The sequence below is a fragment of the Citrus sinensis genome, chromosome 2, assembly GCF_022201045.2.
Source record: "Citrus sinensis cultivar Valencia sweet orange chromosome 2, DVS_A1.0, whole genome shotgun sequence".
Lineage (NCBI taxonomy): Eukaryota > Viridiplantae > Streptophyta > Magnoliopsida > Sapindales > Rutaceae > Citrus > Citrus sinensis.
The window spans coordinates 5,045,725-5,106,672 of NC_068557.1; the positions used below are offsets into that span (position 1 = coordinate 5,045,725).

Consider the following 60,948-nt stretch of genomic DNA (forward strand, 5'->3'; position numbering starts at 1 on the left):
CTCAAAAACTCTAATTGAAATCAAACAATTGAGTCATTTTGGATTTAGTCTATAAAACTGTATTGTGACTTTTTGATGCTGTGCGACTCTCTCTCTCTTTTAAAAGTCGCGGTTCAAAATTGATTTCAAGGAACAAGAAAACTTTCGTGAAGGATTTTGGGGCGTTCAATTCGTCTCTTTAATAAAATTTAATTTTACTCACAATTTCTTCTTTATTTGTTAATTTGATATGGAGTTTACAAATGTAAGTTGATGTCCTTAAACATGAATGATGCTTTTTCACGCTTGGTCCTGTAGCCAAGCGGGCCTGGCTGTAATTGGGCTGACTGAAAGTGGGCCGTGTAGTGCCGACCCAGAAGAATGGTTGGGGCTAAGCTAGCCTTCACGGCCCGCTGGCCATCTCTCCATGCATGCACAACGACAACAATTTCATTTTGGTTTTGTGGCAAGACTACATAGGTCAAGAGAACAGAATTGAATCCATAAATTCAGTTCTTAATAAATCCAATAGGACCATGGGAAAAATAGGGAAGTAGAAGGCACCCGAAAATGATAGCAAGTGTGAAGGTAAAGGCAGCTGAAAATGATAGCAAGAAATGGAAAGCTGCATGTTAGCGCCTTGTAGCCTAGTATCTGAAAACAATCCACTTTGCTGTATATTTCCAACAAGGCCAAGGAGGCAGATTTTGGAGAGGAGTGGGAGCTTTGAATGATGGAAGCACCACTGCACTGCATATTTCATACAAATATAAAATATAATGTAATCAATATTATTAATGGTTTCTCAAGAATTTATAACAAAATATATCATTTGATGATTTCTAGACAGAGAGACCTGGGGAAGATGATTGACAAAGGGAGAAGAATAAGAGTGGCAATGGCAAACAGTAGGCGAAGACATAGGAGCTCATTAATTCCTTTTATAAAGGCTGCCTTGAATAAAGTGAATGTCGTAATACTTTTGATAACAGGATAATTTAAGAGTGGATAAATAAAAGAGTCAACATGTTAATTTAATTAGTAAAATATTGATACTAATAATCTCAAGTTCAAATAGCATACACGTAGATGCGCTTTCCTTTAAAAAAGAAAATTTTGTGATTTTAGTTTATGCTCCAATGAGTTCGTAAATCAACGCTATCTGTCAAAAAAAAAAAAATCATCGTTATAACCAAATTCACTTCTCCCAAATTTCTCCAACTTGCATCTTCGCTTCTCCATTAAATTTTTAGTACCAATTTCAATTAATTAAAAATTATTTTGCATGTGTCTTTACTTCATGCCTCACATAAAACTTAGATTCAACTGTAATTTGATTGTTTTCTGGTAGAAAATGCTGATTAATTCTTTATACAATTTAGCTCCACAATTTTAAATATACATTCTTCTGCCCTTAATTAACATAATCAAGGGATTTCATCAGACATTAATTTCACACCAATATGACTCTGCATTTCCTTAATTGCTACCATCTGCTACCATTTATAATCTGTGTCTTCAACTTTAACACTTTGCAACAAAGGGGTCGTATTATCAGATGAAGCTCTCACTCCCAGGCTAGCGAAGCCAGAGTCATCGTTTGCCACTTCTTCATTAGCCTTCCCCCATAATACAGCATAAAATCCTACGCATATTACTACTGCTCCAATGACACTGCAACATTAGGAACACAAAAGACAAATTAATTAATCATTGCTAAAACAAATTAATTATAAACAGATCAATTAAGCAAGTAATAATCAAAAGGTTATGAAATCGATGAGTGAAATAAGGCCACAGCTAAAATGAAATTGGAAGAAAATGAAAAATAAACACACAAGAGGATACCTACGTCTAAGGACGAAGATAGAAGAAAAATATTTTACTAATGAAATAAAGATTACAAATATTATAATATTTTGGCTCACTATCCAGAATTCCAATACACCCAATCTCTCAAATTACTAAAACAAGAGCTTAAAGCTATAACACTCTCAACCACTTAATTTCTCTGTAAAGAAGAGAAAAGGAATTGAAGAAAAATGGGAATACCGAGAGGGGAAATGAAGCATTCTATTTATAGGTTTCATTTCCTCTTTTTTCTAATTAAAATAATATATTTTTATTATTTTATTATTTTTTCTTCCACTGCCTTTGATATCTTTCTTCTTCTTTCTTCTTTTTTTCTTTCCAAAATTTTGGCATGGAATAAAAAATTGTGGCTTTCAAAATGGGTTGGCTTCTAAAATTTGTCAACTTTAACATTTTCTCACTTGGAGATTTGATTGAAAACCAATCAATCTCCACATCACCTTTTCTGCTACGCCATTATCATGTTACTTTACGTCTCTACTAGGCCACAAGAGGATCTACTCCATGCAAATTTGTCAATATTAATAGGCTTGGTCATAACATCCGCTAGGTTCTCATTTGTATAGATTTTCTGTAAATCTACATTTCAGAGACAATTCACGATGGCATTCACTCTTTAACAGAATGAAGTGGCAGAGTAGATGAACAGAACTCTTACAGAAAAAAATAAGAGTTATGTTAAGGACTACGGGTCTACCCAACTAATTATGGGCATAAGCGGCCAAAACTACCTATTATATAGTAAATCGGTCGCCATCAACAGCAATTGAGTTGAAGACACCAATGAAAATATGGAATGGAAAGCCAACTGATTACTTATACCTACATGCATTTAGATGTCTTCTGTATGTGATGTACAATGCCCAAGAAAGAACAATGTTAGATAAAAAATCTAGAAAATGCATCTTCTTAGGATAAACTGATGGAGTGAAGTCGTTTGTTGGGCCCCACGACCCACAAAATAATCATCGACAGAGATTTTATCTTTATAGAAGATCAATTGTAAAGGAGATATGAAGATGATAGCACTGTAAAAGAAAAGTCAGAGACTGTACCAGTATATGTGAAAAATAATCTGGAAAAAGAAGATTTAGATTCTTCTGAAGCAGCACCAGAGCACGAAGAACAATAATCAGTCGAGTTCAAGGTGAGAGACGACTGCTAGTGTGACACTCGGATTATGTTACAGAGATCAATGTTGCATACTATTTTCTAACAGAGGATGAATAGCCATCAAATTTCCATGAAATTTTAAACAACTCAGATGTTGCTTTGTGGATGACAGTAATGCAGGAAAAAATTGAAGCCCTACACAAGAATAAGACATGAGAACTTGTACCACTACTACGAGGAAAGAAAGCCATTGGAAACAAATGGGTCTACAAGATCAAACGCGATGGCAATGACCAAGTGGAGCAGTATCGTGAAAGATTAGTGGTGAAAGGATATGCTCAGAAAGAAGGTATTGACTTCAACGAGATATCTTATCCGGTGGTTTGACTCACAACAGTCAAAGTAGTCTTGGCAACGTGTAGTACATTTGACCTACATCTAGAATAATTAAATGTGAAAACTACATTTTTTTCATAGAGAACTTGAAGAAAAAATTTATATACTATAACCAGAAGGTTTTGCTCCAAAGGGTAAAGAGAACTTGATTTGCAGGTTGAACAAATCTCTATATGGTTTCAAACATGCGCTAATGTGTTGCTATAAGAGATTTGATTCCTTCATTATAAATCTTGAATACAATAGATTCAGTTCAGATCATTGTGCATATTACAACAGGTTTGAGGATAATGATTTCATCATTCTGTTGTTGTATGTGGATGATATGTTGGTAGTAAGTCCCAACAAAGATCGAGTCCAAGAGTTAAAGACACAATTGGCTAGGGAGTTTGAAATGAAGGACTTGTGACCAACAAACAAGATTCTAGGAATGCAAATTTATCGAGATAGAAATAATAGGAAAATTTGACTTTCTCAGAAGAACTACTTAAATAAAATCTTGCAATGCTTCAACATGTAAGATTGTAAGTCAATTTTTACCCCACTTCCTGTTAATTTCAAGTTATCCTCAAGTATGTGTCCTAACAATAAAGCAGAAAAAAAAGGAGATGACTCGAGTATGGTATTCATCAGCGATGTGAAGTTTAATGTTTGCTTGATATGTACAAGACTAGACATTGCACAAACAGTAGGAGCAGTCAGTCTATACATGGCGAATCCTGGTGGAGAACATTGAAAAGTTGTAAAGAGGATCCTGAGATACATCAGAGGAACCTTAGATGTTGCATTATGTTACGGAGGATTAGAGTTTATTGTCAGGTGCTATGTGGATTTAGATTTTGCATAAGACTTTGATAAAAGGAAATCCACTATTGGCTATGTGTTTACACTTGCAAAATGAGTTGTAAGCTGGGTTTCAAAACTGCAGACCGTTGTGGCTCTATCTACAACAAAAGCAGAACACATGGCAGCTACCCAAGCTTGTAAGGAAGCTATTTAGATACAAAGGTTATTGGAGGAGCTCGGGTACAGACAAGAGAAAATTTCTGTGTTTTGTGACAGTCAAAGTGTCTTGCACATTATGAGGATTCTAGCATTTCATTCCAATACAAAGCACATAAGAGTTCAGTACCTCTTCGTTTGAGAAGTAATGGAAGACGGAAGTGTGGATTTACAGAAAATGCATACGAATGAGAATCTAGTGGATGTTATGACAAAGTCTGTTAATAATGACAAGTTTGCATGGAGTAGATCCTCTTGTGGCCTAACAAAGACGTAAAACAACATGATAATGGCGAACTAGAAAGGCGATATGGAAATTGATTGGTTCTCAATCAAATCTCCAAGTGGAAGAATGTCAAAGTTAGCAAATTCTAGAAGCCAACCCATTTTGAAAGCCACAATTTTTTATTCCATGCCGAAATTTTGGAAAGAAGAAAAAAAGAAAGAAAAAGAAAGAAGAAGAAGAAAGAAATCAAAGGTGGTGGAAGAAAAAATAAAGTAATAATAATAATACATTATTTTAATTAGAAAAAGAGAGGAAATGAAGCCTATAAATAGAAGGCTTCATTTCCCCCTCTTGATATTCCCATTTTTCTTCAGTTCCTTTTCTCTTGTTTACAGAGAAATTAAGTGGTTGAGAGTGTTATAGATTTAAGCTCTTGTTTTAGTGATTTGAGAGATTGAGTGTATTGAGATTTTGAGTAGTGAGCCAAAATATAAAAATATTTGTAATTCTCATTTCACTAGTAATTTCTTTTTGTCTTTGCCCTTGGACATATGCTAAAAAGCGAACCACGTAATTTTTTGATGTCCTCTTGGGTACTTATTTTTCATTTTCTTCCAATTTATTTTAGTTGTGACCCTGCTTCACCCATCGATTTCATAACACAAAAGCGAGTTGATTAATTAAATTAATTACCTCCCGAGATGGAGTGTATCACCAAGGAATATGATACCCGTAATTGCTGCAATGACAACTGATAATGGCTTGAAAATTGCTATGTACACAGGACCCTTCAGGCGTAATCCCCACGTATGAATAATTGTATTAAAGGACGGTCCAAGAAATGCCTGAAAAGCAAATAACTAGAATTAATCTCAGCTTACACATTTTCATCATTTGCAACCTTTTTTTTTTGTTCACATTTTTTCCGCAATCTAATCTATTTTCTTCTTACCGAGTATACAATTGAAACCAATGCTACATCAGGTTTGAGTCTCCATAAACTCAAATCCGGTTCCGCAAACAAACATAGGGGTACTGCAATTACGGCGGCGAACAAGTTGTAGAGGAAGGCTACTAGTAGCTCTGCTGGATATATATTGATAATTTGTGTCTGTTAAAAATGTCATAGAATTAAACTTTATAATTAATCACTGGAAGATTATGGTTAATTTTTGGCTGCATTGCAGGGTTTAATTTTTCATACCAGGAGAATGGACCAGATTGAAAGAAGGAAGCATTGAGCTGCGAGCAAAAAGCCGCCAGTGACCCAATTTGATACTGATGGTGAGCCCATAAGCCAATGAAGTGAGTTTGTTGAATGAGTTGAAGAAGGTGAAGTACCGAGAAAAATTGTTGGTCCCTTATAAAGAACCACCACTAATGCACCTGATATTGATACCATCGTCCCAATGATTTTAGCCTGAGTGCTTAAAGTCCTTAAAGCCAGCTTTTCCATCCTTTTGGAGTCATGAAATAAAAATATGCATCCCCCATGATGGCCAACGATTAAAGTACATATATTAAATGAAACAGATGCTATATTATTAGCCGGTGCTTAATTGGTAAGACCAAAATTTACAATCGGCCAAAGGATATGAGCCCCAAAGTGAGCTAAAAAATAATAATAATAATAATTAAAAAAAAGATTTGTGGCTTGACCCAAAAAATTGAGCGGGTAGATAAAGAATTTGCGCATAAAGGAAATCGAACTTGAAAGTTGAAACCTTTTCACTGATAACAAAGTATTTGATTGAAAAACTTAAATAAATAAGTATTTAAGACACGTGGAAGAAATTATTAAAGTAATTTCAGTTAGCTCACGAATTTCTTTAACCAAGACAGTAGTGAAGTGAAAAAAGAGAAAAGGAATTATTGAAGAACCTGAAAAGAATGGCAAGTGTGAAGGTAAAAGCAGGAGTAAGATTGCTGATTGCTGAAGAAAGAGTTGGAGAGCTACATGCTATTCCAGTATAGCCGAATATCTGAGACAAAACCCTGTTTCAATTTAATTCCGAAAAATCAGCACTAGCATGCTGTTGATTTATAATCAAAATATAAAAGAAGAATAATCAAATTACAATCAGTCTTTTATTTGAAAAAAAAAATTACCCAATAAAGGAAAGGAGGATGATTCTTGAGAGGATAGAGAACTTGAATGATGGAACCACTGTTGTTGTGCTGCATATATATATTAGACATACTTATCAACACAATTATTCAATATGATGAACAAATTAATTAATAAATAGAAGAGAGGGTGAATAAAGAGAGACTTGTACTTGCGAAAGATAAGGGGCAAAGGGAGGAGGGCAAGAGTTGCAAGAGGATAAGAGTAGGCAACAAAGACATAGTAGCTCAGCCCTTTGGAAGCAGCTGCCTTGAATAGAGTATTTAAGCCAACTGTGGTGCACTCCACGGCAACCGTGGCTGATAACAACAACGCTTCCCTGAAAAATTTCCTCCTCTCCATTTCTTGTTCTTGATGTTAGAATTTTATATTTCTGTTTTTTCAGCTTGGTGGGTCGCTCTGGTCTCTAATCTCTTCTCCATCCTCCAATAATAAAAAATGAATTAATGTCCTGTCTCCTTCTTGTGTATCAAAATATCTAACAAACCTTTTGTTAGTGCTGCACCATCATCTAGAAAGTGACATATTCCTTATTTCGTGCTCGAAACGAAAATTTCTCTGACCTTCACACTTCGGGCGAAGATAGCTGCTTCCATAGGGCATAATATCTACAAAATTCGAATATAACGTTTACATCTTAGCCGATGTGTCATTCTTCAATAAAAAATATAAAATTTAAAAAAATTTTAAAAGTATGAGAGGAATAAATTTAAAATTATATTTTGAGAGTTAATTTTATATTTATTATGATTTTATATATATTCTCATATATATTATAAAAATTATAAATTATTTTTATTCAATTAGAAAATAAAATTAAGAAATTTAAAGAGATTAACATTAATACCAATAATATTGGGATAACAAATCAAAAAATAAACTTAATAAAATAAAATTTTTATTTTAGTTATCAATTATCATATATACAAAATAATATATATATTATTTAATATTATGTCCATTTCATTCATTTGCATTTTTATAGAAATTTTAACGGTAAAATTTGCCTAACACATATAACTGCTTTTAAAGCTTATAAAACTTTTGAAAATAAACTTTACCTACTATTTAACTTGTTCTATTTGCAGTTGATTATTTGTACAACACAATTAACAAAGATTATTTCAAAAACTACAGTATTACCAAACTCACTCTTAGACACTAGCTTAAAAATCTACTCCACCTATATTTTGTATTTTGTGGAAGAGAAACTGTAGTCCTTACGAGAACACAAGTTTAAAAATAGGGTTAAGTCTTCGTGGCAATCAATAACTAATTGAGTGGCTAAAACTTTTCTCGACTTGAAAAATAAGACATAAGATTTGAATCCCTCTCACATGTATGGAAAAGGAATTAGATTATCATTTGCCCTAATTAATAAGGAACATATTTTAATTTATCAAAATAAAGTAAGCAAAAGACAAAATGATACTTATCACCTGTAAAAATTAAGCACATCTTCTCTGAATAAATGTCAGGTGAGACTGTTAAAGTTAGAAATTAAGAACTGTAACATTGCACGTATATTGAGTATAAAATGATTAACACCCTTTTCATCATTTATGTGATAATTTTTATCACTTATTATGGAATGATAAATTAGATGTGACATAAATTGGAATACTTCAATTTTTCTTTTTAAATTATGTAGTATTAAGAACATATCTGTTACTATAGAATTGTGGCTAAAGCTATTGCAAATAGGTTTAAACATATACTCCACCGAGTTATTTCCCCAACTCAAAGTGTTTTTATCTAAAATAGACTCATAACTGATAATATTATCACAAATTATGAATGTCTACATAAGATTAGGCACAGTAAAAGAAAGAGAAATGACCTTGTAGCTCTAAAGCCTGACATAAGTAAGGCCTATGATACGGTGGTGTGGCTGCTTTTGAAGTAAACTATGTTTAAACTAAGATTTGCTCAATCGTGAGTAAATCTAATCATGAGGTGTATCACAACTTCCTCTCTCTCAGTCATTATAAATGGCACAACAAAAATGTTTAATTTATCCCCAGAGAGGCTTAAGATAAGGCTGCCTTTTTTCCCCTTATTTGTTTATTATGTGTGCAGAGATATTCCTTAGTATGCTGCAACGGGTAGAAGGGAAAGGGCTGATTCATGGCCTAAAATTTGGCAACAATATCAACATCTCAAACCTCTTGCTTGCTGATGATAACCTTGTTTTCACAAGAGCCTCGGTTAAAGATTGCCAACATTTTAAGCATATTTTTTATTACTATACTGCTGCATCAGGATAGCTATTCAACTACAACAAATCCTCAATGTTTTTTAGTAGCAATACAAATGGTGGAAGCATTGCAGCAATCAAAAACATTTTCCAATTAAATGTAGTCTCTAGACATAAGAAGTATATGGGGTTGTCATCCATGGTGGGGAGAAAAAGGAAAGGATTCTTCAATGATATAAAATTGAGGGTGATGAGCAAAATTTCGAGTTGGCAGTACAAATTCTTCTCAAGTGGGGGAAACAAAGTACTTATTAAGGCAGTAGCACAGGCTGTTCCAGCCTTTGCTATGAGTGTCTTTAAACTTCCTTTAGGTATTTGTGAGGATGTTCAAAAAGCCATATCTAGAATCTGGTGGAGCAGTAGGAGAAAATGAGTATTCATTGGGCAAGGTGGGAGAGCTTGAGCCAAACAGAGAGGAGGATTAGGATTTAGAGACTTTGCAAGTTTTAACCAGGCTCTGGTAGCTAAGCAAAACTAGAGAATACTGCAGTTCCCTAATTCTTTAGTGGCCAAGGTTTTACAAGCAAGATACTTTAAGAATTATCAAAATTTTAATGCAAAACTAAGATCCAAACTTTCGTTTATCTGGAGAAGCATATTTTAGGATAGACAAGTAATTAGGGATGGCAATGGGCACCGCCCGCAGCGGGTTTGCCATTACCAAACCCAAACCCGCACAAAATTTGAATTACCAAACCCACCCGCAACCCGCAGCGGGTTTTAATTTTTTTAAAAAAACCCACCCGCAGCGGGTTTTAACAATTACCAAACCCGCAATGGTATCCAGCGGATCTTTTGCGGGTTTCCGTATTTAAAATCACAAATATTTAATATATAAATTTATAATAATAACCTCAAGTTCCATATAACATATTCAATTTTATATTTAAACAATGTAAATGAAAAATTAAAATTTCCACATCAATTCAACACAAATTCTCAAATTTAAGTATAAATTATACAAATCTATTTAAAAAACACAAACTAATATCTAAAAATAATAATTACATTTCATATTATCATTTAAAACAAGATCAAAGAGAATATATTTATTTTATTCACCACCATAAGCACCCATCTAACACAATGCCTAAAATAATAATTAAGATTATTATTTTCAAATACTAATTCGAAGGGAAATGCCTTTAGTTTTCTTTAAGTTATGACTTTAGAATAAGAGATGAGCCATATACACACATACACAACTTTGAGCCTTTGGCTATTTGGTAATTTGATTAATTACATTATTTTCTTTATATATTTTTATATTTAAATTAAATTAAAAATATTTGAAAAAAATTATTGCGGGTTTGGTGGATATCCATGCGGGTATCCACCGGGTATAAGGTTAATACCAAACCCACCCGCATCCATATGCGGGTTTTAATTTATAATACTAAACCCGCCCGCAACGGATAAAATTACCCGCAACGGGCGGGTTTTGGCGGGTGGGTTTGGGCGGGTTTGCGGGTTTGCGGGTACAATTGCCATCCCTACAAGTAATCAACAAAGGGATTAGATGGAGGATTAGAAAGGGTGATCAAGTGCAAATCTACAAAGGAAACTGGATGCCGAGGCCAATATCTTTTAAACCAATTTCTCTTTCATCTTTGCCAATTGATGCTACTGTCTCAGAGCTTATTGATGATGATAATAAGTGGAAGATTGAATTGATATACCAACATTTTGTGAAACAAGATGCATATATGATTACAAGAATCTCACTTCTTAGTAAACCATTGGCAGATCAAGTTCAATGGCATTATGATTAAAAAAAAAAGGACTATACTGTCAAGAGCAGATACTAGGTAGCCTTAAAGATTAAGCAAGAAGACTCCCCAGGTTGCTCAAACCATAAAGCAAGTCCATAGTCTATCATCTGGACTATGTTATTGCCAGAGAAAATCAAAACTTTTATATGGCAAAGCAACAAAAAATCTCCTCCCGACAGCTGAGAATATGTGGAAAAGGAAAATTTTAACTCATTCTCTTTGTCAGATCTGTGGAAGCTCTGTGAAGAATACATTTCACGCATTGATAGAGTGCAAGTGAACCCGCAAAATCTGGAAAATAACTCAGGCTGCAGCAGAAATCAGAAGCATTGCAGCTCAAGACATTCTTGGTGTAATTCAAGACCTAGAAAAAAGAATTGGTAAGGCTGAAACTGAGCTGGTGGTGGCTTTGTTTTGGGTAGCTTGGAGTGCACAAAATCAAGTGTTATTCAAAGGGAAGAGAGAAGATCCTCATGTTCTAGCTGTGAAAGCTGAAGCAGTAGTGGAGGAGTTTAAAAGAATTAGAGTGCCAACCTCTAGGATAGGAATGGGCAGAAAGAAAAGGTTCAAAGATGTTGGAGCCTCCCTCCAATAGATTGGTGTAAAATTAATGTGGATGCTGCCATAAACTTTGAAGATCATTGTGCAGGTTTGAGAGTTGTTATAAGAGATGTCAATAAAAATTTTGTGGCAGCTGCAATAAAGGCCGCAAAGCTCCATGGTGATAACCTTTGCAGAAGCAGAAGCTATGAGTTGGGGTTTAAACATAGCTAAGCATGTAGGATTGCCAGATATCATTATCGAATCAGATTCTCAAGATGTTATTGATTTTGTTGACAATAGGAAGAGCAGTAGAACAGAGATCCAATGGATGATTTCAGAAGTGCAGAACAAAATGAAGGATTTTAATACTGTCAAAGTCAGGCATACTTCAAGATCTTATAACGCTATTTCTCATTCTTTAACTAAGTTAGGTTTAGAAAGATGTGAAACTGTTGTTTGGGTAGGTTCATACCCTTCAGAAATTATGTACTTATTTAGCTCGTTAGTTGAATGAATTATATTACTTTAAAAAAAAAGAACATATGAAATAATAAAAAGAAAAAGAAGAACATATCTGTTACGTTTAAAAGTCTTAAAAAACAAGATATATGTTCAGTTATATATAAAATAATAAAAAGAAAAGAAAGAAAATATTGGTAGATTGAAATAGACATTTTCTTTTTTTGTTTTGTGGCAGAAAAATATTGGTCGATTGAAATAGACATTTTCTTTGTCGTTTTGTGGTAGATATTTAACCATCATCTGGTCAGCCACAACACTGCCTTGCATATTTTTTTTGTCCATAACTATTTTTTTTAAAATTGCTGCTTATTAGTATTATTAGTAACAATAGAATTACCTTATTACTATTATTTTGTTTACAGTGCTGTTTTGAACTAAACAACACTGCTGCGTTTTTTTGTTTATAATTTTTATGAAACTGCTGCAGTGCTGCTTATTATTGCTTTTTTTTAATTACATGAGACTAATGCTCATATTATAACTTATTGTATGAGGTTACAGCTGATATTTACAATCAGACAATTACTGAGATTAGTTTACATTCATTCTTATATAGCACTGTTCATATTTTACCCTCTCTAATATTCGAGAGGTGTCTACTCCACTCACATTTCGAAAGAGAGAATATTACTTTCACTTAATTATATACCGTAATTAAGGAATGAAGTAAGCCTCTACATGCTTCGCGGGGGCTCAAACCGACTCAAACCGATGCCCTCACAAAGGTTCTGGCCACTGGGCCAAAGGCCAAGTGGTTTATTATTACCTTATTACTATTATTATTATTATTATTATTTATAAATAAAGAAAGGGCCATGGCTAAGTTGTTGTTGTTGTTGTTGTTATTAGCATAAACAATTATGTGATCTCTTCCTAATTAACTTGCAAACGGTGTTAATTGTCCAAATTCGTGTATGGATTAACAATATATAACATGTACAGAATGGTGATATATTGTAACCTCCTAAATTTTAAACTTGAAACCTCTGATACTCCCAAGAACTTCTCCTGATATTTTTGAAGTTACATGTCAAATTACTAATTTGGCGAATGTTTCTGATTTTCAAACGTACAATAGAAGAATATATTTGAAATTCTAACTAATTTCATACCAATATAACTTCGCATTTCATATTAATTACTATCTGCAACTAATTAGTCTCTGTATCTTCAACTTTAAGACTTTGCAACAAAGGAGTCTTACTATCAGATGAATAAGTTGTCCCTTCTCCATTGGCTTTCCCCCATAACACAGCATAGAATCCTATGCATATTATTATTGCACCAATAACACTGCAAAATTATTAGGAATATGAAAAACAGATCAATGATGATACTTACTAAAATTAATTAAGAACAGCACAAATAATGAAAAGGAAGCCGATTATTAATTTATTAGTTAATTACCTCCCTAGATGGAGAGTATCACCCAAGAACACGACACCCATAATGGCTGCAATGGCAATTGATAATGGCTTGAAAATTGCTATGTACACAGGACCCTTCAAGTGTAAGCCCCAAGTATGAACAAGAGTACTAAAGGATGATCCGAAAAATCCCTGAAAATAAATCAATTAAGAGAACAATCTCTTGCATCACAGACATATTTTCTCTTATCATTTGCCTTCTTTACAACTAATTCTAATCTATTTCATTCTTACCGAGAGTACAACCGAAACCAATGCTACATCAGTTTTCAGTCTCCATGCACTTAGATCTTGTTCTGCCATCAAACACGCAGGCACTTATATTATGGATGCGCACGGGAGGTAGAGGGAGACCACTACAAGCTCCGCAGGATATATCTTGATAATATGTGCCTGTTAAATTATTGTCATTGAATTTCAACATCAGATCCTCTGAAATTTACGAGCTTCTAGAAAAGTTTTTGTGGCAGAGTTTAATGTTATACCTGGAGAATGTACCAGATTGAATTAAGCAAGCACTGAGCTATCAGCAAAAGGCCGCCAGTGACCCAATTTGATAGTGATGAGCACAGAGGCCACTGAAATAGCGGCTTTGAATGAGTTGAAGGTGACGTCAAAAACATTGCTGGTCCCTTGGAAAGGACCACCAATAATGCACCTGATATTGATACTATTGCTCCAATGATTTTAGCCTGAGTGATTCTACTCCTTAAAGTTAATTTTTCCATCCTGAATCAGTTTTTGTTAGTTAGGTAAAAGAAATGAAAAATAAATTAAAAAAAAAACTTCTGACCAATGATTTAGTGCTTAGTAAATATTCAACTAAATATTCAGACCCAAATTTTTTGGAGTCATGTCAATTAGAAAACAAATAAATTAGTGAAATTTCTAATATTGGCCAATTGTTGATAAACAAATTATGAATATGATTTAAAATGCACCTCACAAACGACTGCATCAATTAATTAATGAAACTAATACATGAATATGATTTAAAAATTCTTCACTCGGTGGACAGTTTGTGCTAGCTGCTTTATCCATTTTGCTTGTCAAGGTATCGTTATTATAATAATAATAATAATTTCAATCCAGCTCATCATTTTCAAACAACTACATCAATTAATAAACAAATTAAGAACCTGAAAAGAATGGCAAGTGTGAAGGTAAAAGCAGGAATGGTATTGGTGATTGCTGCAGAAAGTGTTGGAGAGCTGTATGCTATTCCTATATACCCAACTGTCTGAGACAAAACCCTGTTTAATTTCCCAATTATCAGCACACATATATATTTGGATAAAAATAAAAAAAATAAGATGGTGACGAAAAATTATAAATCTAATCAGAGTTCTTTGTGGGGTACTATAATTTTTAAATTACAGTTATTGTAAAAAAAAAATAGTATGTACCTATGAAATCAAACTTAATAATATATAATAAATATAATTTTTAATATATAATAGATTTTCTTCGTGAAATCAAATCAATTTAGTTTTTAAGTTACAACAACAAATGTTTATAAAATACTTTAGTGCTAATTTTTAAGGTACAACTATCCAATCTAAATCTCAAATAGAGGTTTGCTCACTTTAATACGATTATACATTATTTTATCCCCATCATGCGCATTGTGTTCATCTATCATTTGTTATACTACTACCCAAAATATGATCAAGAAGAATAATCAAACGATAATTGGTGCTATATGTGAAGTAAAAATACCCAATGGAGGAAAGGAGGAAGATTCTTAAGAGGAGAGAGAGCTTGAATGGTGGAACCACTGTTGTTGTGCTGCATATGTTAAATAAATCAATGGAAATTCTCAAGATGATGAACAAATTTGATTAATAGAAGAGAAAGATTAATAAAGAGAGATATAGGGTACCTGGGAAAGATAAAGATCAAAGGAAGGAGAGCAAGGGTTGCAAGAGGGTAGGAGTAGCCAACAAAGACATAGTGGCTCAACCCTTTTGAAGATGCTGCCTTGAATAATTGTTCTAAATTTCTAATAGCTTTAATCTGCTTAATTACATCGTCTTTTTCAACTACTCCTAATACTAATTTTTTCATTAAATCAATAAAACTAATTACTATAATATTTGTATCAAAATTATTTAATTCTTTTAATTTATTTTTCTTCATCCATTCTCTCCATCCTACGGACGTTAGGTTCTGTCTAGGGAAAACTTGTACGTGGCTTGTTATACCAGCAGTGCAAACTGATCTAGTCATCATTCGGGTTGACCATCAGAATATACGTAGCTGGTTTCCCGCCTATATACATAGTATTTCCCAAAAAAAAAATTATGAAAATTCCAAGGCAACCAAGGCTGCTAACAACAAAGCTTCCTTTAAAAATTTCCTCCTATCCATTCTTGTTCTTGATTTTAGTTCCCCCTCCACCCCCACCCAACCCCCAATCAGCTAGCTCTCTCTAGTCTCTTCTCCATCATCAATAATTTCAAACATACAGCACTCGGGAAGGGTGTTGGTGCCTTTGGATTGAAATCCAAAGGCCACCATTGACTGCATATGGTGGAACCGCACCATGTGTAGCCAACAATAAAATAAATAAATAAATAAAGATTTAGGGGCCGTTGGATTCTTTGGATCAAAATCCAATTGTTCCAGTACCCTTTCCGGATGGTGTTCCAATCCGGGATTCCCAATTGAAATATATATATTAAAAATGAATGAATCTGTCTCCTTCTTGTGTATCACAGATTAAAATATCAAATTATAAATAAGCATTTTTCTAATTAGCATCTTTGTCTACAAAGTGACATTTATCTAATTTTGTGCTCAAATCGAAATTTTTTACTCTTATCATTAGAAAAAAAAATGGAAAAAATTTCTCTTTCACCCTCCCAATTTGGGCAAAAATGGCCGGTCAAACAGAGTAGTTTTTTCCTCAAATTGAATAATTTAAAAGTTTAACGTTAATTTTCTCTCTCTCACTAGATAAGCACCGTATATACACATATATATGCAAATAACTTTTGTCAAAAGTAGCGTTACTCCAAAGTCCCAACCACAAACTACTTTTGTCACAGTAGCATTAGTGTGTAGTTTGTGGCAGATTTGTAGTCGGCCCATCTACCCAGCCATAGGAGCTATATACAACAGTTCTGCTGCATATTTTTGTTGATAATTTTTACTATTTTTGAAATTAAGAAAGTTGTTATTTTAGAGAAAATTAGGCTGAAAACTTGTGCTGAGTTATGTTCTATATTTGTTAGGAAAGGAGAATTATTATATAAGTATGATAGGTCATTCCATCCAATAAATTAGTTTTTTGAACTGAATATTTTGAAATTTTAGGCCGAACCTCCTCCCAACAAGTGGTATCAAACTTAAATTCTTATAGTCAAATTATGGTGGTAGAACAACTTAAGTGTATTGGATGAAAGAATTGGGCTCCAAAAGTGGTTTCATCCTGAGTTATACCTCACATTAGCTAATAAATGAAAATCATTTGAATTTATAAGTACGATAGGTCGTTTTACCTAATACATTAATATTTTGAGTATAATACCTAAAAATTATAGGCCGAACCACTCAACAACTTGAAATATACTGATCAACTCAAAAAATAAAAAAAGTTTCGTAAGAGATGGTAAAAATGGTCCATTTTTAAGGGTAGTGGAAGAAAAAGAAATGAAGGCGGTCACATTTGTCAATGGAAAGTAATGATATTGATGGACATCCTATGATATGAGCAATAATAGCCCTCACTCGTTACAAATGTTTTTCTTAAAGATCTTTATTTCAGTGCGAAAAAATTTGCCGTTAGAGGAAGTTAATAAATAATTTTTATATTATTTTAAAAGATTTATTTTCTATCGTTACTTGATCTTATTGTGACTGAAATTTAATTATTTAAGTAAATTTATCTATACCAATTCAATAATTTGACTTCCACGACTATATGTATATAGATATAGAGTAAATTTTTAATAAGAGATCTCCTATTTTTTTATAGTAAATAATAAGAAAAACATCAATTGTAATATAATATATTTTATCTTGTTTTAGATAGATGATGGGTGCAAAAGAAAAGAGGAAAACCTATCTAAAACAATAAATTTATTTTTCTTGGGGAAATTAGGTTACCACACTTGATCATTGTGTGTGATATTTTATGATTTAAAGGAGGTGAATGAGAGTGGGAGGACGGTGATGATAGTGAGAGGTCGAAATTTGGAAAAGAGGTTCTTGGAGATAAGTTTTTAACCTGCAAAACAATGAAAAAGAGGTTAGAGGTGGAGTTGAGGTGGCTGGCGTCCACACTCCGATGCTCAAGTCAGCTACTCAAACTTTTTACAGTGACAAGAGCTTGCAAGCCCTATAAAATAGTAGCCTAAGGTTGAAGAAGACCTCAACCTTTTTATTGAAGAGTGTGTGTGTGGTGTTGAATGATGAAAATAGAACCTGAATGTCTTTATTTATGGAGTACCTTGACTGTCACATGACACATTTCTAATGGTTATTGGTTGTCTTTTTCCGAATTTTTTTCTGTTCTTTTACCTTTTTTTCATGATTTTTAGGCCGTTAGGAGCATGCTTAAAAAGCAAAAAAGTGTTTATGACATAGTTTATCTTGTTGGACACGTGGTGTATGCTGGAGAGTGGTACAGGATACCTCAGCAAAGGTTATCTAGCAGGGCTACTGCAGGTCACTGTCCTTGCTATGTTGTCCTTCACTTTTTGGCAGAGGTGACACTTGGCTATCCCCACCCTTTCAACAAGATATTTTAATATTTGATTCTACACAATCGAATATTATCTTTTAGACGATGGAGATATTTTTGATGACTGACTTTTTGGAGATTTTTCTTTGACCGTTTCGCATCTGACCTGTGTTACCCCTCGTACCCTCTTAATCGCCAACTGTACCTGGTGTATGTCGGGTATCTTGGATACTGAATTTATGGTGTAGGTCGAATATCTCGGATACCAAATTTATGGTGTAGGTCGAATATCTCGGATACCAAATTTATGGTGTTGGTCAGGTACCCCCAAAGATAACTTATAGTTACATAACCTTTGCATCGACACATGGCGCTTCATTTTCAATATTTTATTTATCCCCAAAAAAATCCCCATAATTTCTTTATGGCGAAAGTATTTGAAGGCAAAAGAAACTCGTAGAAGAATTGTGAATGACACATTGTGATACTTAGCTCACCTTCACAAATGGTTGAGTAAGAAAAAGGGGTACCTTGCTTACCCTTCTCTAGGCTGACCACATTGGTTCGCACGTCCAAAAATCGCTCCCTCACTTTCCTTTTCTAGGTTTAACCAATCTCGCTCGGAGAGCTACTCTGCGAGACCTAGAGTATATCAGGGTTAAGTACTACATTCCTTCTTTGGTTGACCTCCAGATACAAGAATGAAACCCCAAAGCGCCCTAAGACAGATGGGATAGCTCTTCATATTGATTTGGCACTCCGCACATCCCTCTAGCCCGGCCTTTAAGTGTTGTGGTCGGAGTTACTTGTGAGGGATATTTCGCTTATAGAGTTGAGGGGGCTTTACAAAGGGAAAATGATGTGTTAAGTGTGGACAGATTGGAGAACGTTAGGCTGACTGAGGAAAGCCTCCTATCGGCTTCTCAACATATACGGCTAGAAGGTGTTCCTGGGATACCTCTCCTCATCCTGTGTTTGTTTCTTTTTTTGCATTTCGTACCATTCTTTCTTCTTTTTGCCCATGGATTCTAGACATCTACACCAGGACTGCTGCATTGAAACTGAAATTGATAAGAACAAAGAACCTGAAAACGATGGCTAAAATGAAGGTAAAAGCCGGGGTGTGATTGCTGATTGCTGAAGCAAGAGTTGGAGAACTGTATGCTATGCCTTTGTAGCCAAGCAACTGAGACAAAAATTATTATTATTATTTTTTAACTCGTCATATTTCAAATCTAAGAAGAAACACTACTAGTTTTTCATCATATACCCAATAAGGCCAAGGAGGCAGATCCTTGAAAACAGAGGGAACTTGACTGATGGAAGCGCTGCTGTGCTCTGTGTGTGTGTGTGTGTATCACAAATATAATGTTAGTAACACAAATGGATTGAGATGATGTTAATTATTGCTTCATGCATATATGACTAGAGGATTAAGAGAGCTAGCTAGCTAGAGACCTAAGAAAGATAAAGGCCAAAGGGAGTAGTTCAAGAGTAGCGACGGCATAAGTGTAGAGGAGAAAGACATGGTAGCTCAGCCCTGCTCTCGAAGTTGTTGTTTTAAATTAAGTTGTCAAACCTACGTTTTTGAACTCCACAAAAACCATGGCTGCGAAGAGCAAAGCTTCCTTCAAATAATTCCTTCTTATTTCCATCTTTCTCTTCTTTAACCTGCACTTGAAAGTTCTTTAATTTTTAACCTCTAAAAGGGAGGGGAAAAAAAAAAGAATGCTAGTATACATATCAGCTCTCTTCTCCTTGAACCGATGAACATTAAATATTTTTCATCTATTATTTGTATGTACGGCTTTGTTGACCGAAAAAAGAAAAAGAAGATAGAAAAGAAAGAATATTTGATCAACATGCTGATGTGGACGATAATAAGTGACCCGACTTTAATACTTTGTTGAATTTATGCTCTTTCCAATGACTTCGCTATCAATATTTGAAGCATGTTTGGTAAACCTCTATTTGAGTGATTTTTGAAAATTTGGCCATTTGAAATTTTAAACTTGTGTTAATTTTCCGAAAGATGGTTTTGAAATTTGATTATTTAAGAATTAAGTGATAATTTAATACCAATAACACATGAATGACATATTTATTTTTATTTTTTAAATATCTGAATATATGTGACATTTTATTAGTATCTTAGCTAAATTAAATAGTAGAAATTGTTAAACCCATTCTGTTAATACAAACTACGAATATTGTCCAAAAATTACTAAAGAAAGCTTTAATAATTCCCACATTATAAACAGTGTTAATACTTTTGATGGAGCTCTCACTTTCCAGACCAGCTTGATTATGATATTGATAATAGTAATATCTACCTAATTATGATAAGTTGTTATTCTCTTATGTTCTTATTTTTTTTTAACTTTTAAAAAGGATTTTTTTGCAGTTCCTATCTCTTTTACAATTCGAACTTGAGAGGCCAATTAAAGAAAAATGCCTGAATCCTTTTGAAATCTAAATTTGTCAACCATCCTTAAAAGTTTCGTAAAATGTCAAAAATTATGCCTCATAATGGAGAGCAATAATGAAAAAGTACAAATGGTCTTTTCAGAAACTCAATTCCCATAAAGGCTAATGCTAAGTTACATGCATGTAACTTATAATACTCTCACATGAATAGTGAGTGGTGTGGGCCCATTCACTATTTATGTGAGAGGGTTGTAAGTTACATGCATGTAACTTAGGGGGATCCTCCCATAAAATGTAAAAAATTATGCCTCTTAATGGAGAGCAATAATGAAAAAGTACAAATGCACTTTTTAGAAACTCAATTCCCTCCCGTTTGCTCGTCAACTTAACTACTAAAATCTTGTTTGGGATTTCAATATTGTAATTTTTAAATTATAATTATTTTAAAAATAATTATAATTATAAAATAAAAATTAATATCATATAATAAATAAAATTTTTAAATAATAATTTTGATAAAATTATTAAAATATAATAAATTTTTCATCGTTTAAGTGAAAATCATATAATTTTAATTTTCAAGTTACAACAATTATTAAACACTTTAATGTTGTAATTTTTAAAATACAGTTACTTAATTTCAATCCCAAACAAGACCTAAAAAGAGCATAACTTTCTGCATAAGCATGAACTGTGTGTCTGAGCTTCAGCTTTCAAATGCACAATATTGTCACTGCTTTTCATGAGCAAGGACTTCTCATAAACTACCAAGTCTTCTTGGTAAATTAATTAACATGAGCAGAAGTTTATATTTTGCGAATTCAACATTTTGGTTAATAATGTATATGGTTGTCAGCGCAAGCGACCAGAAACTTCTCTCAATGATTTCGTGCATTAAAGGCAACTGTCCACAAGAAATCTTCCTCAACTACCATCATAAGTTAGTGGAAACTGCTACATATCTTCATATGTGTATATGTATGTTCTTATCATCAGGATCAAAATAATTCCAACCAATTTGCCGTCGTCAGACTTATCTTCCTCTGTATGTTCTATCATGTATTTTTCAAGGGTGGAAACTTTTGGTTCGGTGATTCCAAGCTGCCAACATTGCCGGTAGTCATGTTACTTTCTTTGCCTTGCGCCCATATTACAGCATAAAATCCAAAAGCAATTACCACAGCTCCAATCAAACTGCACAAAGATTATGTATGATTATGGTTCTGTTCACATAGTTTAAGATCATAAGATATATAGTCATGGAACAACATGAAACACACCAACCAAACATCATTAATTCAGATTGATGAGTGTATATGCAGAGACAAAGATAGAGTTTGGTTTCTGAGGGGTCATAGTGTGTAGAAAACAATGACTTGGGTTGGGCGTCGTGGGGAAGTTGTTGGAAAATGACATTCTTTGAGGATAAATGTATCGAGCATGACTTTTTATGGAGCAGCTGTGCCTAATGCTGAGGGTTGGGAGAGATTCAGTCCAAGAATAAGTCCATGCTGCACAAAAATTGTGCGAGAGTGATACATATAATAAGTATCGGTTGCCTTCAGCATTGTTTGAGACCAATTCCCATGGAATATGCATGCAAAAAAATTTAGAATGCCATTTACCTGCCAAGATGAGGTGTTTCGCCAAGGAACATAACTGCCATGAACACTGCGATGGCAGTTCCCAAGGGCTTAAAGAGAGCTACAAATACAGGCCCCTTCTTTTGCAGACACCAAGCAATAATGCTGCTCCGGATCACAGTCCCCACAATTGCCTGAATTGAAGCCAAAGCAGTGTGTCAACAGAAAAGATTGAAAACTTAAACTTTTTAAGAAATTTCACAAGCATAATCATAAAAGAGTTGTGCAGTGCAGAAGTGCAGGCATTAAGTAAAGTTACTCAAAATATCAAGCTTATCATATGAAATGTGATGAACAAAAAGGAGTGTCAAACTTGGAATAACTGACTGGCGGTGAGTCCATACCGCATATATGACAGCAGTCCTTTGAATGCCAGGTTGGAGTTTCCAAGCACTTGGATTTCTTTCTACTATTATAGATACAACTGCACATTGGATAGTCCCAAAGAAGCAGGAGAAAAAGACTAGATTTATTTTGTCTGGGTACTCCTTTAGCACTGCTGCCTAGAATCGAAATCAGGTTAGTTTTCTCCAGGGAAGATTCTTGCTCAGTGTCCAATGATTGTAAGCATCTGATACATATTTAGCTTCAACTTTCCATGTAATTTCTATTAGCACCTTATCAATACATTGATCACAGAAATATAAACTTCCAACATTTTCATGCTTCTGATAATATCTTAAGAAAGTTCAAGCATACTGCAATCCTGTCCGATGACATATACAACTATCCCATGTATCTTCACAACTTATAGTCAGTGAAGGAATCAGAAATAGTCTTTAGAGGCATACATAAAGTAATAGATTTTCCTTTTCCATGATTTTATTGAAAGTAATAAATTTAGAAAATACAAGGATTAATTCATAATACTTCCATTCCATAAATGTTGTAGTCTTCTATGTGCCTTCATGTTAAAAGATACATGCTAGTCTCATTACCAAAACCACAATATGTGGACTCATAAAATGCAGCACCTTCATGTTTGTAGTAAATATCACATAGAGTTCAAGTCCTTTTGTGAAGGTCAGCGTTTTACCAAAAGGAAGACATAAATATGTACGTAACTGACATTATTTAGCCACAATAATAAATAGTGGAATCAGCTGATATTACAGGCAAGTAAGATAACAGGGAGACATTACCCATTTTTTGTCCCTATCACTAACACTATATTTGATACCGGGGGAAAAACTCAATCAATCAATTCAAGCACGTTGCTGCTCTCATAATTTAATCAAAATCACAATATTCACATCTTTCTTATGCAATGTTTCTAATAATTTTCTCATGCATCCCATTATAAATTTAATTAAATGTTAGACAGGATATGAAGTAAACGAGTGTATTCAAATATTTGTTTGATTAACTATATTAGAATCTTTTTCTGAGAAAAGATTATGTTATTCTCTCCTTGAAATTACTGTAAGTGCACAGTATACTTTAACACTATCAAAATAAATAAAACTTAACAAACTATCGTAACCACCACACACATATAAACATAAATTAACAAACCCCACAACATACTGTAAATTTCATGCTTTAGCTTTTAAGAGTTTGGTGTAGTCTTCAGTTTAGTGTTCAGGATTAGGTGATGAGTTGATTAAGAGAAGTTCCCATCCCGCAACCTCCTTTTAGTATGTAGTTCGTGGGAGGTAGTTCCAATGCGGTGATTAACATCCTTTTAGTATGTAGCGAGATTCATCCTCCAACCAAGGGATTGATATGCAAATCATAACTAAGGCTAGCCCAAGCAAATAAACTAAATGCTGAGCATAAATTGGCTGTAACTTCAACAGCAGAAACAAAAAGCAAAAAGCAGCATAGGTGTCTATAAGGGCAGTTACCCCAGCTAGCTCCAGCCTGCTTATGGTAGGTGCATTCTAAGTAAAACTGTTAAATTATTTGCATTGGCCACAATAATGCTAAGAAATATGATTGTACCTGGAAAATCTTCCACGTTGCAGATGAGAAACAAGTGACTGTAAGAAGAAGGCCTCCAAGAGCCCAGTTTGAGTATTCTGAGACAGGAAGCTGAATATTCGAGTTAGAAGGTGAAGAGAACCCCAGCAGTGGTGGGCCCTTGTAGAGACTGACTATAAATGCTCCTGCTATTGATACAACGGTACCTAGAATTTTAGCCTGACTGCTTCTGCTTCTTATAGCTACCTTTTCCATCCTTCATTTTAGGATACATTAAAAGATGCATAAATATTAGACCAGGATCCAAGTAAACAGCAGAGGACCAAAAAAAATTTATATTCCTCACTCCAAAACAACGTGAATAATAGTTATTTCTGAGTTTAGAAACCTCAATAATTTTATCAAATCCACATGGCACGGCTAGAATGAACAATGAATATTATGTTATTTACACAACCGAAAAGCACCTATATTATAAACTATTGCCCTGCCCACCTGAAGAAAACGGCAAGCAGAAATGTAATACCCGGTATCAAGTTGCCCATGGCAGAAGCAAGAGTCGGAGAGCTGTATTTGATACCTGTAATTGCAAATATTTGCACCAAACATATCCTGCAACACAATTTTTTTCTTTCCCATTACTATAACAACATTTCACAGAAAAAAGAACAATCCCATTTCACAATTTGACTAAAATTTGTTACCCGAGTACACCAAGCATGAAGAATTTACAAAGAAGCGAGAAAGTCAATACAGGGCCCTTGCTTCTGAACACATCAAGATTGGGAAAACGAAAATGAGAAGCAAAGTAATTAAAAACCAAAAGATTTAAAGGATTAAAGGGAGCTCAGTTGTTACCTGTAGGTGTTATAAATGAAGTAATGCAGGAGGATGAAGGTGCCGAGGGCATTATAGTAAACGACATAAACGAAGTTGCTCATTCCGCTGGACATGGCTGCTTTGCCCAGAGTGATCATGCCCACTTCGCCGATCTCGACTAATGCCATCGCGACAAATGGGGCTGTATCTGTCGATGAATCCAGCTTCATCATCTTTCGGCAATGAGCCGGAGCGTGTAGGCGCGTTGCTGAAAATGACGCGCCGGGTTTTGAAGGGTTGTAAGATCCGTGGCGTCTGGTGACGACGACGATGCCGGATAAATGAAGGTGGTCGCAGTACGCTGTTTTGTTTGAGTCAGTGGCGGATGACACTAAACGGAAAAGAAAAGAAAATTGCATAAAAGATGAGAGAATTTTGTGAGATTACAGAATTTACAAATCAAATCGCTGAAATTACGAAGGCCATCATGGATTGTTGAATTGAAAGCTCTCTGAAACTCCCAAGTTTTATTTATTTATTTTTTCCCCGTTATAGAGTTCAATTTTCGTTCATATAATCATACTTCTGCGACTCGATATAATTCGTTGATCGTCAAGTCCAAGGTCTACTGAAAGTCGATGAACCGTATAATCCCATTTAAATTTGACAAAAATGGGATTCCCTCTAAAAATAAAGAAAAAAACAAAAATGGGATTTAGTAAAATACAATTGGCAAGTCAAATAATCAATACGGTAATTTTTTTTAATACATATATTAACAATCAGCTGATATTATTTCAAAAAGAAAAAGAAAAAGAAAATCAATCAGGTGATATTCTATCAGAAATTTAATGATCCACTGATGCGTGGTCCAAGTTTCACATTGAATGGGAAGCGGTCTACCCATTTGAGGGCATGGGTTATCTGGCATTAAATATAATTTTTTTTCTTTTCTTTTTATTTTTTAATGAGATATAATACAATTAATATATTTACCATCACAATTCAGTTCAATATCTTCACAATAAAGCTTGGAATTTTTTTTGTCTTCACAAATTGCTTACAAACACATTATACAATTAAAGTTCACAAATTTCTTTGAAATTTAGAAGGACAGCAGTTCCACCCACAAATTAGTGATTAAATATAATGTTTAATAACAATGAAGTCATTTTTTGAAGTAAAAATATATCTCTTCTAAGCTCACCTATGTTATCTATGTTGGGCTGTGGCATGACAATACACCACCATCTCCAGTCGTCTTTGTAGTTGGCTATTTGCTAAATTGATGGAAACATTAGAAATAGGCTAAGAGGGGAATATGGTTACCAGCCAAGAGAGAGTGCTTTAACTGCTACTGCAAGAAAAGACACTGCCTTCAAGTTGATGTTTTATATTTGGTTTTAGCACGGTATTGAAAGCTTTTTTATGCGTCTTCAGTGCATCTTCGTTGCAGTAAAGGAGTCCTTTGACCGGCTGATATCAAGCTACAATCTTCATTATTTCGAACCAAGTCCTCCTCTTTCATTTGTCCCCACATCACAGTATAAAATCCAAGTGCAATTACAATTGATCCTATTACACTGCGATAATTAAACATTCAATTAAAGCACCATTACTCAAGTCTTTCTTCATTTGTCTGTCGTAAGAGAACGAAAAATAAGGCAACTAAGTTGCGACAGTGTTACATACCTGCCAAGATAGAGATTATAACCAAGGAAAATTACTGTCAGGACTACTGCAACGGCCATCCCCAATGGCTTGAACATAGCTACATACACGGGTCCCTTCTTCCGCAAGCACCAAGTATGAATCCCTATGCGGAACACACTCCCGAATATTGCCTAAAATTACCCCAAATCAGTAACTATCACTCCTAATAGTTAGAACAGAATGCAAGCCACATATTAACATTAGTCAGATCATGCCATAGAGAACTGTACCGACACACAATCATTTGGACTTCTGATGTGATCTCACCGTGCAAACTATGGCCATTATTTCAACACCAGTTGTCAATTTCCATGCATCTATATCATTTTCCACTATGACAGAGAAACAGAGAGCTTGGATTGTTATAAAGAATGTATAGAAGAAGACTACAGTCATTTCTTCTGGATACCCCCTAATTGTGGCTGCCTGCAAATAGAAAACCACACCAAAGATACACGGTTGTTATTAATGTGAAAATTCATTTGCAAGCATATTCTTTTCATGTGATTAGTCACAATTGTGGTTTAAATGAGATGCTTTCAATGGTTGAATATTCTTCAACAAGTGCTGGTAAAAGTTATTTGCATCGAGTCCATCCAAATATAATAACCAACAATGATACTAGAGGTTATACAGGCATTGATTGTGCTCGAATGTGAGTTTGTAAACTGAATGCCATTTACCTGAGCAACATTCCATATTGCAGACGAAATGCATACGAGAACAAGGAGAAGACCTCCTATGAGCCATTCTGATTGCTGTGAAAAAAGCAGCTTAGGATGATCAGGAGAGTCAGAAGTGGATGAAGCCATCAAGAGCAGTGGACCCCTATATAGAGTTATCATAAATGCCCCTGTTACTGCTACAGTAGCACCCAAGGTTTTGGCTTGACTGCTTGATCTCCTTAAATCGAGCTTCTCAATCCTAGAATTTAAAAAGTTTTAAGTGAAGCAAAAAATCTTCAAACAAGACTGAAATCATTGAACAACTGTTTGAATAACAGATGAGTTGACTAAGCATAATCAAATGATTCTCAATCATCAATATCTAAACAAGCTTTCAGCGTTTTATTCAACCTGAATATGACTGCAAGCAAGAAAGTGTAGATAGGAATAAGATTCGCCATAGCTGATGAAAGAGTTGGGGAACTGAATTTAAGACCAGTAAAGTATATTATCTGCCCCGAGCTCCTGCAACAAAAGGTTTGTCCTCAGTTATAAAATCCTGCAGATCTGAATTTCTAAATGCCAGATAATAACTACGTTACCCTATCAGGCCAAGGAGGAAAAATCTCCAAATGAGCGACCAAGTGAGAGAAGCACCCTTGTTCCTGCCAAAGACAAGAAAGGTTTATCAATCAAATCTGTGTATAACCTTCACTCAAAACCATTCAATTTTGGTAAGCTTGAAAGAAGCAGAAAATAGAACAAGTTTAAATACCTGCGGAACAGGAAGTAAGGGAGAAGTATGAGAGTACCAAGGGCATTATAGTAGACTACTGAAACAAACTTGTTCATCCCTTTTGTCAAGGCTGCTTTGCTTATTACTGATAGGCCAACATCCGTGCACTCCACCGTTACCATTGCCACAAAGGGTATTGCATTCTGCAACCAGGAAGCCAACGCCATTTTCCACCAATCCACTTGCAACTCTTCTAAAAGATGACAGCACAAATATCTCTGTGGCCACGCAAATAATTTAATACTAAGTGCTTAATTCGTGGACCTTGAGTAGAAAGCATTCTTAAACAATAATTAATGGTCCCAGACGAAAATGTTTCATAAATTGTTCTTTCAGGAGAGCGATAATTCAACGCCTCTGTCTATGTCAACTCGTATTAATGTGCGATGCGAGTGCCGGGTAAGGTCACATCAGATATGACAAATCATGTTGACAAACTCTCAATCAAAAGATAATCAGTATTCTTCTATAGTCACCATCTACGAGTAACAAAATATACTATCCTCAATTTGCAAATAAAATTTATCGGCGCTGTACAAAATTTATATCTGATCATGCTTATAACATGTTCCTGGAATTTCAAGACGTACAAAATTGGGACAATCAAGACACGATCATTTACATTATTTCGAAAAATATGCAAAACATTGTATAGTTCAACTCCTTCGACGTTTTCTCCTCAAGAAAGTCATAGCAGTAAGAGATCCTCGGGAGGCTCTACCAGCATCGTTCCTAGCACTATCAGTACTGGTTGCATTTTGAACGACCGGATTCGGCTCTGTATCAAATGTGTCCGTCCTCCCCACATTTTCAAGTCCATTTGTTGCTTCTTTAGAGTTCGAACTGGTAGTCGAATCACCTAATCCAACATCACAGTGAACTCCATCTGAAGAATCAAAGCAAGTAGATGGACTCTCCCCAGTGACAACTGGGTCCTTAGCAGCAACTTGGTCCTCGCGTGTCTCACTTTCATCGTGACAAAACCCACCTCCCATTTTCATGTAATCTTTGGTGATTTCTGCCTCGAGAAAAGGATCATCACACGGGCTCACACTCGGCTGACCAATTTCCTGATCATCAATGCAGAATCCACCTCCTCTTTCAATATAGTCTTTATCAATTGAAGGGTCATCTGCCCTGTGCTGTTTCTTTCTGCTATAGTCAGCAGAAGCTTCGCCAGTTACACCATGAACCGAATCTTGCTTTGCTTCCTCTTCGTTAGAAGATTCTTTATTACTCAAAATCTTGCCAACATCAGCAATTTCTGGGTCATCGACATTGTAATCCACAGGCTTCCTGGAACGTGTTGACTGGGAAATACACATAGAAAAACAATACATTATGAATAAGATCTTTCGAAGCAAAAACCTCTCTCAGGTATACATGCATGATGCAGACCAGCATGTTCAATCTATGGAAGGCACAACAGAAACATATTTGCAAAGGTCAGGCCAACAACTCAACATGTCCCAGTGCGAAAGCTCAGGCACAAACTGTGCTGTCAGTCAATTCAGAAGCAATCTACTGGCCAAATCATACCACTTTCTAAATAGCATAATGCCCCTGTAGAATTTCATAAGAATGATATTTTTGTTAATTAACATTTATCATACACTCTGTTAGGCAGCTAAGTTCCTAAAATTAGAGCAAAATTTTGTATTCAACTCCCAAATGAAGAAGAGGGGCAGTCCATATCCTAGTAATAATTTACAAGGATTTAATATCAATTTCTCTTAGGATGTCATGTTTCATGTTTGACTAAACTCCTCATTCACAGGCAAAGCAAGAAAATTCAGGAACCACACTAACTCATAAGAATTAACGATCATACCAAGAACAGGGCAAACCATTGATAACCAAACCCACTACATTCTATTCAAAAGTTGAGGTAAACCATGTTGGAAAGCTAATAAATCAAGTGATCCATTGCTTATGTTCCTCATAATTCTACTAAAATATAATGGCAGGAACAGAATAGTTAAGCTTACCCTTCGCACTTCTTGCTGCCCTTCAAATTTCTCAGAATAATATTCTTGGGTATCATCACTACCAATATCATCACTGGAGCTGGTTTCAGATTGTTCAGCACAAAGCCTTCCTCTTCCCCTTCCTCGTCCAACTCTCTGACCTTTACCTCTTCTATTTCCACGAAATACATTATTGGCATTTCGTCCGCCACCGGCCGGTGTAAGTCTTTCTGGATTCTCCATCTCAGCCAAAACAAACTTCTCAAGTACCTTCCTTTTCCTAGATTGACTCTGAGATGATTTTTCCATATTGTTCTGAGCTCCAGACACACTTTCCTCCCCTTTCTTTGGAGCTTTTTGTGATCGATTACTGCCATTTTCAAGACCATTATTCTTCCTCTTATTTCTACTTTTGGAAACTTCTTGCCCAGCATCATCCATCAGCAGTAGAGATTGGTTTCCAGTTATTCCTTTAACAGCCTTCTTAATCCGCTTGCTACGAATTTTTGCAAATCTTTCATTGAAAGTGTAGAAAGCTTCGAGTCGCAGTTGAGTCTTTCACATAATAAAATGTTGTCAGCAATTGTACTTACAACAATAGGTTTTTGGGGGTTTTAAAAAAAAAAAAAAAAAAAAAAGGGTGGTGATGGCCAACAGAGAAAGATTGCTCAGCCAAAACTTTTAAGTCTTCAATATGTTTTTCATTTTTTCCCCCTGAAAGAAGTCTTCATTTAGCTTGCAGGTGGGCATTTGCATATGGTTCATGTGCAAGTGTGCATGTAAATGAGAAAGAGAGTGGTGCATAAGTTCTAACCTCACGTTTCTCATATTCCTTCAAAACAGGTACGAGCAACTCATTCGACTTGTCACCACCCCACCCAAATTTTTCCCAGCAAAATCTGTACAAAACCAGTGCACATAAGAAAAAGAAAGCTTTTTTTTTCAAATAATAAGATATGCAGATAAACAATGCCCACAGTGATTTCAAGTTATCATGACAGTGCAAGCAGAACAGATTATGTTGGTGCATATTGAAAAGTAAAGACAAATCACTTGGTCAAATACATAAACCATACGTGTCGGTAAGTCAATTCACGAGACCTGCAAACCTTTCATGATGTATATTATGCTAAATCATATTCTTGCATGAAAAATAAAAATTATAAAATAATTAGCACAGAATTCATAAAAGTGTATAACAGGTGCAGTGCTATATAAAGGGGAAATGACAAAGAAAAGGAAGATCAAGATACTTTCACAAATTGTGAATCAGACCAGACCTTTATAGTCCACATCATAAGATCAAATAAGTAGATAATAAGACACCAAGAACTAAATAAATCTAAAAATTAACAAGTATCACTATAAGTTCACACACATTATATGGCAGATGTATCAAAATTAACTATCGAGATCTTCAGTCGATGGTTTACTGGAAAGAAACATCTTTAACCCATCTGAAAAGGCATAGGAAACTGATGAACCCAGCCAAGTTTCACGAAAATCAAAAGCTAAATATAAGAGAACTTACTTGCGAAGAACAAAGAGGTCTGGCTTTCCCCACGAGAAAGATTCAGTAGACTTATCCACTTGTGGACAGAAATATGCTGAAATAACTGCTTCACTTGGAAAAGAGGAAGGTATGTGCCAGTTCTTGCTCACATTTCTCTATGAATTAGAATATATAAATGCTCAGAAACATATAGAAAGTGCATGCTAGAAGTTCAGAATTACTGCTAGGCCCTCAACTATAAGTTTAAATCATTAGGTCAAGTGATTACTGAACATGGTTCAAAGCCAGTTTGACAAAATGATCTCATATTTAAATCAATTATATTTAATCAATTGGTCTGGTGCTATGTTTGTAATAGTGTTGTGTTGGATCCATGTGTGTTGCACGTAAGAGGGTGCAAGAGGGCCTTACCTATGAGCTGAAGTGTTTAGGTAAAATGGTAGCTTAGCAATGCAAAATGATCAATGCCACAATACAAATAAAAAATGTTGAAGAAAAGAGTAAGGAATTAATTTATTTAGTACATGCTTATCCATGAAAATCTTCTTCATATTTTGGCTGTACTCAGCTGATTGCTTGTCCTCATCAAATTGGGAAATGCTTTCATCAAATTCAGAGACACCTTCCACAGAGTGTTTTGCGTAATTAACATCTTTGTCACCATCACTTGAACGTCTTTTCCTTGAACTTGCTCCTGTTTGTACATCAAACTTCCCTAGGATGGTTGGATCTGGTGACTCAATCCACTCCCGGAATTTAGAAAGGCCATCTTCCTCCGGGAATGCATTTACTACCTCAATGGCATTGACAATACCAATCCCACTGCATCAAAATACTCCCGTTGAAATCCAAAAAACTAATAAGCAAAGTCAGTTGAACTACCTACCATGCAAGATTAACATTTTAACTACCGCTACTGTAAATGGAGAACTGGTAGAATATTGTTTCCTGGTCTGTGATACAAAATGATTTTTTCTTTTTAATTTTAAAGGATAGTACAAAACAAATTTAAACAGGAAAAGAAATATAAAAAACTTCTATAAAATCCAAATTGCACAAGACTGCAGTGCAATAACATAAGTTCAAAATATGAACGCTAAAATTGTCACAGTTAATTACCTAATCCCTTCAGTATAATCACTCCCCAGAAGCAACGCCATGCGAATTAGCTTTTCCCTGGTCAGACCAAGGTCCTTTTCGATGTCCTGACCAAAAAATATGATATTAATATTTATAATGTATAAGCATAAATATAAGCAACTAATTAGCACACAGTAATACGCCACAGTATGAGTTAGCAAAAAAGAAAAACTGAAAATGGTAGGATAAGAATAACCCAAGGTATTAGAAAATCAATGTTTGTCTTGAGTACATGTGTAAATTAACAAAAACCATCAAATAAATTTAAAAGTGACTAGCAAAACACAATGAAAGATGAGAACAAGGAACAAACTCAGGTAGCTTGGTAGTGAATCAAACTCAGCAGTATGAAACAACAGCATTTTGAGCTTGATATTACATTGAAAAGGTCATGAGATAAGCATGCATCACTTATGAATTATAAAGATCAAAATGACCTCTGCTTGCAGCTGTTTTCATCTACTTAACTGATGGACGTGACAAAGTGAGTCAAGTTCGGTAAAGCCATTATCCACATGTCCTCAAGCTGTACAAGCTGGGTGTGCTAGTTTGTTACAGATGCAGTTATAAAGCTGGCTAACAAAACAGATTGGGATCATCACTGAGAAACAAATTGAGAAGGATAGAAGAGAGAGTGTGTTCTAGCTTGTTCTCTGTAAACTGTTGTAAAAGTTTTGCAAAGATTCTCCATTGTTTGTCAATAAAATCTCACCAGAAAGCTTCTCCCGTGGACGTAGGTTGTGTCATTCATGGTACAGTTGAACCACGTAAATCTCTCTTTGGCTGTGATTAATTCGTTTTTTGGTTTATGTTCATCAAACTTGTTTCTTGGATCTAGTTAATTGTTCTTGCTTTATGATTTGGTCATTTCAGGTTTCAATCATCAAGTTGAGCATCTTGTATTGATCTGTTCAAGATCCAGAGCAGTGTTTGGGGGTGATAAGCAGGTCAAATCACTACAGTTTTTATACTCACAGTGAGGCAAGTTTTCTCAAAAATAGAATTTCCACAAACAAGGAGATCCAATCCTGATAAATAAAAGTTCACAAGAGTAGAAATGGTGTAAAACGCCCAACATCTAATGTACTAAAAAGAATCCCAATGAATCATCCAGAGTATAAAAATAAATGAAACCAACACACACACACAGATTTCTTATAGAGCATCACAAAGATAATTGAAAAGAAATTAGAATACCATAAAAAAGAAGACCATTGATGCATAGCTAAAAATGAAAAAGCTTCTCCGGCAACAGAAAAGAGGGAGAACCACTTAGCGGCTTGCCAATTCCATACCTGCATGAAGTACGTCTCCACGTATTTGCGGTCATCGAATATATTCTTGTAAACACTTCGCGCCCCAAACAAGAAAACATCAGAATCATCAGTCACAACACCATCAACAAGGTTTGCAAGTTCCATATAAGCACATTGAGCTTCTGCCTCCATAGGTGCAATAATATAGGGTAAGCCAAACATTTGCAGCAGTTCCTATGGAAAACAAAACCACAATGTCTATCATTAGTCGAGATCTATGCTACAGACCTTTGTTATATCAGAATCAAGTTGTTTATCCATCAGGACCAAAAAAAAAAAAATCAAAATTCATATTACAAGTGACCAATAAAATATATTCTAAAACAGGTCAGTTTATAAAAAGGAAATATTCTATAGTTACTTGCAAATTTCTTCATCTAAAAGCTAATTTATTGATAACATAAAGCAACATAGTCAACCTCCCAAATCTATTAACATCAGAGCTTTATGTAAATTTATTATGCACAATACAAATTTTTAATAACAACATTAAGGGCGAAGAACATAGAGGGATCATAGAGTGAAATCTAGGACAAAGCCCAAAAGACCTACTCACATATGCTAATTATGGCACCCTAAACTATAGAAGACAACATAACATAACATGAAATTTAATGCACACCTGACACTCTGCAAACATCTCACTGCTCACAGATTCCGCATTACGTTCAAGCTTTTTCTGCTCATCTCCAAGATACATATATTCATGATCTAGAATCTGCATCTCCTCCTCCAAAATTTTCTCTGTGGCTTCAGCATGGACATTTTCAATTGCCTTAGTTGCAAATATTCCCGTATTTTGTTTGCTATCTTTTAAATATGTATCAGGAGTTCTTTCTTCAGCGGACTTTTGCTCAATATCAGTGTCGTAAATCGATGCATTCCCAGATGTTTTCACCAAGGGGATAGAAGTATCACTTGTCCCCACTGTACGACATGATGGTTCAGCTGTGAAATCATGTTTCATCTCAACTTCAATTTCATTTTTCTTATCACCAGGGAGAACAGATGTTTCAGCTTCACAATTATTTTTCTTATCTTCATCTAGAATGGCAATGGATGAGTCCTCAAATACAGCATCAACACTATGAGACCTATCATCAGAACACATTTTATCACGGGTAAGATGCTCATCACCCTTAGCAGAAGCACTCAGGCAACGCCCCTTAACTAATTGGACCTCTGTCAGTTCCATAGTAGTACCTGAGTCTTCACACGGTGCATCGCTACACAAAGACCTTCCATCATTTGCACCATCATTTGCGCCTTGCCTTGACTGTTCAAAGTAGGAATTGTCCTTTTCAAATGGTTTATTTATCAGCATCTCCTTTTCATCAGAATTACGCGGTTCATACAACTTCAACTCTCTGCCTAAAGAACCAATCACTTCTGAGTTATTTATTCCACCAACAGTATCCAGTTTTCCCAGACCATCAACATATTCACAAATTGATTCATGTTGCTGAGAGACACTTTCTCCCAAAAAATTTGGATCATCCATATTATTTTCTCTATCATATAACCAAGTACCATCACAAGCATTTTCTCCTAAATTTTCACATTTGTTATGTTCAGATAAAGCATAATTAGGTTTCTCAATGCATACATCCAAGAGACTTCTTCTGATTGCCTCCTGCAAGTTAGCCTCCTCTTCAATATTAGAAACTGTTTTCTCTGACTCAGCAGGAAATGACAAGGAACTTTTGGGAGCACAAGACGGTCCTTCTTCCCATTCCACTTCACTCTCATCGCTGATGCCCCCCTCCTCAAGATTAAGAGGGGGATTAATTCCTGCATTGGCATCATCAGATAAGCTACTACCTTTTCTTTCAGTAGTTCCTTCCTCCCAATCACTATCTGAAACAGAAATAGAAGAATGTGCCCTTGGAGAATTAGGAAAGATTACAGGTTTTCCTGCAGCTAAATGAGCAAATATATCATCATCGTCATCACAGTTGTTTTCGCTATTGTCTTTAAATGACAATTCTAAAGAAATTCCACTTTTTAACGTAGACTGCTTATTTCTCTCTATCGAGCTTACAGATTCATTAGTATCATCAAGTGATGTTCCTATAAACTTGCTTTTCTCAGAAGGAACAGCATTCGACGTGCCAGTTTCGTTCAAAGTAAGCATAGACCCTGCACCTGTAATATTGTTTCCATTTGGTCTGTCTTGCTCAATCTCTTTCATCATTGCCAAATTCCTTTGCAAATCACGGGTCATACGAATCCCCATAGCTCTCACTTTACTGAGTCGCACACGCCCTCTCTCATCCAGGTATGTCTCAACATCATCAGCAAAACTCTTTCTAGACTCCCCTGGGCCTAATTTTGTGACAGAATTGGACTGATCAGTAGATGAAAAATTGGACTTATCAATAGATGCACCATTATTCACGGAATCTGAAACAGGGTGTTCAGATGGTATCTGTTGTTGCTCATCTTTTTTACCCTCTACTCTGGAAGATGTAAGCACTCTGAAACGTATGGAATGAAAGTCATCCATCAAAATGAAACTAACTCATATAAAAGGGGAAAGAACAGAAAATCTTTGAAAAAGACACAAAAGTGCATTAGATTTGGACCTAAAATAGGCATGGGACTTGCCTTACGCAATTTTCAAAACAGAAATTAAACCAATACTTACTGTTTGTCCCCAGTAAATGATGATGAAAAGATAAATTCTCTGTTGGCTTCAGATGCTATTCTTGAAGTCTGAACACCAGCTACCCCCCTCCCAGCAGCAGCTTTCTGCACTTCATCTATCTCCCGCCGGAAAGCAACAGTTTTAAGATAAGCCTGTATTTGTAGCTCAGAGAATTTCTCGGGGGCCTAGATGTACATGAAACAGAGAATGAGATGAACTACACATGGATCAAAGAGAATTATCAAATTATTTGTATAATATAGCTCTTAGTAAGGGAGAAGTACTTCTAGCGCCCTTACCTAACAACTTAAGCTTTTAGGTTAAGTGGTATCAGAGCTAATCTTAACCAAGAGGTCTAGTGATCAAATTCCCCACATGATTGCATTGGTCTTAATTATTTGAATTTTATTATTTTGGCCTTCTTTTAGTGATCAAATGCCCCCTGAAAAGCCTGTTAATAAATACCGTCTTGCAGATGAAGGGGCTTGTTAGAAAACTCGATACTATAGTTTGGGCCATTTCCATCACTGTAAGTTTTTAGCCAAGTGGTGACATAACAGTCGTAATATTGCTTGATTCCTTTTCTGTTTGTGATCATGTTGATTGTATCTATGTTCATATAATTCATATAGTTTGGATTTCAGATATAGATTTCCCAATTCAAATGTATCAAATATGTTTCCATAGCATGCTGATGTAATACAAAATCTGTACTTCTATCATGCTTTCGCCGCATTAGAGTACACTAGTGGACACTAGCAAAAATCATATCAGAACTACTCACCAAAAAAATTATGATCAAAATTATGACATAGGTCAGTTGTATTAATGTTCACCTATGTTCAAGTTTTAAGTAGATTGGTCCATCCTTTTCGATACTAGAATCCATCTTCACCTAGAAAATTCCATTACAAGGACTATCATGACTGCCATTTGTGCATCAGAAAAAGAATTTTATAGCAAAGTCCCACATGCCCCAACAAAGTAGTATAGACCTAGAGATTCCACTCATTTATCGTTATCAATTACAACTTTAATCAGTCAAGAATGCACTATATCAGTATCAACTACAATTGTCACTAATACAGAGATATCAGATATATTTTAATCAGTCAAGAATGCACAACCCACTATGACTGTTGCTAATACAGAGTCAGATATTGGAGCAATCATGCATTTGCAATTTTTCTGATATATTTAACATCAATGCAAATCAGAAATAGCACTTGAAAACAGACCTTCTTGACTTTTTGATATTTTTGTCTGTTTTCTGCCATCAATTGCTCTCTCATCTGCAGAAAAGGGCATTGACAACAACCATAAGAAAAAAAACCATAATACAGTGAAAGAAGTATACCTTAACTGATAAGAATCCATTATTAAATATATACAATGCTCACCTGAACAAGCAGATCGAGTTGCATTGATGGAGGCAGAGCAGCTAAAACGGCTGGATCAACATTACCAGTCATTGCAGGCTGCAAAATCCAATAAAACTATAGTTTAGTCCATAGGAAGACCAAGAAATCGACCAGATATCTACATCCTAGAGAGAGAGCTTTATGAGTCAAATAACACAGTCAAGTAAGCGATCTGATAAAGTTTAGACCAACTAAATTCCCACATAGTGCTTCAAAAAACTAAGAAAAGGAAACAAATAAAAAAGCATCCCAAAAATACTTAACTTCCCAATGAATTTCAGCTGGGCAAAATTATAAATTCATTTCTAAACCTTCCCGAATTTAACATTTGCGGGGGTGAAAAAATCAAGTCTACTCATTAAACCAGTCAAGTCTACAACACTACTATTCAAAATCCTAGATGCACGGTCAGTGCAAACCTACCAGTATCATCTCTTCATCTTCATCACCATCCTCTTCCTCCAAAGGAAGTGAAGCAGCTGATGCAGATGCATTGTTACTTAAACTTCCATCTTCTTCTGCCGCAATAGATGCTGCCAACCTAAACTAACTCATTAAAACAATTCAAAAATGCTACTGAAACCAGAAATATCAAATATCCTTATAACTTCTACTGCTAATGTAGCCTACATCTCATCAAGCATTTTGTGATCACGACTCTTTGATACCCCATCATGACTTTCTGGACTAATGCCCACCGTATCGGCTTGGCCCAAATCATCCGATAAAACGTTCTTGCCCTTTGCGTCATTGTTCTGCTCCTCAATAAAAAAGTTTTGAGTTGAAGCAATTATTAACCATTAGTAGAGAAATGATGAGCAGAAAAGATAAGACTAAATTCAGGTCTGTCAAGCACCATACTACATATACATACTCACCCGAACAAGAAGCTGATGCTGCATTGATGGAGGCAAAGCAGCAAAAACAGCTGGGTCAACATTTCCACCCATTGTTGGCTGCAAACCAAGATACAGTGGTCATGAAACACATACCCACAAGTCTAGAAAATCCTAAACAAGTGCTGATTTACAGATAAGCCTAATAACACCACAAGGCACATGGAAAGAATCTTTATTCTTAAATAAGATACTGGAGTAAGCCAATCTGAAATATTTTAGACTAATTCGCACTTCATCTTTAAGGTGTAATTAGAATAAAGAAATGGATAAATAAAGCATCTACATAATTCAAAAGGTAAATATCTGGTTACCCCTCGTGAAATGACAATCTTCAAAATACTCCCAAATTATTGTTAACCTCAACTTACACCCATTTTTGTTTAAAAGATAAAAGAAAAATTCTTTTAAACAAAAATGGGGGCACATTGATGAAAATTTTTTTTGTCTTCTTAACAAAAATGGAGGGTAATTTGAGGTTTACAATAGTTTGGGGGTATTTTAAAGATTGTCATTCCATGAGGGCAAAATTGACCCTAATTCTTCAGAGGTGAATGATCCAATGAACTTAATAGTCAGTTCACTCAATCTACATTTCCAACAACAAGGTCCCATAAAACAATTATAAAAGAAGTATCCACATAAATGCCAACAGTCATAGCTAGATTAAACTAACCACGTACCAACATTATCTCTTCATCTTCATCACCATCCTCCTCAAGGAGATTCGCAGTGGCAGATTTTGATGCACTCTTACTTGAACTCTCATTAGCCTCCGCTGCAATAGATGCTGCCAACCTAAACTAAATCATCAATCAAAAGTCAAACCACATAATTGAAAATAGAATCACAACTACAACAGTGAAAGCAGCAGCTTACATTTCATCTAGATTTTCCTTGTCATCACTTGCCGACACCCCATCAGTTCTTTCCGAACAATTTTCCATATCCGACAAAACCTTCTTTCCCTCAGGGTCTCTCTTCTGTATCTGCCTTTGGTTCTCAAGATCCAGCGCGAGTTCTTTCAACCTCATTGTCTTGAGCTGTTGGCAATAATCGAGTTATCAAACTGAATTCTACCCGATACTACTAAAATCAAGTACTGCAAATGAAATTTGATTTCACCAATTGCGTTTATCTACTTCCACCAATAAACGACTACAAGGCACAATGATGTTTACATGATTAATAAGCAGTTTCTCAGCTGTTTTGCGGATCTTAGCCTGGGCGTTCTCGCGCTGCCTGCGGCGGGCAATGACAGTGCGGCGCTTGAGTGCCGGAGTGCCACCGTCGAAGACAAACACTGGCTTTGTCTTTAGATACAATAACTTACAAATTCGACGAAAAAACCCTATCAAATGCGCGTTCCGCACCATCTCTCCCTTCTCGTCTCTCATCGCCTTCATAAATTGGATCATCCATATGCTCGCATCTAACCACGATTCCAACCATATTAAGTTAAATTAAATTGATTATGATTATTTATTAGTAATTACTAATATGCATGTCCAGAATGTTTATGAGCATAAGTGCTAGGTTTTGAGGCTAACCGATGGCAAGCTTTTTGCCGGAGAGAGTTTCAACGGACACGCGACGGCCAACGGGGGCGAGTAAGTCCCAGAGACCGTGGACTCCCATTTCTGTTGTTGGTTTGGTTCTGACCGACTTGTTCGTTGGAGACGATTTGTGTTTTTAACGCTGGTTGCCGCCAAGAGGGCTTCCGTGTATATATATGAGCACGCCGAATAAAACGACGTCGTACCTCAAAATATATATATATATATATATCATAGCCACATATGCGATGCAAAACTGGCATGCTTTCATTCGCGAAAACAGTACGAGACGTGGCGCAAATGGTGACAAAAAATAATTTAACACTATTTTTTAATTAACGCCATAATATTTTACGATTATTTTACCGTTATTGGGTTCAAATACCAATATCTTCTCAAAACCTTCTCGAACTCTTAATACGATCGCACCTTCATCTTACAACGCTCAACGAACCCCTTGTACTCAGGAGTAAGAAAATGTAAGACATGTTGAAAAAATAGCATGTATATATACTATTTTGAGGGCACATTTTGAGTGGACCCTATTTAACGAAAGTGGAAAATTTTATGAAGTTCGGATTCTACTCCGTTGATACTTCAAAACTATAATCTTATTTTCTCAAAATGGTGCTTGGGTGAATAAAAAATTATGTCTTAAAGTTCACCCTTGAAGTTAGAAATTTAAAAGGAAATGAGTCTTATCCCACATGGTAAAAAGAAGCCTAGAGATTAGTGTTTATATATAAACACTTAACCATGCATGAGTAAGAATTATAAGGATAGAGGTTCTCTCCACACGCGTGTGCGCAGGGGGGTGCAAATCCAAGACTAAATTAGTTGAACTCGTGTGCGCCCGCGCGTCCTGCGTATGCGAATGTCAGCCCAAAATCCTCTGGCCATGTTTGTTTGTGAAGTTGGCTGCGCGATGGCTGGACACTAAGGTGAAAGCCCGGGCTAGCTCTCTTGTTAAGAGGGGCATCAATTTCGGCTGAGTTCTTCAGCAAAGCTCTTGATATATAGTTCATTTGCATGTATTCAATCACATATTTTGGTCATCCTTTTAGATCATGTGATAACTTTTCTTTCTTGGTTGATTCGCTTGATGCGATCCCGAGAGGCATACGCACCCACTCTCTCTACTTAATTAACTTTCGTTGAGGGTAGGTGAAGGGTTAGTTTAGGTTGCATCAAGATAACTCATTAAAGCATATCCATTTGGAAGGGAATTAAATTGGGATCTTCAAGAAGTATATCTAATTTGAGGTGGTAAGTTTTAGTGGAGCTTGGGCAACAAAGTTAATGGAAACAAAGTTGTTGGTAGATCCAATGAGATTGATAATAAAGGAAGAAGTTTTTGAGATTTATTCAGTCATTAAATTTTTCTCATTTGAATATTTGATGCTCTACACCATATAAAATACAAGGCAATTGAGAAAAAGAAAATAATAAAAGTATAGCATACTATTTTTGGACTTGAATAAGTATTGAACTTTATACTATGATGTGTAGGTAATTGTTGGATTAAAAAAAAATCATAGGTAATTAAATCTTGAACTTACAATAATATAAACGCATGGTAAAAGATTATAAAAAATTGTAGTACGAGTCATCACCGCATGCAAACTCAACCTCAATATTTTCATTAGATATACACTACATACACTCATACAGTGAATGATAATTGAAATTAGATTCAATATCAAGCTTTACTTGTGCAAGATTAATCATAGCCTACATCGCTAACACTATGGAAAGACAACTGTACAAAATAAAGAGTGTGACACGTTATTAAAAGAATATCTCTAAGATTCATCATAGCATAAAAAGTTAGGTAATTTTTGTATTAGGTGGGAAATAAACGAATTATTTATATCGAATAAATTAGTATTGAAAACACTCATAGATGTTATAAAAAGCTTAGCATATTATTAGTTCAAGGGAATTGCACTAATCATTTTATTACAAACTCTTCTACTTTTTCATTCTTATAAACTTACTTTGGCCTTTTCTTTGTTTTCTCTTTCTTATTTTTCTTTCAAAACAGTAATATAATCACATTTAAGTTTCTTTCTTTACAAATCATTTCTTTTTCGCACATACCGCTGCATATGGAAAAATTTATTCTTAAAGTAAATGGTTTATCTAAAAAAAAAAAAAAAATCTTTCCATACATGATATTGGCATGCAATGTTACATATCACATGATTTTACATCTTAATTTTTCACCAACTTGATCACCATGACCTTTTTCATATACACTAACTGAAACGATATTTTTGTGAGTCCTAATTTGTTTCCTTTATGAAGATATGAAGATTGAAAATTTGACATGCACCATACACATTCATATGCAGTTTTATATTGTAAAATATCCTAACATAAATAATTGATAAATTTATATATATACATATACAGGGACTAAAATAGAGATATTAAGTGGTAATTGAACAAAATTACGTTTTCCCCATATTGGGTTCAGTCCAAATAATGATATTAGTTGTACTGCTTATGTTAAGTGTGTTTGAGATGTTGGAGAAAACTTTGTTTATCATTATCATGTGCAAAACAGACTTAACAAATTTGCGTCTAATAAAATTTAACTAAAATATGTTAAATTTGATTAAGGTTTTGATAATATTTTCAGTAGTTTTATATTTGACTTGTGTAGAAAATTGAATGAAAATATATGACATGTTAATAGTTGAAGTAAATATATAATTTGTTGTGGTTTTATGATTACCAGAACTAAGAAACTGGATACTTGATAATAGATCTAGCTTGATGACAGAAACCTAAAATTCAACAGCAAGAATAGACTGCTGCACACACGCGAATCTTTGAAGGAAAATCAGCACACTTTATTGATCGATACACACAATACAAGATCAATGGCTACAGAGAACTTGTAAAGCTAATCAACAAAACAAGAATCCAAGGGATTTAACAAGACATGAAAGAGTACAAGCCATCTAAATCGGATAGCTTGCAAATAAACCCAAAAACTATTTACACATTAACCCACACAACATAATTTGATCATAACACGAAGTCTTTTGTCTCTCCTAAATTTGAGTAATAATAGAGAGTAAGCAGTTGGTATTTAGTGGGTGATACGTTCATCCAAACCTTAATTATTTTTAAAAAAATATAATTTAATAAGCATAATTTGTTATGTTTTACGAAATACGTGCTTGAAAAATTTTTGGAAATTAAAATAACTAAAAAGTTAGTCATGTTATTTGCTTAATTATAATAAAAAATAATTATGATAAAGCAAGAGTACACAAGTAGAGTTGATAGGGCTTTAGTGGAGAGGAGCCAAACACGGATAGTTTACATTGACAGTTAGAAAACCGGTAACACATGCCACGTGTATGTATGTGCTGCTGAGCCTGAACTAGTCCCGTTTTTTGTTCCATGTTTTTGACCTGCTTCTTCATTCTGTCTGGTCCCCATTTTCTGCTTTTATTTACTTAAAAAGCTGCCAAAAATTCACTCCCGATGATCACCATTTGGGGGTTTGTATTCCTCTTCTTGATTTTGTTCAAAATTATTTTCCTCTCTATTACTTGTTGATATGCTTACTGCTGATTTGATTGCAACTGTATCTTTAAGCAAATTCGTAATGGATTTTGTTCTACTCATCATGTCTATCTAGCTCTTAACTTTTTAAGTAATGTTTTGTTTTCATTGTATGATTACTGATGTTCTCTTCATTATTTATTATTCCAGTGCCTTTGTTTTATGGTTATATTGGTATTTCGAAATAAGAAGAACTTGAACAAAGTGACTAATTGAAATGGTGCTAGCAATGTGTTGATCAAATGTAAACATTTTGATATCTGTTAAAACCAGAACGTATAGTTAATAGTTTACTTCATTCTTTAGTTATTCAAAATTTTCTGGTACTGGCATCGTTTATTGTGTTGGACCAGGATTCCACGCTGCTAATTACCAAATCGACGGCTAGGACTTATCTAACATGAGTCCTGCATGGATCCAATTAAATCTTAACCATTAATTCAATGCTCAGCTAAGCATGAAATTTTTATGGGTTTGTGTCATGTACATATGGCACGTTATGGATTTCAACATTGTTGTGTACTTAAAGCAGTTTCATTTACAATGTGCTTAAAGCAGTTTCATTTTTTTTTTAATTAGAGAATAAAAAACAGTTGAAAAATCTGAAGAATTCAATCACGTAAAGGATGTCTTCCCCATGCAAAAGAAGAGAAATGGATGTCATGAAATTGTAAGTGTAGTCTAAATTGTTCATTTTTTTTTCACCTTATTGTTTGTTACAATTCCTTTTGCAGTTCATTTTCTAGTGAAATTCTAACTTATCGAAGTTATGTTTACGGATGTTGATCATCGTATTGGTGACTGGTGTTTCCTCTCTTTTGTGTTCTTACTAAATAGGATGATGAGTGACTATTCTGTCGAGCCAATTAACGATGGGATTAGTGAACTCAAAGTCGAATTCCATGGTCCGAAAGACAGTAATTTTCCTGCCTCTCTCTGCCACTGCTCTTTTGTTCAGATAGAGACTTGAACTACAGACACTCAGCTGGAAAATATGGCTTCTCAATATCTCTTGACCCTATGATAACTTTAGTTTTGTTTATTGCATCTCAATGGTCACAGGTCTATATGAAGGCGGTATCTGGAAAATCCGAGTAGAGCTGCCGGATGCTTACCCTTACAAGTCTCCTTCCATTGGGTTTGTTAATAAAATTTTTCATCCCAATGTTGACGAGCTGTAAGCTGTTTTTCACTTTGGAACCCAACTATTCATATCAGTTACAAATTTTAGGCCAACTCTATTGAGATTGACTGTTGTATGGAACATTTTGTTAGGAAAGGCATAAGAATTTTGTGCATTACATATTATATACTATATAGTTTTAGTGTTACATTGAAGAAAGCATTGGCAAGTTGTGTGTTTTCTACATTGAATTCTGTTGAAATTTCGTGTTACCTTGAGTTTTTCAGCTCACAGGTCTTTTATGTGATTTGCAGGTCGGGTTCTGTATGCTTGGATGTAATCAACCAAACATGGAGTCCAATGTTTGGTAATATCAAAATTCTCTTCTGATAAAAAAATAAAAAATAAAAATAATAGTTTCTGCAATGTGCACAAATGAACAAAGATTTGATAATCATCCAGCTTGGATTTTGCGAAAGAAATCCGATGCGGCCCTTTCACCTACTAGAAGCCATATTTCTGAATGAATGTATGAATATCAATTCCTGAATTAAGCAACTTGGTCCTATTTCATGTGACGGAACTACAAGAATTATACATACGGGATGCTTTGCTTCTGACATTTGTAATTGTGTGATCTTAAGCTTTTATTTTTGGGATTTTACTTTTCCTTCGCCTTAAAATTCAACCCTCAAGTATCTTATTGCAGCCTCTCTCGGCTGCAGATCTTTTGAATATATTTGAGGTTTTCCTTCCACAGCTGTTGCTTTATCCTAATCCTTCAGACCCATTAAATGGTGACGCGGCATCTCTGATGATGAAGGATAGGAAGCAGTACGAACAGAGGGTGAAAGGTGAGATCCTTTTTCATTTACTTTTTCATTAAAATAATTTCCCTTGGAGAAATATTCGCCAGTTATCCAATCTTGAGTTCAATTTACTTGATATTGGAATAAACGGGCTAGTCTTGCGAGTAAGCTGACTAAAAACAATGTCACTGAATGGGCGTTTCTTACTTGTTTTGTCGATTTGTTGTGACAACGACAGAGTACTGTGAACGTTACGCGAAGAAGGAGAATATCTCCAGCATAAACTCAGAAGAAACTGATGAGGACATCAGCAATGAGGACATAAGTGATGGACAAAGCACGTCAAGTGATGACAACATTGCCGGAGTTGCTGATCCATAAGCAGCTAATTTAACCTTCAGCACTATACTTTATAATCAATTAATTAGAAAAATTATATGTTCAGATGCAATTGTTATCTAACGGAGTAGTAGTTTGACTGGATATATAGATAACACCATGCGTTTGTACCAAATTTGCAGGCACATCAAATGTAAAGATAAACAGAAATGAACTAGAAATATTGAATCAGTTTCCTCTTTTGCTGTTCTCAACTCATTGTGTTGGAAAGGGGATTCTGAAAACCAATAATGCACCAATTGGCAATTGATCAATCGTTAATCATTTCCTGGAAATCTTTCTCTGCAGGCATATATTGTCGAATTCTTCGACTTTTTCAAAAGCAATCATCACACAAACCAACTGTGCAGTCACTTCAATGTGCTTTTGTAATCAGCTTGACAACTTTAAATTCTTGTTGTCTATTGCTTCGACAGTGACCTGTCGTAATGCATTGCAAATATTACAATCAACTAGATTCCAATCGAGTATCTTTAGAATTCTCAGATTCCTGACAAAGTATTTTTATATTTATTAACCCTTTGAAGCTGCCGGCGTCTGAAAAACTATTAGTCCTGAGCCAATTAAATGGAAGAAGCAATGTAAAAGATAAGATACAAAGACATTGTAGAATCAGTCAATGAGCAAAGTGCTTATCTTAAAAAATTCCAGCCATCAGTAGAGCATAGAGATTTTCTCCATGTTCCACAATATCAATAAATTGAAAAGCCATATATTAGTTTACAACTCCTGGTTGTGTGTCTCCAAAGCTGTGCAGTAGACCTTTTTTTCTTTTTGAATCAAAGCTCAGATTGCGCCGCAGAATGGATGCGCATATTCTTATGTACTCGGGATATGCTGCAGTAGGACTTATTATTGTAATTTTTGTGATCATTTTCCGGCTACATAAACTAAAGAAGCAAGGCGAGAATGTCGAAGCAGGGAAAGCAAACAAGGTAGCGTCATTTGATGATAACGATACGCGTAGTATCATCACAAAATCTGATCAGTACGTAGCAGGTGAGAGCAAATCAGGATTCTTCCTCACTTCATCAGCTGAACAAAGTGCTAATTTTGCATCAACCTCACTGTTAGTTCTCACAAGTCCTGTAGTGAACGGATTGAAATTCGATGACATGCTCAAGGCACCTGCTGAGTTGCTTGGGAGAGGAAGGCAGAGTACCCTCTACAAAATTGTGTTGGAAAATGGTGTCCTGTTGGTTGTTAAAAGGATTAAAGATTGGGAAATTTCAACGGATGACTTTAAGCTGAGGATGCAGAGACTAAACCAAGTGAAGCATCAAAATGTACTGCCAGCTGTTGCCTTCTATTGCTCCAAACAAGAGAAGCTATTGGTCTATGAGTACTTACAAAATGGAAGTCTCTTCAGGCTTCTCCATGGTATGCTAGCAACTAGTAACTTCATTTTTTTTTCTTTGTCATTTTTGGGTTAGAGATGTTGTAAATTGCTGTAAATTTTAATTTGTATTTCAGGAGCTCAGATGGGGCAAGCATTTGATTGGGTCAGCAGACTAAGCATTGCAGCTACAATTGCTGAGACATTAGCATTCATGCATCAGGAATTTCGCAGTGACGGGATAGCTCATGGTAACTTGAAATCATCAAACATCTTGCTGAACAAAAACCTGGAGCCTTGCATTAGTGAATACGGACTTGTGCCGTTGGACAATCAAGGCTTCAAAGCAGACGTTTACGGATTCGGCGTGATACTATTGGAGCTGCTAACTGGGAAGCTGGTAAAGAATGAGGGGGTTGACTTGGCAACATGGGTTCACTCAGTTGTCAGTGAAGAATGGACCGGAGAAGTTTTTGACAAGTTGCTAATATCAGGAGGCGCGAGTGAAGAGAGGCTTGTGAACTTGCTGCAGGTTGCTCTAAAATGTGTGAACAAGTCTCCTGAGGCCAGGCCTAGCATGAAGCAAGTTGCTATCATGATCGTTACTTTAAAAGAGGAAGAAGAAAGATCAATTTGTACTTCGGTTTCTGTATTTTCTGAAAATTTTTAAGTCTAGGTGGAGGACAAATTGCTTCCGTCTCATTTGAATTAGTTAAAGTTTCAAAGAAATTTTATAATAATGTACACTATAACAAAGTTAGTCAATGTACGTTGTCAATGCATTGGACTTTAGGAACAGTAATAAAGGTTTGACAAAACGCAAAATAAAGCAGGCCCAAAAACATTATGTTTGTTTTATTTTTGAAAACAATTTTATCTGGGACTTTGTGTCTAACCTTCTATTTCAGGTTTAAACATTTTTTAAACACCCACAAGGAAAAAAAAAACAATTAATGTTATAATTGGTTACTTGTGTTTCACTTAAAAAGGAAAATCCCTCAAATCCTCAATATTTGAGGCAGGGCTTGAGAGTTTGAAAGTTTCTACAGGAGCAAGCTTCTATACATTTAAGTTTGAAGGAGGACCTCTATTCAACTTGCTATGTGCTAGAATTCCTAGGTTACAATAGGTGTTCATATTCCAATCCGATTCGCTCAACCCATCTGATCCATATAAATCTAATCCATAAAAATTCGATATGTGGATTGGTGGATTGGATTAGATTGAAAATTTGATAATCCGCAATCGGTGAATTAGATATGGATCTACTTTTGTAAATCCGTAAAATTCGTGAATTCGCAAAAAAAATAAAAAGTATTTATTTAATTAAAAAATAAAACTTGTAAATATGGTATTAGTACTTACTAGTAAATAAATAAGTTAAAATATAGTTATACTAACATTATATTGTATCTTATCCGATAATAATATAAAATAAAAAATAACTAAATAAACAAATATAACTTTTTAAATAGTTAATTTTTATGTACTGATCTAAACGAATAAAATTTTTTTCGTTTTGATGTGTTATATTTTGAAAGTTTAAATGTATTTTCTAACTTTATTTAAACAATTAATTTATTTAAATCTTATTTAATTTAAATTTAATTGGTAGTAAAATTACTTTTATATTAAATTTTTTTATTTAGTTAGTTCATGGATTGGATAGAATTAAAAACTTTTAGTCCACAAACTAATCCGCAAAATGGTGGATTAGATATGGATTGGGTCAAATCCGCATCTGATCCGCAGATATATGAATTAGATTTGGATTGAATTTTACCAATTTGTGGATTGGATTGGATTGGATTGAAAATTTATAATCTGCAAAATCGTGGATCGGATATGGATTGATGTCCAATCCGTAAAATTCGATACAAGAACACCCTTCGGTTACATAGCTTTAATTTGCTTATTACAAATACACATCAAAGTTGAAACTTTTTTTTTCCTCCAAATTTAATTTTAGTACATTTCTCTAATCTTGGAATCCGATGCTTAAAGTTGTGCTCATCACTAGTCACTACTATGCTGATCAAGGCTAGTCTCAACATATTTAAAGTTATCATTTTTAGTTTGCGTTCATCGCCAATATGTTGCTAAACGTTAGTCCTAACAAATCTTAAATATTTTTTATTTTGTAAATATCCATTTGTAATAATAAAAAAGTTGGATTTAATTTATATTTCAATTGATAAGACATAAAGTATATAAAAGGAAAAAAAAACATAATTAGATAAGTTAAAGTAATCACTACTACATTTACATCTCAACTTATTTTTACGCATGATATTTTAAATTTTAAAAATGTAGAGCAAAGCTCTTTGAATAAACAAATCATTAAAAAGAAAAATTAACATGTAAAATTTTCATAGTCAATGAATATAAAATACACAAAATATTGTCTTTTTTTAACTTTTTACGTATGAAATTTTAATTTCAATCTCACACCAAATGGAAACGTCCACGTCTTAATTAGACTTTCTAATGAACCGATAACCATGAGAAGAGGTGCTAGATATGGTGGAATAGTGAACAAAATCATTAATTTTTAAGGCAAATTTGGTGGTGTACAAGTGGTCAAACCAAAAATTGATTAATCGAAAGACTTTCTTCAGACTTTAGGAGATTGAAATTACACATTCACACTAGAACCAAAAATTCAATGCACGAGCATATATCAATCAGACAACCTAAAAGTCAGCATTTAATCAAGTAATAATGTTAATAATTACTAACCACATTATTGTTATTGTGATTATTATTTTCCAGTCTCTTCTTTACAACCCTTTTCTAATAGTGGAAATATTTAGACGATTAAGACAATGCCAGCAACGGTTGGGCTGAATTAAATAAAGTAATTGATTTGCCTTGGAACCGTAATTTTGATTTTCTTCTTTTATCTTTATATGTGCGTATGCTCACTGATTAAATAAACTCAAACAAGAAAAAATAAATAAATCTAATACATGATAAATAGATGAATCTCTTGCATATTTTTATAATTGAGATATATTTTCCTCTTTTTTTTTAATTTATTATTTTATTTATGGGTCACACGGCATATTTACATGTATGAACATTGTTACATGGTTAGTGGTTGCAATTTATTTATTATTTGGTCAGATAACTTTATCTTAATTATGTGCGGGTGAAAAATATAAGACATGAATGAATCGGCCATCAGATCATCCATAATGTTCCAACTCAATCTAAATTATGAATAATTACGGTTTTTTTTTTGTTGCATTTTTATAAGGAAAAAAGAGGAGGGTAATAATTAATAAGGGGGAAATATTAGGAATAGATGTATTATTTATCCTCTCAAAATTAATTTTTAATGGCTATTCATCAAGCTTTGTGTGTCAATTCACTACAAGACTCATAATCAAATGGGAACCTACCAAAATAATGAATCTAAAAACTGTTAACAATTAACTGGGTGATATGATTTATGTATGGCTGGCGAATTGTGATTGAATGGCAAATTAATGCGTTCATCGTCTAAGATAATTAAAGAGAGGCACACTTGCATGCCATTCACCTAAATTAACAGTCTTAGTCGTCCTTCGTGATAATGCAATTATTAGATACTTTAATAATTGTTACTATTAATCATTTCTTTATATTGTGTGTGTGATCCAAAAATCTTTACCTAATTGCCTTTGGACTTAAGAAAATAAACTAAAACAAGCAAAGCATTCACATCAGAATTCAGTAATTCACACATGCTTCATCCTTCAAGCTATGCCCATATATAAAACCCATCCTCACAAGTAATCTCCCACTCAAGACATGTGACAAATCATCTAAGTAATCTCCCACTCAAGATATGTGACAAATCATCTAAGTTTTTAATAACGTAATCAAACTGAAATAACATCACATGTTACTTAATCCAAGATTTAAAAAATTAAATCAATAGGTTTTGATCCAGTGAGAGAGTCCTCACACTTATAATTATGAGAGCAATAGTTCGAGTTAGTTTCAGTTCTCCCTCAATTATCAAATCTCTAAGTAAAGACAGTCTCTCTTTTACGAAATGTAAGTGGAGTAGGTATCTCTCAAATATAAAAAAGAATTAAGAGAATTTGAGCAGTGATTCGTAAGATCAATATACACATCGTCATTGATCAAATGTATCAATTAATCAAACGCATGTGGCTGATTCTCTAATGATAGAGTTGAATCCACTGAATCAACTTGAGTGAAGGCCCAAAGACCCACATAAAAAGCCCAGAAATGACGAGATCTAGTTGTCGCTAATGGTTGACCAACTGACACCCACGCGCTTCCGGAGCACGTGGAACCACAAATTTTGTTCTTTCTTTAACTTTAGAGCATCCTTTACCTCGCACTTTGGAAACTACTGTCACTGCTGCCATTATAAATCAAAGAGAGAGTGACTCTTCAAGTTTTTTAACAAGAGAGATAAATAATAAACAATAGATATTTTTATTTCGTTTGAGTATTTATTATAAGTTTCCCATTTCTTTGAATTCCAAGAACATCATTTCAAAGAGAATCAATCAAGTTTGGTGAGTTGAGCTCGAGATTGAGCTTGAGCTTGAGCTTGAGTTTTCAACCTTATTATTCTTGTAGTGTGTGTTGTCAGCTTCTACTACTGGCCTTATTATTATTTCCTCAATTAGTGACCTTTTTGTGGGGTTTCATTTCATTTCAAAATCATATAATTTTTTTTAAAAAAAGAAACTTGTAGCACCAAACAAGTAGTAACCACCACCAGCTACAGGCGTTTATGCAAATATTTTTTGTCTCAAATCTGCTGAGCAATAAAAAGTTGTGACTTGTGAGTTGTTCTTTTTTTTTTTTTTTATGGGTTTTTTGTTTTTCATAAGAGCATGGTTCTTGAGTGTTCTTCATATATTATGATCTGTGGAATGTTAGAAAGTGAGCACAACCACTTGAAGATGTCTTGGATTCATCATCAAATGAAGCAAAAAGATGATTTTTACACTTACCCGCCTCCACTTTCCCCTTCTTTTCACAGAGAATCTACTAGCCCTTCATCATCATCATCTGGTACAAGAATTAGCCCTGCTGTGCTTTTCATCATAGTGATTTTGGCTGTCCTGTTTTTCATTTCTGGGCTGCTTCACTTGCTTGTTAGATTCCTAGTAAAGCACCCATCTTCTTCAGCTTCTAATAGCCAATCCAATGCTAGATACCCCACTGAGATTTCTGGCTCTGATGCCCTTCAGAGACAGCTACAGCAGCTTTTCCATCTCCATGACTCTGGTTTGGATCAAGCTTTTATTGATGCACTTCCTGTCTTTCAGTACAAAGAGATTGTTGGTCTAAAAGAGCCTTTTGATTGCGCTGTTTGTTTGTGTGAATTCTCTGAGAAGGATAAGCTCAGGTTACTTCCTATGTGTAGCCATGCTTTCCATATTAATTGCATAGACACTTGGCTGCTATCAAATTCGACTTGTCCTCTTTGTAGAGACACTCTTTTCACGCCTGGGTTTTCTATTGAGAATCCTATGTTCGATTTTGATGATTTTAGGGAAGAAGATGGGGGTCATGTTTGTGGAGAAAATGGGCTCACTGCTAGTCAAAAAACCGCTGAGATTGAAGAAATTGTTGTTGATAAGGGTGTTTTACCTGTGAGACTTGGTAAATTTAGACGACTAAACGATGGGTTAGCAGTAGAGGCTGGAGGAGAGACTAGTAGTAGTAATTTAGATGCAAGAAGATGTTATTCAATGGGTTCATACCAATATGTGCTTGGTAATTCCGACTTGAGGGTCTCATTGTGCACTGACAGGTGTGGCCGTGATACAAAGCTATCAAAAGGAACGGAAAACAATAGGAATTCTCCTGTTGATGGGGATGTGGAGGCGAAGAAAATTAGTAATATGGCTAAAGGTGAGAGTTTTTCTGTTTCCAAGATCTGGCTTTGGTCGAAGAAGGGAAAATTTTCAAGTTCGTCAGATGCTCAAATGGGTATGCCTCCGTCACTCAAAATGGATTTGCCATGGTTGGGAAAAACAGAAGAAAAATGAAAGGTATATTTTCGGTTGCCTGTATCAGGGTTAGTTCAATCAAACCTTTGTCAAGCCATTGTCCAGCTCTTCTTCTGAAATTTTTTTTGTTGTGCTAATTAAAATATTCAAATGGCTGATTGTGGCATTTTGAAACCCAAGGATCAAGTTTTTCTTCAAAGGCATGTTCTTATTATAGGAATGACATAGTAGGATTCAAATAGGCGACTTCAAGTAGTTGACAGATTATGCTATGCTGTTGTTATTCATGCAGTGGAGAACTGGATATGTCTTCATGATGTATTTGTTCTATGAAAAGAAGATATCTATATGATTTGTTTGAGTTCTTTGCCTCATTTTGGCCTTTCCAAACTTCTTGCATTAAGCTTTGGTGAGAGAAAATATGGAGGTTCGCTTGTTTGAATGTGTTGCATTGGCTGTAAAATTGTATGTCGAACTGGAAAGTAGAATCATTATTTCATTGGACACACCTACATGTCATAAGCTCTGTTCCTACAGTTAATTCTAAATCTCCTAGAAGAAACTACTCCTTGTTCATATGTTGATATTTACTTTTAGATTAGTTTTGCACCTTCTAAATCATTTGCTAGGTCAGAAGCATCAATCACTACTAACTTAAAGCAAGCACTATGTTTTAATTGTTCAAGGAAATCCTTGTTTTCCGTGTAAAGTTTTGCAACCCAGAATGAGGAAATAAGAACAACTGTACATAAAACTTGTGGCCTTTAGTTCCGGTATGCTTTTAGTGAAGCTTACAAAACGAACCCTATTGATAGCAGAATATGCACATCATAGAATTATATGCTAACCATTTCCATTAATATGTAAAGCCTTCAGCTTAACACATAACAATGTCAGTCTAAAATGTAATCTTGGTTTATATATGTAGAATGATCTAAGGGATCAGGCAACTGCTTTTGCTTTTCTTGCCTTTTGAGGCATTGTGTGCTTTTCAATTCTCCTTTATCTTTATTTTCCCTTTTATATGCATATGCATAACCCTTTTGGGATGATAAGGTGAACCCAGTCCTTAGGGCTGGGCAGTTGGGCAGTGATGTTGTGGGATCAATGAAAGCAGTGTCACAGAATTTTTTATGATCTTGTGATGAAGTCTTTATTGCAATTGTACGTGGGTCACATTTTGCCCTTGCCATGTGATCGTGTTGAAATTAAGCCATATAATAAATCCTTGTTTATTGTAAAAATTAAGACTGATAAACTGAGGAGATTCTCAGTCAATGAAAGGGCAGCTGATGTGATTAGATTACTTAGCATTGTCAAAAGAGAGAGAGGAAAGAGAAAAAGTGCCACCATGAATTTAATTTAAAGCATTAGAAAGGAAGCTTATCATGGGTGCATATTTCTGGGCTTTTGGCAATGTCAGTGACTCAGTTCTTCTAAATAATTGTGACCGAAAAGAAAAAGGAGAGAATGAAAGGAAAAGGGGGGAAAAAAAGAGCAAACAAGAATTTTACATGTAATAAAAAATTTATTAGAAAAAAGGGGAAAAATTACAAAAAGTATATGATATTTGGTTTGAGAGTTAGAGGTTATGTGTTAAATTACAAAAAGTATATGATCATGAGTTAGATCCATTTAGATTTGAAACTAAAAAAACAAATGTTACCTTAGTTTGGGATTGATGTTGAGGGTGGTGTAAAAAGTGATTTTAAACTAATTAAAAATTAGCTTAGATATTTGATTACCGAAAATTAATTTTGGGTAAATCATCTTTTTCATTGATAATAAGTAGAAAGAAACATTTTGTTATATCATTGACATAACAAAGACAATGTTACCTAACTCCACCCAAGGAAGTGCCCAGCAAGAGTGGTGAGAAATGATTGTGTCACACGTGACATCTATACAAACTCTATTTAAAGGTAGTGAGTGACAAGGTCAAACCAATTTCATTTGCTACTTTTTTTCCACCTCTCATGAAATTATTATACAATATTGATTGGTTTAAAAATATAAATTCACACAATTATTTTATTTATTTTTTAGGCCCTTTTTTTAATAATGTAAATTCAAGTTGCTGGCTAAAGAGAGCTGTTTAAAAATCACTCAATTACTTTGTTACTTTTAAAAGTATTGTTCAGTTTGATATATTATAACTTTTAAAAAAATTATCATTATTGTACTGTAAAAATAATTAGTGGTGAAGAAAATTAATTAAATATTTGGTAAAGTTTATTTTAAAAGTGTCGTTAGTTTTAATAACATTCATATGTGTTTGGTAAATCTTATTGTTAAACTGTTGTTAAAATATAAATAATTAAATTAAATATAACGTTAAATAAAATTTATTTATACATTTATAAATATGTATATAAAAGTTTTTTTTATTGTGTACATATAGTTATATAATAATGATGGCTAAAATAAATATTTTATATTATTAATTTTATTTTCTTATTTTGTTATCTCAATGTAATTGGTAATAATAATAATTTCTTTGAAGTTAATGATTTTTTAATTAATAAAGATAATTTTTTAATTTATATAATATGTATGTAAGTATGTGTGTGTGTGTGTGTACACACGTGTCTAAATTCTCAAGTGCAAACATCCTCTTTTTTTTTAAAAAAAAGTGCGGGCACGCTATTGAATCATATCATTCGATAGAATTAATGTAAAATTCACTGTAAACTCATGTGGCTTAATAACATGTCTACATGAAAAAAAATAAAATAAAATAACGGCGTCCTCATGGGTGAAGTTACTATTTATAGTATATGATATATATGGAATCGTATCAAGTATATAATATTAAAATTGATTCTCAAAATCAATTTTTGAAAAGTTACCATATACTGTAGGATGATGTGATTTATCAAAAATAATTTTTTTAAAAATTATCAAATATCAAAATTAACTTTTAATCTTTTAAAATCTTTTTTCACATTCCCAAAAATAATTTCAGACGGAAGACGGACTCTTAACGTGGCTCGTGGAATCTGCGAGGCCACTATCCACCAGCCAAAACCAGGCCCAGCCTCCGGGTAAAATCGTAGCAAATTGTGCTTTCAAGACTAGGCCCAGAATGTAAACGTTGTGCCACGTTTGCGTGCATTACGTGACAACCATTTCCTTCAACTATGCTGTTCTTTAATTTTATAAACGGATACGATTTGTTGGTCATACATTTAGCTTAAGTCAGGGACTTAACTGAATGGTTTCCAAACAGATTTACTTAATTGGTTATCCGAATTTGAATTTTGACTTCATAATTTCTTTGTAAAACTAAGTGCCAACTATTATATAACCGAGTAAGGATTTAAGGAGGAAAAAAAGGGACTTTGATAGAGCATCATTATATTTTTGGTTAGAACAGAATGGAAAAATCCACCAACCATATATAGACAACACAAAGATGTTAGTTTTGCTAGCTAACAACTCATCCACTAAATGGTAATAATTGAGACAGGCCAAGCACTAACCTACCTCACCAACACTATTATTATGACATGGTTATAAATCTATTATTACCATCAGTATCACTTTGAAATTTATAAATGCATGCACTGGTATGAAAATTAAAAAAAAAAAAGGTAGAAAAAGATTATAAAGAACTTCTGGTAGTTTTTGAAACTCTAATACTGATTAAGTTCTTTGTTGATTTGAATTTACCTAATTACTTTCTACTCTAAATTAAACATGGTATGACGCTAACCAATTGAACTTTTTTTGGGAATACTTTTATTGAATCTTAATATTTACATATATTATTGTTATTTATGTTGCGTTATTTTTTTAGCGCCAACATCTCTCACATTTAAAAATATGATCTCGAAATACAAATATCAGTGTTAACATCCCATCAAACCAACCTTATTGAAGGATTAACTTAATTTGCAATCAGATGATATGATTAAAATTAAACTTCAACTAGTCAAAATATTAAAATTATCTAATTTAATTAATATACTTATCATATACTTTTTAAAACTATCGATCGACTTTTGTAGTGTCAATTGATTCAACTGATAAAATAATTCAACGAAGTTAAATGTTGAAGCTTTGCCAACACGGAAGGTAAGGATGGGTTATCATCAAAGTTTTTTTTTTTTTTTAATTTTGTATTTCCTTTGTTCAAATCACAAATACAAACCCAGAAAAATGGACATTCAATGCATACAAATTCCTTTGAATTATTGATGTTTCCTTGAATTTGAAGATTAACAAAACACCCACTTTACCTCCACCCCCACTCTCTCTCATTTACAAGTCCCACCCCCTCTTAATTTGCTAATTATGTGAAGCCCCAAGCGTAATTTACATTAAATTACATTATCAATAACAATAAAAATAATAATAATTAACAAAAGCAAATCAAGAAAATTTCATCCTCACTCCTCAGCATTCCTGCCAAAATAAAAATCAACCGCCAACGGCATGGCCCCACGACAAAGTACGGGCATGGGGCTGGCGCGCACGTTAACCTCCCACGCGGCGGACGCAGTTTTTAAAACGGAAGTCACATGACGCTCACGTGACGAGATTGAGCGGGGTAGTAAGAGGAGGCGTGTCTTTTCCGAAAACGACGGACGCGAACCTCGAGGAGAAGTCCCTGGACGCCAAATCCTCGTCGGTCGCCGCTCCCTCGTCGAAGTTCAAGGAGTAACTCAGGGGATCGTAGTAGAATTTCGGCTGCTGCCTATGCTGGGCCCCACCGGCGCAACCACCGCGGACGCAAATGACGAAACGCTGGTGGTTCTTCCTAAACGTACGGATGAAAGTCTTCCACTTGGGACCCGCGGTGATCTCGGACCACTCACGGAGCCTCTTCCATCCACGCGTCCACCAGGGGGCGTCGTTCGCTTTGTAATTGTAATCGACGGCCCTGATTCGCTCCCACCAGACCGACGACGGCGACTGCCCGGGTTTGGAGCCGAAACACGGGATCCAGAAACAACACCCTCCGTGGGAGGAGAACCTCTGCATATCGATATCATCAATGTCGTCAATGTCGGTATCAACAACGTTTTCGGAGGTGTTTTCGTGAGTTTGTGGGGGCATTTTCGGGAATATAATTACGACGGGGCCCCACACAGCCTCAGAAACTCTCTTTAGCTCAGGAGGAGGTGACCGGTAGAGTGGGGTGAGGTGGGGCGTGGTGTGGTGGTAAAATGAGGACGCGTTCGTTTTATTTGTCCACGAAGAAGAAGAAGAAACAAACGAAGCGCCTTTTGTAACGGAAATTTCGCAAGATGTGTAGGGAAACCGCCACCGGTAAATGCCGGTTGCCAGGTGTGCTTGCCATGACATATTTATTAGTTTTGTTCGTCCTGGCGCCTGCGTGCTCACTGCTTTGTTGTCATTTAGTTAATTTGGAAAATCCCTATTAAAAAAAAATTTAAAATGGTAAAATCAAATAAATTATGTTATAGTTTTTATTCATGTGTTAGGAGAAATAATTAGTGATAAATATAATAGACGACAAGAGTTGGTATTTGATGAGTAATATTTCCATCTCTGTCTTAAGTATTTTAAAAATAATAATATTCGAAAGGAATAAATCACTTCGAAAAAAATGAATAAATCACTTCAAAAAATAAAAATAAAAATAAAAATAAGAAAAAGAAAAAACCTCGGCTGGTGGTCAGGGGGTCAACGGTTGTAATTGCAACTGTTTAACAGTTACTGGCGCGGGGTTGCAGGTGCGGTTATCCAGTACACTCAGAATCAATCGTCATCTTTCTTCAGACAAACCAGCACTGCACAACAAGATAAATAGCCTGTTATAAATTCCGCGGGTGCCACGTGGCATCTATCATTAGAAACTAAAATTTAAATTGTCGTGTGTCGAGGTGTATTTGATCAGAAGCACTCTTTCCAACTTACTACCAAACATAAATCATATGTTTATAGGGATGATGATAATTGGAGAATCTGACAGTCGGTGATGGCATTATGTAGTCAAATTTATTTATTATAATTATGGAGAAGTCTATGTTACAGATTCTGTAACATACATCCCCCACTCCATGCACTCCACGTGTCCCTGCATGTGGAAACAAAGCAAGCAAATGGCACCCTTGGGGGGCCGGCTAACCTGGTCTGTATGTTACAGAATCTGTACCGTAGCCACCTCCTATAATTATTGCTGATTTATTTTTTTCAAAAAAGTAGGTTGTCTCATAGAAAATTCTCGACGCCTTCGGGTACTTTTTGTCGTTTATAAATATTTTTAATATTGTATTATTTTCTTTAAAAAAAGTATTTTAATGATCATTCATTTTACTTGTTATAAGAAATGAAAAATTGTTAATGATGATTGAAGGATCCAAGAATTTCTGATGACTGTTTTCTTTCTAATCATCTGTGTTGCAAGAAATTTTAGAATACATCATAAGTATCATGTCAGTTATACAATAAATAAATAATACTATGACATGTGTGTATTTATTTTAAAAAATTATCATGCAAGTGGTGGTTATATTAAATTTAATCACACTTGTCATGCTTGCACTAATTAATTATAATACATATGAGGTATTCTAGAATTTCTCATGTATTGTTAGAACTGATTTGATATTTTATTTTATTTATTTCATAATATAATCATAAAATATTTATCTAAAATAATTTTTATTATTTTTAACAAAAATTCTCATTAACAACCAAATAATTAAATTTTTTCGTTAAAAATCCAACTTATAAAAGTTCACTAATAAAAAATTTATTTAAATATATTCTATTTAAAAAATTATACCAAACAGAGTCTAATCTAAGCCGTCAAATAAATAGTTTTAAATGATTTGTTTTTAGAGTGTTTTGGTAATTTACATGTACATCTTTCATCATTAGAGTAATGATACAGCCATAAACTCTTGTATAAATTTATTTTGTATAAACTGACGTGACATTAATTCATTGGTTGAATGAAAATATAAAATAATAAAAACAAATCATGTGGGCCAAGTGATATTTAATTCAACCAATAAATTAATGTCACGTCAATTTATATAAAATAAATTTATATAAGAATTTATGACTATATCATTACTCTTCATCATTATCATGGTGGGATGAGCTTTTCATAAGGGCTTGCATAATGCTTTGCCAGGAGCGTGCCTTAAAATATATTTGCATAAGCTACGCATGTTATTCGGTTATCAAGCTTCAGCTCCTTCCTTTTCCATACTCACTGTACGAATGGATCTAAGCCCAAAGAATGTCAAATAGGCCCAAACATTTTTTAACACTTAAGAGAGCCATTTTATGAAAAACGATTTTGCCCCCATTTAGCACCCGGTTGAGATTATAGTGGGTGATAAAATAAGTTAATTCTAGTATATGAA

The 60,948-nt window shown here is 34.6% G+C and overlaps 8 protein-coding genes and 1 pseudogene across 21 annotated transcripts; 3 read left to right on the plus strand and 6 right to left on the minus strand.

The window, feature by feature from the left end:
• Positions 1–1,295: 1,295 nt before the first annotated feature.
• LOC102607999 (WAT1-related protein At5g40240-like) lies at positions 1,296–7,288 on the minus strand. Of its 3 annotated transcripts, XM_025095299.2 has the most exons (8): positions 6,862–7,288; positions 6,698–6,766; positions 6,470–6,583; positions 5,975–6,045; positions 5,793–5,866; positions 5,541–5,699; positions 5,282–5,433; positions 1,296–1,653 (listed from the first exon to the last, which is right to left on the minus strand). In XM_025095299.2, the coding sequence occupies exons 1-8, from the start codon at positions 7,056–7,058 to the stop codon at positions 1,476–1,478; spliced, it is 1,014 nt and encodes a 337-aa protein (XP_024951067.2). In that variant the 5' UTR covers positions 7,059–7,288; the 3' UTR covers positions 1,296–1,475. The 3 variants fall into 3 exon arrangements, with proteins under 3 accessions (XP_024951067.2, XP_006470386.2, XP_006470387.2); XM_006470323.4 differs by having other exon boundaries at positions 5,793–6,045; positions 6,862–7,285; XM_006470324.4 differs by having other exon boundaries at positions 5,793–6,045; positions 6,868–7,280.
• Positions 7,289–12,747: 5,459 nt separating this feature from the next.
• LOC102615197 (WAT1-related protein At5g40240-like) lies at positions 12,748–15,313 on the minus strand (annotated as a pseudogene).
• Positions 15,314–21,056: 5,743 nt separating this feature from the next.
• LOC102607697 (WAT1-related protein At4g15540-like) lies at positions 21,057–26,088 on the minus strand. Of its 6 annotated transcripts, none has more exons than XM_052435411.1 (9): positions 25,944–26,088; positions 25,320–25,420; positions 24,776–25,127; positions 24,622–24,684; positions 24,413–24,529; positions 23,939–24,173; positions 22,339–22,497; positions 21,977–22,128; positions 21,057–21,545 (listed from the first exon to the last, which is right to left on the minus strand). In XM_052435411.1, coding segments are annotated over exons 2-9 (1,218 nt in total). In that variant the 5' UTR covers positions 25,321–25,420; positions 25,944–26,088; the 3' UTR covers positions 21,057–21,406. The 6 variants fall into 6 exon arrangements, with proteins under 6 accessions (XP_052291371.1, XP_052291374.1, XP_052291373.1 ...); XM_052435414.1 differs by having other exon boundaries at positions 24,776–25,097; positions 25,193–25,420; XM_052435413.1 differs by having other exon boundaries at positions 24,776–25,097; positions 25,184–25,420.
• On the minus strand, positions 25,753–28,246 carry LOC102607409 (WAT1-related protein At3g28050-like). The gene is made up of 7 exons (XM_006470321.4): positions 27,890–28,246; positions 27,717–27,779; positions 27,526–27,639; positions 27,133–27,373; positions 26,717–26,875; positions 26,429–26,580; positions 25,753–26,319 (listed from the first exon to the last, which is right to left on the minus strand). Exons 1-7 carry the CDS (start codon positions 28,075–28,077, stop codon positions 26,163–26,165), a joined length of 1,074 nt encoding a protein of 357 aa, XP_006470384.2. The 5' UTR covers positions 28,078–28,246; the 3' UTR covers positions 25,753–26,162.
• A 144-nt stretch (positions 28,247–28,390) lies between these two features.
• Positions 28,391–40,527, minus strand: LOC102606724 (DNA repair protein UVH3). 6 transcript variants are annotated; one of them, XM_052435407.1, is made up of 19 exons: positions 40,361–40,527; positions 39,992–40,242; positions 39,690–39,853; positions 39,494–39,608; positions 38,793–38,870; positions 38,545–38,669; positions 38,338–38,455; positions 37,894–37,971; positions 37,732–37,785; positions 36,494–36,678; positions 35,992–36,323; positions 34,469–35,703; positions 33,826–34,020; positions 32,510–32,595; positions 31,915–32,212; positions 31,409–31,545; positions 30,692–30,776; positions 29,899–30,432; positions 28,391–29,220 (listed from the first exon to the last, which is right to left on the minus strand). In XM_052435407.1, the coding sequence occupies exons 1-19, from the start codon at positions 40,446–40,448 to the stop codon at positions 28,567–28,569; spliced, it is 4,812 nt and encodes a 1,603-aa protein (XP_052291367.1). In that variant the 5' UTR covers positions 40,449–40,527; the 3' UTR covers positions 28,391–28,566. The 6 variants fall into 6 exon arrangements, with proteins under 6 accessions (XP_052291367.1, XP_006470381.2, XP_006470382.2 ...); XM_006470318.4 differs by having other exon boundaries at positions 34,469–36,323; XM_006470319.3 differs by lacking the exons at positions 39,992–40,242; positions 40,361–40,527 and having other exon boundaries at positions 34,469–36,323; positions 39,494–39,600; positions 39,690–39,832.
• A 3,202-nt stretch (positions 40,528–43,729) lies between these two features.
• On the plus strand, positions 43,730–46,450 carry LOC102631116 (ubiquitin-conjugating enzyme E2-23 kDa-like). Of its 2 annotated transcripts, XM_006470316.4 has the most exons (7): positions 43,730–43,884; positions 44,528–44,618; positions 44,786–44,865; positions 45,011–45,125; positions 45,386–45,438; positions 45,797–45,925; positions 46,119–46,450. In XM_006470316.4, the coding sequence occupies exons 2-7, from the start codon at positions 44,575–44,577 to the stop codon at positions 46,259–46,261; spliced, it is 564 nt and encodes a 187-aa protein (XP_006470379.1). In that variant the 5' UTR covers positions 43,730–43,884; positions 44,528–44,574; the 3' UTR covers positions 46,262–46,450. The 2 variants fall into 2 exon arrangements, with proteins under 2 accessions (XP_006470379.1, XP_006470380.2); XM_006470317.4 differs by lacking the exon at positions 44,528–44,618 and having other exon boundaries at positions 43,799–43,884.
• A 417-nt stretch (positions 46,451–46,867) lies between these two features.
• LOC102614898 (probable inactive receptor kinase At2g26730) lies at positions 46,868–48,475 on the plus strand. The gene is made up of 2 exons (XM_006470426.4): positions 46,868–47,659; positions 47,753–48,475. The coding sequence occupies exons 1-2, from the start codon at positions 47,083–47,085 to the stop codon at positions 48,283–48,285; spliced, it is 1,110 nt and encodes a 369-aa protein (XP_006470489.2). The 5' UTR covers positions 46,868–47,082; the 3' UTR covers positions 48,286–48,475.
• Positions 48,476–52,015: 3,540 nt separating this feature from the next.
• Positions 52,016–53,961, plus strand: LOC102630819 (RING-H2 finger protein ATL46). The gene has a single exon (XM_006470315.4). It carries the CDS (start codon positions 52,478–52,480, stop codon positions 53,639–53,641), a length of 1,164 nt encoding a protein of 387 aa, XP_006470378.2. The 5' UTR covers positions 52,016–52,477; the 3' UTR covers positions 53,642–53,961.
• A 3,826-nt stretch (positions 53,962–57,787) lies between these two features.
• Positions 57,788–58,815, minus strand: LOC107175905 (uncharacterized). Its single transcript, XM_015527740.3, has one exon. The coding sequence runs from the start codon at positions 58,661–58,663 to the stop codon at positions 58,133–58,135; it is 531 nt and encodes a 176-aa protein (XP_015383226.2). The 5' UTR covers positions 58,664–58,815; the 3' UTR covers positions 57,788–58,132.
• Between the last annotated feature and the right edge of the window lie 2,133 nt (positions 58,816–60,948).

Bases quoted from the DNA above. Each gene is read 5' to 3' on its own strand.
- LOC102607999 (XM_006470323.4), bottom strand. From the start codon at position 7,058: ATGGAGAGGAGGAAATTTTTCAGGGAAGCGTTGTTGTTATCAGCCACG. The intron at 6,767-6,861 runs GTCTCTCTTTAT...ATATATATGCAG, and splicing joins CTTATCTTTCGCAAGTACAA to CACAACAACAGTGGTTCCAT. The intron at 6,584-6,697 runs GTAATTTTTTTT...AAATTGAAACAG, and splicing joins ATCCTCCTTTCCTTTATTGG to GGTTTTGTCTCAGATATTCG.
- LOC102607697 (XM_052435410.1), bottom strand. From the start codon at position 25,971: ATGCCACAGCCCAACATAGATAACATAG. The intron at 22,498-23,938 runs GTACAATCATAT...TTTCGATTCTAG, and splicing joins CAACGTGGAAGATTTTCCAG to GCAGCAGTGCTAAAGGAGTA. The intron at 21,546-21,976 runs GTAAATGGCATT...ATCTTTGTGCAG, and splicing joins GAAACACCTCATCTTGGCAG to TTTGATTGGAGCTGTGGTAA.
- LOC102607409 (XM_006470321.4), bottom strand. From the start codon at position 28,077: ATGGCGTTGGCTTCCTGGTTGCAGAATGCAATACCCTTTGTGGCAATG. The intron at 27,780-27,889 runs GTATTTAAACTT...TGTCTTTGGCAG, and splicing joins CCTTACTTCCTGTTCCGCAG to GAACAAGGGTGCTTCTCTCA. The intron at 27,640-27,716 runs GTAACGTAGTTA...CTTTTGTTGCAG, and splicing joins TTCCTCCTTGGCCTGATAGG to GAGCTCGGGGCAGATAATAT.
- LOC102606724 (XM_006470318.4), bottom strand. From the start codon at position 40,448: ATGGGAGTCCACGGTCTCTGGGACTTACTCGCCCCCGTTGGCCGTCGC. The intron at 36,324-36,493 runs GTAAGTATTGGT...CATACGTTTCAG, and splicing joins TCATTTACTGGGGACAAACA to AGTGCTTACATCTTCCAGAG. The intron at 30,433-30,691 runs GTTAGAACTTAT...ATTATGTGAAAG, and splicing joins AGGAATATGAGAAACGTGAG to ACTCAACTGCGACTCGAAGC.
- LOC102631116 (XM_006470316.4), top strand. From the start codon at position 44,575: ATGTCTTCCCCATGCAAAAGAAGAGAAATGGATGTCATGAAATT. The intron at 44,866-45,010 runs GTAATTTTCCTG...CAATGGTCACAG, and splicing joins ATTCCATGGTCCGAAAGACA to GTCTATATGAAGGCGGTATC. The intron at 45,439-45,796 runs GTAATATCAAAA...TCTCGGCTGCAG, and splicing joins AACATGGAGTCCAATGTTTG to ATCTTTTGAATATATTTGAG.
- LOC102614898 (XM_006470426.4), top strand. From the start codon at position 47,083: ATGGATGCGCATATTCTTATGTACTCGGGATATGCTGCAGTAGGACTT. The intron at 47,660-47,752 runs GTATGCTAGCAA...TTTGTATTTCAG, and splicing joins TCTCTTCAGGCTTCTCCATG to GAGCTCAGATGGGGCAAGCA.
- LOC102630819 (XM_006470315.4), top strand. From the start codon at position 52,478: ATGGTTCTTGAGTGTTCTTCATATATTATGATCTGTGGAATGTTAGAA.
- LOC107175905 (XM_015527740.3), bottom strand. From the start codon at position 58,663: ATGCCCCCACAAACTCACGAAAACACCTCCGAAAACGTTGTTGATACC.